The sequence below is a fragment of the Adiantum capillus-veneris genome, chromosome 2 (genome assembly GCF_014529385.1).
Source record: "Adiantum capillus-veneris isolate H3 chromosome 2, ASM1452938v2, whole genome shotgun sequence".
Classification (NCBI taxonomy): domain Eukaryota; kingdom Viridiplantae; phylum Streptophyta; class Polypodiopsida; order Polypodiales; family Pteridaceae; genus Adiantum; species Adiantum capillus-veneris.
Genome location: NC_140932.1, coordinates 5,966,571 through 6,038,659, shown reverse-complemented (window position 1 = coordinate 6,038,659; position 72,089 = coordinate 5,966,571). Strand labels below are relative to the sequence as shown.

Below are 72,089 nucleotides of genomic sequence, written 5' to 3'. Positions count from 1 at the left end.
GCCAAAAGGGCTACCCTCTCTTATGAGAGACAGCCATGTGTAGCCGCCCTTGTGCGAATAAGTCCAAATCGGACCCTCCAATCCGCCCATGTGTGGCCGCCCTTGAGAAGACAAGTCCGCTTTTGAATTCGGCCACCGGCCATTGAATTCTCTTCCGACCACCGGCCACCGGCCATTGAATTCTCTTCCGACCACCGGCCACTGGCCATTGACTTCCGACCACTGGCCATCGGCCATTGACTACCGGCCACCGGCCAACCGATCGGTTGTTTTCCGACCACTTTCCGGCCGCCGTCGGCCATAATATTCCGACAAAAAAGAATATTCTGGCAAAAAAAAAGGTCTCGGGGGCCTTCGCCCCCGAGGCCTTTAAAGTTGCCCCTGATTCTTGTCCGTGAAAATTTTGGTTTTCGGTGAGTGATTTTCCTTCACGCACGATGGCTTCTCCTCATAATGGGGGCCTTACAAATGTGCACTTTTACCACAGAAGATTACAAGGGTAAATCAGGCTCCATACTTAACACTTTGGGGTGTAGCCTCTCAGCTCCAGAAAGCCCAACGAGAGGAAGGAGAGTTGGTGAGAGACTTTATTAGTCGCTTGAAGCATTTGAATTATCATGGTAATCCAAATGAGCGCTTCAACAATAACCAATTTCTTGATAGATTCATTAGGGGGTTACGACATGAGGATATATACAATGGCCTAGTCATCAGAGGTATCACCACTTGGGAAGCAGTCACCACCAATGCGATCCAATTGGAGGATAATTTAATGATTCAAGAAGAAAGAGTGTTTGTTGAGCCTAAATCTATTAGCTGGCAAGCATCAGGACATCAACCAATGACCCTAAATCCTATTGCTAAGGAGCCAAAGATAATTAAGATGACTTTAACAGATCTCACCAAGGCTATTCAAGAGAGTCTTAGAGACAATCGTGCTCCACAAAACAATCATATGTATCCAAGAAGGGAGCAAAAATGGTGCTCAGTATGCTATGGACCGCATAGTACCTGTGAATGCTCTACTTTTAGAGTAAAATTCAATGGAAACTACAATGCATATGGGAGGTATGATCATCAAGCTAAGGATTGCACAATATTTAAGCGCGTGACGGCCAATAGACCAACCTTAGCATGGACAGACACACCTCGAGTGCCTGCGTTGATGCCGGCCCCACCTCTTGAACAAAAAACACAACACATGGTCCCTAGGGCCCAAAATGTTGTTCAAACAACACCATTACCACCTCCAGTGCTAGGACCTCAACCACCAAATCCGAGAATCACTTCTGTGAATCAAGTGGGTTGTGAGTCATCTATTTCTTGTTTGGAAGGCTGTGAGGAAGATATAGATCTTAATATTGCCTATAGGATGGATGTGCTTGAAGAAAGTCCACAATACTACATGGAGGACTATTGGGGACAAGTCAAACTTGTATATCAAGTAGGTGCTCTTGCGGCAAGAGGTCAAAATATCAATTACACTGCTAATAGACCACCTCTTCAATGCTATGAGTGTGGAGGTCTGCATCAATTAGCCGAGTGTCCTATTAGACTACAAAAGAGCGCCACACTAATGCAAACCAATCAAGCGAGCACGTCTACAATGCCGATACTCATGTGTAATCGATGTGGCATAGATCATTTGATTGCCCAATGTCCAAATAATCCAAATGCACCAAAGATCACACCATTAAACTTGATTGAAGTTACCGAGGAACCATCACAAAGTACACATGTGGTACCAGTAAACGTAGTCACATGATCCATGCTCCAAAAACAAAATTATATTCTTGAGGAAAGAGACACGGTATCAATTGCCCAATCTCATAAAAAGAAGAAAACACGAAGGAAGAGATCGCAAAAAGAAGCGAAGTCAGACTCCAGTTCAAAGACCAACATAGGGACTGTTGACAACCCCGTATATATGAACGACGTTGAAGAGGATTCTGATTCAGGTGAAACCATGGAGACCAAAACAACCACTAAGATAGAAACGAACAAGGAAGACCTTCATGAGCCACAATGGCTAGGATCCAAGAAGAAGATAGGAACTTATCCAAACCCTACAAAGGAGATTGAGCGAGTCAAGCAATTAAGGAGTTTGTTAGAATATACCCAAAGGGATCTAGATTACAGACACAATGCTCCCTACGCAACAACAACCTCACCTAGTGTCATCCAAGAAGAAAGTGACTTAAAGTCATGGGAAAGTGGGCGTACTCACTTCTTGATGGAAAGAATGTTTACAAAGGGACTACTTGATCCTATCGAAGAAATGGAGATCCCATATTCCCCATGTCAAGGGAGTGAGGTCCAAAAGGTGCCGTTAAACATTGCCAAATTGATGGATTTCATGTCTTCACAAGCTAGAACCAGCATCATGTCCAAACTATATAAAGACCCTAAGCTAGTCTCAGCTCTTCGAGCCTTCCTCAATGGAGAACTAAAGTTTGGGCTACCACAATTTGCAGAGATGGATGGAGCTGGGGAGATGCCAATAGAGGAGGAACACTTACATCCACAACCGAACATAGCTGAGAACCTTGTTATAGAACTACATGTTAACAAGTTGGGACAATACTTTAAGGGAGATGAATCCAATGCGACCATACCAATCACTATTAAGGGATTAACTGTGAAGGAAATCCTTGATGGTGGCATTGAGGTTAGAATTGTGACTAAAAATTGCTGGGAAACTATGGGAAGACCTCATCAATGAGACCACAACCATAGTAGTGAAGATGGCCAATGGGTCTATTGTTAAACCTATTGGGATGCTAGAAGATCTCAAGATCAAGGTCTTTGGACATAAAATAAGAGTTAGCTTCATTGTTATGGATTTCTCCAAGCACACTATGGCATCAGAGATGATCTTAGGACGTCCTTTCATGAGGGAAGAAAAAATGGTGCATGACTAGTCTAAAAACCATGTCTACTTGTAGTTCCAAGATTCTGTTATTCAAGTGGATCTTGTGACTGGTTGAGCACATCCTCTAGGAAATAGTTTTATAATTGATCATAGATCTGACACCACAGTTCACTCGGCCCCATTTCAGTATTGTTACACGTGTAAAGCGGACACTGATGTTGGGGAAGATTCTCCTTATATGGATGTACTACCTGGGATGATTGAGTCGGACAACGTGTATTGGGTCCACCTAGCAGCAACCATAGACACTTGGGGAAATAGGGGGACGACTTGGGTCACACCTGAGGGGGATGAAATGCCCGTACCCTTAAATATGCTACAAGAAATATATATAGCTTCTGACAAGACTCATCCTAATATAACGAAGAAAACATACAAGTGGGTCCCTAAAGCTTCTTTAGTGACCATATCTAGTGCTAAAAAACAGAAGCCTTGTAAGAAATGTCCCACTCGCTCCAAGAAATGTAAGGAAACGTGGCGGTGGATTCCTAAACGACTATTGGAAGCCCAAGGCTACTATCAAGGAAATGATCAAATCTGGGTGCCAAAACGTAGATTGTGTTCTTACCTGTCACCTGACCCATGTGAGTCCAATTATGTAGCTCCAAAATGGATTGACGATCGTGGAAAGAAAAAAATCACAGAATGCTACACACCCGCTCTAGAGCTAGTTTGGGTACCGAAGAAAGAACAATTTGTTCCACCTAGCTCAGGAAGGGGGGAGTCCCATGAAGCTTCTAGCTTCTAGCTCCTCATGTAATGCATCCATAGAGGTAAAAGCTTCTCCACAGCCTCCACCTACAATAGTGGACCTCCATAAAGCTACAAAGGAATCCACACCTCCCAGTGTTAAAAAATCACGTGATGAACCACTTCAAGTTCGATCCTGGGAGAGTACCTTGACACCCTTGCAACTCGACGAGGCACTTAAGGTAATAGAAAACTAATGGCAAAAATCCTCACCTATTACCAACTGGAACAATTGGTTTCAAAGGGTGACGAGCACATTTCATTTGGTATGATCTACCCAAGGAAGGGGGGAGTGTTTGCTGACAGTCATCATTTACTCGCTTCACTCTCAACCTTCCTTCCTGACCTCTCAATCTCCCAATCTTCGGGAATGTACATATAAAGCCTTATACTCACAAAAAAAAAAAAAAAAAAAAAAAAGCAAGAGCAATTAGCAAACGCGTATGCACAATAGAACTCAAAACATTGACCTAGACCTACACATTCGCATCCGATACACTGAAACAGAAACCTATGCCATAAAACACCTTTGATCCTCATCACTCGAGTGATGGAGGGTAGGTAGAATTAGTACGATAGGAGTGTTTCTGTTTTAGAGTTTAGTGCTTAAAAAATTTCTTTCTTCCCACTGATGTGCCTCCTAGAGGTATTCTTTGTGTTTCATAGTGTGTACAAGAACGTGTTGCTGTGGTTAGGATTTGGACCTTCATGGAATCTTTCTCTTGTTCCCACTTCAAATCAAGCGCGACCATCAAGATAAACAGGTGTTTCTTGTCCATTAGCATTGCCCCTTATCTTTTTTGCATCCATGTTTGTCTGCTTTACTTATAATTGGTAGCATAATATTCAGCGCATTTGCTTAGTATCAAATGTTAAATTCAATGTAATTTTTTGTCATAATCACTTGTCTAGGTTTTAAAATCAAGCATTCCGACTAAGCTGGTTTGACCAAGCTAGGTGTTAGAGATATTCTCTTAATACCATGGGGAATGCCTTCCTAATAAACAATGGTTAGTTAGGTTCTTTATCGGATTTAGGCAGCATTGTGTAAAATGTACTAGGGCTTTCTAATGGTCTTAGTCCCTATTGACCTTTAGCTTAAGTATTATAAAGGGAGTTTACTAGTGTGATGATCCTGGGGAGGGTAACAGTGTTATATGACCCCTCAAAGTTACAAAATTAAAATGCTGAAAATGAATAAACAAAAAAGATCAAAGTGCCACAATGTAAAATCTTAAGATGGAAGAGAAATCTCAGCTTGATTTGGTACTTCACTCACATGTATCGCCTATGGTACTAGAGCCCTAGAGGTTCCCAGTGTGGGCGCTTTTCCTTGAAAAGTAAAAAACCCAAGGCATACAAAATAAGCACACACATCAAAATTGGTACTAGAGCCCTAGAGGTTCCCAGTGTGGGCGCTTTTCCTTGAAAAGTAAAAAACCCAAGGCATACAAAATAAGCACACACATCAAAATTGAATCACTGTGAAAAGACTTTGGGGGGTCAAAGAAAAGGTAATCAGTCAGGACCTATGATTTCATGAGAAATTCTTTTTATCGTAGCTTAACTACAAGGTCTTCTAGGTATAGCCTCTAGTCAGCCCTCGGACATGAAATACTTGGCTCTCGTGATTAAACAACTTAATTGACCAGAGAAAATTAAGAAGCTTACCCATGGTATTAATAGTCGATCTTTAGTGCCTTTCGACCGTTGAATTAGCGACCCCAAACTTGTTTAGTTTTTACCTTCCCAGTGTTTATGCGTATGATTATATTACAATTCAATGTTTATTGCTAACATTTAAATGGTTTAGAATTATGCTACCAATCAGCTTGTCTGTCTAAAACTGCATATGCTTTTTTATTGTATATGAGAATGAGATTATTGTGCCAATGTTGTTTGATTTTGCAGTGACTCAAGAAGGCTAAGGACATTCATTTGAAATGCTCTTTCACCTCGACGAACGAGCTTGAACTCAATAGGTTCCGAGGACGGAATCTACATGAAGAAGGGGGGCATGTTAACCCTCACTGCTCATGGACACCCTATCACCTACGACGGACGTTGTATTATTTATTTGGTAGAGTCAGGTACCGGGCTTGTCGGTCCAATAGGAAAAGGGTAAGAGTGATCGCCGATGAGAGGTGCACTCTAACTGGAACATTCAAGGGATAAGTTGGCTAAGCATGGGTGCCCAAGTGTGAATGGGGCAAGCTCATATAAAAGTCAACTAAACCTAAAAATCACTCATTCTCTCATTTGTGCAATTGAAGAGTGCTCTTGCTCCATCTCCATCTTCTTCTTCTTCATCTCCTTGTGTGTGTGTGTGTATGCATGAGAGAGAGAGAGAGAGAGAGAGAGAGTGATCAAGCATTGGGGCGGCACCACGGCGGCGAGGCGATTGAGCGCGGCGTCTCCCTTTTCTTCGCGGAGAGGAATCCTCCACGACAGGAAGCGTAGAGCGGTGAGTGACACACCAACGCCATCTTTGAGCTTACTAGTTTAGGCTTGTTCTTGGAGCCATTTGTGGCTCGCACACAGTGTATCGGCAAGTTCGTTGCATTGACACGTGAGACATAAGTGCACAAGGCATCCCTTCTTGAAGTGCCCTCTATTGCTTTCCCTCTCGAGCCTTTAGCTCTCCCAAGAAAATTGTCTTTGTCAAGGAGTTCAATTTGCAAAATAAGACATAATGAGTAATTAAAACAAACTTGGAAAAAAAGGAAGATTTCAGAAGGGAGATCAACTAAATCTACCTTTTGCAACTCATCCTTGGCAATGACTTTTCCTTGAAGGAGATTGCATGATCCAATCATCTCTCTTATGTCAATGTCGTTTCCAAATCTTTTAGCTTAAATTCTCTGCCAAAAGATTGATGCCAAGCTCAACAAGTCTCTTTTTTAAAAATCCTCATCTTTGAGGGAAGGTGTCTCCTCTTCCACTCTTCTCATGCATAGAGCAAGTCCATCAAGAGCAGGAAGAAAATCTTTATTGGATCTCTGAAGATCAAGTGCCAAAAACTCTTTATTGGATGTCTGAAGATCAAGTGCCAAAAACTCCTCTTTTGACTCTTCTTCTGTGTCAATAAAATCTTTGGCCACCTTAGAAGCTTCAAAAATGGTTGCAATACAGTAGTCCTCCCTCATATTAAGCAGACATTGGATATGATGGAGAGGGATATACTCTTTTCCATTGATATAGAAGTAGGGAAGGTTTGGAATAGTAAGGGAAGCCTCAAACACCTCTACCTCCTCTGTTGGCTCATCAATGATAGTACTAGCTCTAAATTGAGCCATATCAAAATTTGCACTCTCTCGCTCCTCAGCTGCAACATCAATTTCCTCCTCTTCTAGAATTTCACTTTTCTCAAGCTGCAAAACTGTGAAAACATTTGTATTTGTTCCCTCTTCATCTGTATCTTTCACTTCATCACCTTTTTCTTCCATGTCAACTTTAAGAAACAAGAAAAAGGAAAGGCAACTTCTTTTGGAACAAGATTGCAAGGCTTTGAATGTAATTGACAAGAAATGGTAAGTGGACAAATAAATGAAGTCTTCTTAGAAAATCTTCCAAAGCTCCTTGTTACTTTGCCTTTCTCAATTGAGGTGGTAGTAAATTTAGTTAGATGGCAATAAGTCTTACCATCTAAAACCAAACACTTGCCTTCAACTGCCTCTTCAAACTCTTTGAATTCTTCTAGCAAAAAGTCCTTCAAATAGTCTAGCATAACTGCAAGATCAAACAAAGGATTGAATATTTCATATGCCTTGGTGTACACTTCCATGTCACCACCATCCATGACAACAACCAAGAGCTTCTCACTTGGACTCTCCTCTAAAATCTCTTTGCGACCTTCGTTCATGGTTTGGTTGAAAAAAATTCAAATCGAAGAAGCTAGACCAAATTGGAGAGCCTAAAGCTGAAGAACCCAAACGGAGCGATAGAAGCCCGTTTCATAATTTGCAAAGGCTTACCTCGCCCAAACGGAGCGATAGAGGCCCGTTCCAGAATTTGCAAAGGCTTACCTCGCCCAAACCGAGCGATAGAAGCCCCAGGCACAATCTGTGGCGATAGAAGCCCCAGGCACAATCTGTGGCCTTTTTCTATCACGTCGTGCCTGTCGATAAGAACGCACCAAAAGAAGCCCGAACGTAGCGATAGAGGCCCGTTCCAGAATTTGCAAAGGCTTACCTCGCGTTGTGTGGGAACAAAGTGATGGATTTGAGAGAGAAGCCGTGATAGAGTGGAGAAATCTGCGTCCTTCATCTATCGCGTCATGCCTGTCGATAAGAATGTGCCAAAAGAAGCTTGAATGGCGATAGAGGCCCGTTCCAAAATTTGCAAAGGCTTACCCTCGTGTCGTGCGGGACCAAAGTGATGGAGTGAAGAGAGAAGCCGTGGTAGAGTGGAAAGAGAAGTGAAACAGAGCTTGATGTTAAAACTACAAGATTCTCGCGTCGTGCGGCACCAATAAAAGTAGAACACCACAAAAAGAAGAGATCAAGCTTTTTATACGGAGGTCAAAAATTACCGTTATGGACACGTGTCATCCATGCACACATGCCACATGGCAGGCTTCCAACGGTCATTGTACGGGCGGTCGGTTGTATAAAAAGCTTGAGTCACGTGCTCATTTTTCACCTTCCCCCAAACCACACATTCGCGTCGTTTTGTACCTCAAGCATACTTCAGCATCTCTTCTTTCATCGACCCGCACACCCTCTTTTGTGTTATTTCATCCACACGCACACCCCCTTTCTGCCCAATTTACCGCACAACGTGATAACAAGTACTTTCACACTTCCAGAGTGCATCTTATCGCGTCCTATTGTTCTCCTGTACGACGGGATAGGGAGGTCTTCTAGACTGTGGGTGTCCCTCCTATCGCGTCCTACGGTGTGCTTTCATGTTTCCGGGCCAAGCTCTACTGAGCTCATCATCTTCACATACGACGTGATAGCGAGCTGTTCTAGACTGTGGGTGGACCTCCTATCGCATCGTGCAGTGTCTTTTCATGTTTCCGTGCCATGCGACATTGAGCTCATTATCTTCCCGTACGACGCGATAGCAAGCTCTTACAGATTTTGGGAGGACCTCCTATCGTGTCCTACGGTATCTTTTCTTATCACCGAGCCACACGATACCAAGCTCTTCGAGATTGTGGTTGGGTCTCTTTTCGCATTTTTTTGGGTACTTTAGAAAGTGCTTGGACCTCTATGCGGGTCTTGTTTTGAAGTATTTTGTGACAAAAGACAGAAGTTTTCAACTATCAAATAGCGAGGACAAAACAAACTACAAGAAAAGTTTACCAAGCCTCAAAAGATCCATAGAAAGATGATGATTCAGAGAAACCACCTACACAACCTTGTCAGAGGCCTACTGTTAGAAAAAAAATGAATTATCAAGTCAAATCTCTAAGGGAAATAAGGAAAGCACAAAAGTATAGTTTCTCCGGGACCGCTACACTCTCTGACCCAAAAAGAGGTGGACGATTTGTGAAAAAATACAAAGCCACCAATTTTTCGGGGAGAAGAGCGTGAGCGAAACAAGAACACCGTGAATATTTTTCTCAGCAAGTGGGATGGTAATCATGACCTTAGACGTACCCTGGATGCATCCAATGCACTGCAGACAAGTCTGACTTTGGACGGCAAGGCCTACAAATGGTGGATGTCTCTCAAGGAGAAAGGCATCCTACCACAGACTTGGGCAGCTTTTGAGACTGTCTTCAAGAAGGAATTTTTACCTACTAATGAGAAGGATAGAAATTGGACCGCCTGGGACAAATGTTCTATGCGCTAGCATAAAACATTAATGGAATATATTTCCCATTATTGGGATGTGATCCTCAACCTCGAAGGGATGGACACCTTTCAGCAGGTACATGGGTTCATCTGTGGGTTAAATCCCAAGCTTAAGAAGCACGTTAAAACCTAGGATCCACAAACACTTGAGGAAGCAATAGTGCAAGCTCACATCCATGATGATCCCGATAATCGCGCATTGCATAGTTCGCATGTGCATGACACTACCCCTCTTTCAACACGTCCACAACATGTGCATCATAAAAGAAAATTTGCATCTGCTACATCAGAGACCTCCAAAAAGCCCAAGGGGTCTAGAGGTCCTCTCTCAACGAAAGAGTTTGAGAAAGCCAAAAAAGAAAAGTTGTGCTTTAAATGTTTGGGAACTGGACATAGCAAAAAGGATTGTCCCACTGGGAAATCTGCTGCTCAAGACAAGGGGAAGGAAAAAGCAGTGCACATGGTGCAGCTTTTACCTCTTGAATCCTCTTCCCAGTTTGCTAATGTGGAAGTAACACACACCGAGGCAGTGCATGAGTGTTGTATCACGGACTCCATGTGGCAGCAGACTTTCAGACCACATGAGTTGGTGCGTATGCATGGCTCTATCCAAGGGCACAGGGTGCGGATCTTGGTAGACGATGGTGCGTCGCACAATTTCATCAATTATAAATTGGTGAAACGACTCAAATTGCCCCAAACCCCGAGTTCCCATCGCTACAAGGTAGCAATGATTAACGGCCATGATGCTGAGATATGGGAAACTCAGGTTAAAGATGTACCTCTGGAAATTCAAGGATACCGTACCTCTTTGGATTTCCAAGTCATGAATATGGAGAGGGCAGATGTGGTTCTTAGTCGTGAATGGTTGCATAGTTTAGGATCATCACTTAGACATAGCTATGAGTATAATAGTCTAATGTTCGAATCCAATGGTGTGCATGTACTGCTATTGGGGGAGAAGGATGTACATTCCTCACCACTTATTTGTACAACTGACCTTATGAAGCTCTCTTCTGATGATGCAATAGAAGAACTCTTTTTGTGTTACTCACTGTGCCATTTTATTTCCAATGTGAATGATGTTTTTAATGTTGATAATGTTTTGAATAAAACTTCCTCAATGACGCATTCTTCTCTCTCTCCTCTACCAGCTATACCTACTAATTGAAAATAAGCAAATGTTGTTCATGAATTAAACAAAGTTTTAAGGGAATTCAAGGATGTTTTCCCAAATGATTTACCACCAGGGCTACCGCCGACATGTTCTGTGCAACATGGCATAGACGTGGTTTGCAGGCAGTAAGCCAGTGAGTAAACCACCTTACGGAATGAGTCATTCTGAGGCTGCTGAGGTGGAACGTCAGCTTGCTGACTATCTCAGTAGAGGGTTTATTCAACCAAGTTCTTCATGTTAAGTATGGAGCCTGATTTACCCTTGTAATTTTCTGTGGTAAAAGCGCACATTTGTAAGGCCCCCATTATGAGGAGAAGCCATCGTGTGTGAAGGAAAATCACTCATCGGAAACCAAAATTTTCACGGACAAGATTTTTGGCCGGAGTATTCCTTTTCGTCGAAATATTATGGCCGGACGGCGGCCAGAAAGTGGTCGGAAAACAACCGGTCGGTTGGCCGGTGGCCGGTAGTCAATGGACGGTGGCCGGTGGTCGGAAGTCAATGGCCAGTGGCCGGTGGCTGAATTCAAAAGCAGACTTGTCTTCTCAAGGGTGGCCACACATGGGCGGATTGGAGGGTCCGATTTGGACTTATTCGCACAAGGGCGGCTACACATGGCTGGCTCTCATAAGAGAGAGCGGCCCTTTTGGCCTATAAAAGGAGGCCATTTCTACACACATTTCATAGTGTGAAGTTGATGCAACAAGGTGAGTGTGAGGTGGTGAGAGTGAAGCAAGGCGGGAGCTCTATCAAGGGTTTAATCCCTTTGTAAACTAATTCTTCTTTTGAAATGCTAAAGCCATTGAGTGGCTGCTTTCCCGTGGACGTAGCCCACATTGGGTGAACCACGTATATCGTGTGTACTCTCTCTCTCTCTCTCTCTACTCTATAATCTCTTGTGTGTGAAATCTATCTCTCTCCATTAAGTAATCTACTAAAAAAATCTTTTTAGCTACGTATTATTTCCTAACACTTCACCATGGGCCTCTCCCATTCTCTTGGTAAAGAAAAAGGACGGTAGTATGCGTATGTGCGTAGATTACCGTGAATTAAATGCGGTTACTGTTAAGAACAAGTACCCATTGCCACGAGTGGATGAGCTGTTTGATAAGCTCACCCACGCTCATATATTTTCAAAGATTGATTTAAGATCTGGGTATCATCAAGTACGCCTCAGGCTTGCGGATATACCCAAAACAGCGTTCCAAACAAGGTTTGGACATTATGAGTTTTTGGTGATGCCCTTTGGGTTAACCAATGCTCCAGCTACGTTTATGACACTCATGGATAGTGTCTTGAGACCATACTTGGAAAAGTTTGTTATCGTTTTTCTCGATGACATTCTTGTATATAGTGCCTCTGAGGAAGAGCACTTAGCACATTTGAAACAAGTGTTTCATTTGCTACGTCAAACTCAATTATATGCCAAGGAATCCAAATGTGATTTTCTCAAGGAGGAAATTCACTACTTGGGGCATGTTATTTCGGATGCAGGGTTACACATGGATCAATCCAAGGTGGATGCCATTCGGAGGTGGCCCTCTCCCAAAAATGTGGAAGAGCTCCAGATTTTTTTAGGCTTTGCAGGTTTTTATCGTCGATTCGTTAAAAATTATGCCCATATTCCTGTTCCCATGATAGATCAACTGAAAGCCAAGGGAAAGACCTTTCAGTGGGGATTAGAACAACAACAAATTTTTGACAAACTTAAAGACACATTAGCCACAGCTCCTGTTTTGGCTATTGTGGATCCCTTAAAGCCATTCGTTTTGGGAACGGATGCTAGTAATCGTGCGATTGGAGCAGTCCTTCTACAGGAGGGAAGGCCAATTGCATTTGAAAGAAAGAATCTGGATTCAGCACAACAGAATTGCTCTGCTTACGAACGAGAGCTCTATGCAATAGTGTCTGCTTTAAAGACATGGCGACATTATTTGTATGGTGCACAGTTCGAGATTGTGTTTGACCATGAAAGCATCAAGTGGTTTACACAACAAAGTGATTTGAAGGGTCGCAAAGCCAGGTGGACTGAGATTCCTCAGGAGTATGATGCCAAGCTACGATATCGCAAAGGGCGGTACAATGTAGTGGCTGATGCTCTCAGCCGAATGCCAAAGATCAACTCTCTCCTTTTCACGGAATTGCGGAGTGAGTTTTTGGAATTTTTTAAAGGTAAGTGCGAGCATGATACTGCATACTCCAAGGTGTGGAGCTATGTTAGAAAGAGGGATCCTTCTCAATCCAATGTTGGTAGTGGTTTTGTTTCCTCCACACCCAGTTCTCCTCTTTCGAGTGATGAACTGCAGAGGTGGAAGTATTTTTCCATAGATGATGGGTACCTACTCCACAAGGGGAGAGTATGTGTACCGAGACAGATGCAGACATTCGGCGCCAAATTCTTTATGAATGTCACAAGTGCAGGGAACTCGAGAATTAAGAAAACTTATGCACTCGTAAGCCGACAGTTTTACTGGCCAGGTTTGCATGGGTATGTTCAAGACTATGTCTTGCATTGCCAAAAATGTCAAGTTAATAAAGCAGAGCGCCTGAAAGCAAGAGGACTCTTACACCCTTTAGAGATTCCCAATGGTAAATGGGAAAGTATCTCCATGGATTTTATTGTGGGTTTACCAACCACTATTCGAGGACATGACTCGGTATGGGTGGTCGTAGACCGGTTGACTAAAATTTGTCGGTTTATTCCAACCAAGTCAACCATTAAGACTCCCGAATTAGCTAAGTTATTTGTGTACAATCTTTACAGGTTGTATGGATTTCCAAGTAACATTGTGAGTGATCTTTATCCCAAGTTTAACAGTCATTTTTGGAGGGCTGTTTTTAAACAATTGGGTACACAACTTAATTTAAGTACGGCTGATCACCCTGAAACAGATGGTCAGACTGAACGAGTCAACCAAGTGCTAGAGGATATGCTACGAGCATACGCTAGCAAGAAGCAATCAGATTGGGAAGATTATCTTCCTATTCTTGAGTTTGCACATAATAGTGCTAAGCATGTTACAACTGGTTTTAGTCCATTCATGCTTATGTATGGTTTTCAACCTAAATCACCAGTGACGGTGGGGTTGGCAAGTGAGAAGCTCCAATAGGTCAAGGAGTTTCTTCAAGATCAAGTGGAAAGATCGACCTGAGGAAGGTGCCACTTGGGAAAACATTAGTGTTCTTAAGAAGAAATTTCCCACTTTTGTTTTCGAGGAAGAAAACGCTTCTCCAAGGGGGGAGTAATGTCAGGCCAAGGGCCAAACTAATGGGGTCACGGACTCGGCCAGGGGCCGGCTGCCAGTGGGAACGGGTTCAAGTAGGCTAGAAGCCTATAAAAGGGAGGTTGGGCGGATGGGCCGGGCCTAGCAGTCCATTTTTCGGAAGAAGACGAAGCCGAAAACAGTGCGTGCAGGAGCCCCTAGAGGGGGACGAAGACGTGAGTCGACTAGGGGCTGCGGAAAATTTCAAGTTCATCTAGTAGTCCATTGGTTTGAAATTGGTATCAGAGCTAAAATTTGAACTGAGGGCGCATTCTGCTTTTGGGATGCATGTTGCATGCAGCCTCAAAGGGGAGGAAGAAGACGAAGCCGAAAACATCGCGTGCAGGAGCCCCTAGACAGGGACGAAGAGGTGAGTCGACCTGCATGGTTTTGCTCCCTGTTGGGCTCGCATGGAGCGCGAGCGGGAGTTGGTGAATTCCCGTTTCTTGTCCGGCCTCAGCGGACCTTGCCATCGCGAGGTGTCTCTGCTAAAAGATCTGTGCAGTCGGCCGCTTCGTCTACAAGAGAGCTTTTCAAGTTTTTTTTACAAAAAAACCCTTAAGGGTTGGTCGTTCACACCTGACCAACCCTCGTGGGTTTTGAACAAGGGCCGTGCCCTGCGCGATTGAGATTCCATTGCTCTACGGCATTCTTCTCCGAATCGGTGGGCACACAAAGCACACAACCATTGTGGATTATTACAAATTTTACTGTCCGAATCTGCTGAAACTCGGATTCTAAAGTTTTCAAAAGCCAGCAAGATTGATTGCAAATTTCTCGGTTTTGTCTTCTTGCATATGATGCAATTCAAATTCGTGGTGAAGGTACATTGATTCGTGTTTTCAAGCTTCTCATCGGCTGCAACATTTCTCGGAAAATTTCAAGTTCATCTAAATGGTGGATGTCTCTCAAGGAGAAGGGCATCCTACCACAGACTTGGGCAGGTTCTGAGACTGTCTTCGGGAAGGAATTTCTACCTACTAATGAGAAGGATAGAAATTGGACCGCCTAGGAAAAATGTTCTATGCGCCAGCATAAAACATTATTGGAATATATTTCCCATTATGAGGATGTGATCCTCAAGCTGGAAGGGATGGACACCTTTTAGTAGGTACGTTGGTTCATCCATGGGTTAAATCACGAGCTTAAGAAGCACGTTAAAACCTAGGATCCACAAACACTTGAGGAATCAATAGTGCAATCTCACATCCATGATGATCCCGATGATCGGGCATTGCATAGTTCGCATGTGCGTGACACTACACCTGTTTTAACACGTCCACAGCATGTGCATCATAAAAGAAAATTTGCATCTGTTGCATCAGAGACCTCCAAAAAGCCCAAGGGGTCTAGAGGTCCTCTCTCAACGGAAAAGTCTGAGAAAGCCAAAAAAGAAAAGTTGTGCTTTAAATGTTTGGGAGCTGGACATAGCAAAAAGGATTGTCCCACTCGGAAATCTGCTGCTCAAGACAAGGGGAAGGAAAAAGTAGTGCACATGGTGCAGCTTTTACCTCTTGAATCCTCTTCCCAGTTTGCTAATATGGAAGTAACACACACCGAGGCGGTCCATGAGTGTTGTATCACGGCCTCCATGTGGCACCAGACTTTCGGACCACATGAGTTGCTGCGTATGCATGGATCTATCCAACGACACAGGGTGCGGATCTTGGTAGACGATGGTGCGTCGCACAATTTCATCAATTATAAATTGGTGAAACGACTCAAATTTCGCCACCCGGAGTTCCCATCGCTACAAGGTAGCAATGATTAACGGCCATGATGCTGAGATATGGGAAACTCAGGTTAACGATGTACCTCTGGAAATTCAATGATACCGTACCTCTTTGGATTTCCAAGTCATGAATATGGAGAGGGCAGATGTGGTTCTTAGTCGTGAATGGTTGCATAGTTTAGGATCATCACTTAGATGTAGCTATGAGTATAATAGTCTAATGTTCGAATCCAATGGTGTGCACGTGCTGCTGTTGGGGGAGAAGGATGTACCTTCCTCACCACTTATTTGTACAACTGACCTTATGAAGCTCTCTTCTGATGATGCAATAGAAGAACTCTTTTTGTGTTACTCACTGTGCCATTTTATTTCCAATGTGAATGATGTTTTTAATGTTGATAATGTTTTGAATAAAACTTCCTCAACGCCGAATTCTTCTCTCTCTCCTCTTCCAGCTATACCTACTAATTCAAAACAAGCAAATGTTCCTAATGAATTTAACTAACTTTAAGGGAATTCAAGGATGTTTTCCCATACGATTTACCACCAGGGCTACCGCCGACACGTTCTGTGCAACATGGCATAGACGAGGTTTGCAGGCAGTAAGCCAGTGAGTAAACCGCCTTACAGAATGAGTCATTCTGAGGCTGCTGAGGTGGAACGTCAGCTTGCTAACTATCTCAGTAGAGGGTTTATTCAACCAAGTTCTTCACCATGGGCCTCTCCCATTCTCTTGGTAAAGAAAAAGGACGGTAGTATGCGCATGTGCGTAGATTACCGTGAATTAAATGCGGTTACTGTTAAGAACAAGTACCCATTGCCACGAGTGGATGAGCTGTTTGATAAGCTCACCCACGCTCGTATATTTTCTAAGATTGATTTAAGATCTGGGTATCATCAAGTACGCATCAGGCTTGCGGATATACCCAAAACAGCATTCCAAACAAGGTTTGGACATAGAGAGTTTTTTGTGATGCCCTTTGGGTTAACCAATGCTCCAGCTAGGTTCATGACACTCATGGATAGTGTCTTGAGACCATACTTGGAAAAGTTTGTTATCGTTTTCCTCGATGACATTCTTGTATATAGTGCCTCTGAGGAAGAGCACTTAGCACATTTGAAACAAGTGTTTCATTTGCTACGCCAAAATCAGTTATATGCCAAGGAATCCAAATGTGATTTTCTCAAGGAGGAAATTCACTACTTGGGACATGTTATTTCAGATACATGGTTACACATGGATCAATCCAAGGTGGATGCCATTCGGAGGTGGTCCTCTCCCAAAAATGTGGAAGAGCTCCATACTTTTTTAGGCTTTACAGGTTTTTATCGTCGATTCGTTAAAAACTATGCCCGTATTGCTATTCCCATGACAGATCAACTGAAATCCAAGGTAAAGACCTTTTAGTAGGGATTAGAACAACAACAAAGTTTTGACAAACTTAAGGACACATTAGCCACAGCTCCTGTTTTGGCTATTGTGGATCCCTTAAAGCCATTCATTTTGGAATCGGATGCTAGTGATCGTGCAATTGGAGCAGTCCTTCCGCAGGAGGGAAGGCCAATTGCATTTGAAAGCAAGAAGTTGGATTTAGCACAGCATAATTACTCTGCTTACGAACGAGAGATCTATGCAATAGTGTCTGCTTTAAAGACATGGCGACATTATTTGTATAGTGCACAGTTCGAGATTGTGTTTAACCATGAAAGCATCAAGTGGTTTACACAACAAAGTGATTTGAAGGGTCGCAAAGCCAGGTGGGCTGAGATTCTTCAGGAGTATGATGCCAAGCTACGATATCGCAAAGGGCGGTACAATGTAGTGGCTGATGCTCTCAGCCGAATGCCAAAGATCAACTCTCTCCTTTTCACGGAAGTGCGGAGTGAGTTTTTGGAATTTTTCAAAGGTAAGTGCGAGCATGATACTGCATACTCCAAGGTGTGGAGCTATGTTAGAAAGAGGGATCCTTCTCACTCCAATGTTGGTAGTGGTTTTGTTTCCTTCACACCGAGTTCTCCTCTTTCGAGTGATAAACTACAGAGATGGAAGAATTTTTCCATAGATGATGGGTACCTACTCCACAAGGGGAGAGTATGTGTATTGAGACGGACGTGGACATTCGGCGCCAAATTCTTTATGAATGTCACGATAGTCCAAGTGTAGGGCACCCGAGAATTAACAAAACTTATGCACTCGTAAGACGACAGTTTTACTGGGCAGGTTTGCATGGGTATGTTCAAGACTATGTCTTGCATTGCCAGAAATGTCAAGTTAATAAAGCCGAGCGCCTGAAAGCAGGAGAACTCTTACACCCTTTAGAGATTCCCAATGGTAAATGGGAAAGTATCTCCATGGATTTTATTGTGGGTTTACCAACCACTATTCGAGGACATGACTCGGTATGGGTGGTCGTAGACCGGTTGACTAAAATTTGTAGGTTTATTCCAACCAAGTCAACCATTAAGACTCCCGAATTAGCTAAGTTATTTGTGGACAATCTTTACAGGTTGTATGGATTGCCAAGTAACATTGTGAGTGATCGTGATCCCAAGTTTAACAGTCATTTTTGGATGGCTGTTTTTAAACGATTGGGTACACAACTTAATTTAAGTACAGCTGATCACCCTGAAACAGATGGTCAGACTGAACGAGTCAACCAAGTGCTAGAGGATATGCTACGAGCATACGTTAGAAGCAATAAGATTGGGAAGATTATCTTCCTATTCTTGTGATACCGCGGGGGACTAGACCATGCAATTCTCCACCCAACCGTGCCATATATAGACTCCTAGCCCCTAAATATAGCGCCCCTTGACCGCATGTCCATCCTGGCCCTTGGACTGACATTACTCCCCCCTTGGAGAAGCGTTTTCGTCCTCGAAAACACAAGTGGTAGTATCTTCGTAAGAACACTGATGTTTTCCGTATTGGTATCCTCAACACGGGCCAAATGTCCATATGACCGATACCTAGTGTAGTGAGGAGGTTCAATGAAACCAAGAGCAACATCTTGATTTTCAACATTGTTGTCCTTTTGCAACCACCCATATGGTAACTCATGATAACTCATGTGAGTATCTTGAAAAGCTCATAGCTACTGAAAGATAGAATAGGGAGTGTCCTCATGTCAGACTTCTGAACATTTTGGAACACACAGAACCACATGTTCACCCCTAACAAAGGTTACATGCCAACATACTCTGTCAGCACACCTACTAAGTCCTTGACTTATGAAACTATCGGTATCCAACCCCACCACAACAGGTGTTCAAAGTTGAAAACCTAACCTAAGAAAATTCTAGAATAAGGAGAGAATCACCTATTCAGAATGCATTGTGCTAACGTATGCGCTTAGCAGATCCTTTAGCACGGTTTACTAACGTATGCGCTTAGCATATCCTTTAGTACTAAATAGAATACTTGTAAGCTGCCCATCCAACGTGGGATGAATAACAGCAATAAGAGTGAGGTACTTTCCCCAACCAGTTACAAACAGTCTTCCACGACCGACGACAAACTATGACTCCACCATTGAGTATCCAGCCATATACTCGATATGGAATGGAGACAACCAACTAGGTTGAAGGTAGATTGGAGGTTCCAACAACCAATCACTAACATCCATACTCAGCCATCACCTTGTATGGCAGGGTGTAAACTCAATCGAAATCTGCAAGAGAGATTGCACTAGCAATGCGAAACGGTGCAGAAAGAATAAAGTCCATGGATTTGCATGCCGCTCCAAATAAATTTGTGTTAAACACTAGGGCCCATAACACCTAGTGTGCATGCATTTAACACAAACCTATCCAAACCGCAATTCCATGACGAGACTTTCCACGATACTTACGTGAAAATCTTGCAACAAAGTTGGACCATAATAGAATGTGACAACCCGGTCACACCTAGGAACCAACCATGAAACATTCTCATGAACGTAGCATACTTTGCTATATGTAGAAACGACCCTCTGTTAAGGTGGTTTCACAGCACTTGTAATCACAACAAGTCTGTACTTAGTACCCGACAATTTTTGGCCACTGAAATTGTTCCTGATACTGTGTGTATCAATTGGTATAATGAATGGATGCAACCAGCACCTAGGGAGTTCATCGCGACACATTATTTTGAATTGGGCACCAGTGTCAATCCCAGAGACTCATATTCTCCACATGTGGAATATGTCAAGTAAGGATGCCAGAAAAAGTGACATCCATCAAGTACGAGTTGTACTTGTGAGTGGAGGTAACTATGAACACTCTGCGACGCGAGTGAGAGGGACCCTCATTATCAAGCTCCACATTGGCTAAACCAAACTCCTTGAGTTCCTAGACCATGTTGTATCCCATGTGACAACATGTGCCAAATCGAACCCTACAAGTAGGTTCGTAACAGCGTAAGGCAAAAAGGTAGATTGGACACTTGGCCCAAAATACTTTGTGCCGACATGCCCTTGGCATGGCTCTGTAACATTCAAGCGTACTTATACGTCAAGCAAAGCGTACGAAAAATGGAATAACACCAAATTAATAGATGCGTACCTGGAGGTTAGAACGTAATGTTCACTTACCAGTATTCAAACGGAGAGGATCACATCTCCTACCTGAAAAACAAACAGCATTGCATTGGGAACCATGGGTGTTGCCTTCGCAATCCAACCCCTTTGGTTAAAATCTACGTAGTCAAACCCCTTGGTAAGACCCTTTGTAGAAACTGCTCAACTAGCAGGTAACGGCAACCAACATAGTTAACCGTGTACATAATGATTGGAATCAACTTGAAAAGTTGAGTTTGTCCGCTACCGCATGGTAGATTGCGGAATTCTTTCCTTGAAATTCTAACTGAGAAAGATCAAACTGTGATCCTCAATGCAGATCAACTGTGATCCTCAATGCCTATGGGGTGATGTAGCAGTCACCCATCGGGTTGTACCCGAAAACAATATGTCCATAGACACTCCGTAGGGCTATAGAGAGAGCAGGAAATCCACACAAGTGAACTGGCTAGCTCGTGTGGACAGCCATGCTGTCACCACTGATTGCTGCATCTATACTTCCTTATAGAGATCAACTGTTGTGAGTTGAAGATTATCAAAAACTCAGCTTGAGTGTTGCATTGAAAAAATGTAGTGCAAAAAGGACACCCTAAACATCCGTAATGACAAGACTCTTGCTCATGCATTAACGTCGATGTATACTTCCCTCGGTAGATCTGTTCAATCTTGAAAACAATCACCCCAAAGAATGCCAATAGTTGGGTCGTACCCTTGGCTTAACAATGGCTCTTAGCCTGCGTGGCTCATAGACCTTATGCAAATTAGTGTTCAATGGACGGACCGATGAATTAGACTAATTTGAGTAGCATCTTATCCACGTGCTAGCTGAGAGTTAGAGCACCTTGACTCAGACTGCCTCTCCAGCAAAACACGTATCAAAAGCTTCTTAGAAGATGTTCATTATTCCCTTAAAGAGAGAGAGAGAGAGAGAGAGAGAGAGAGAGAGAGAGAGAGAGAGAGAGAGAGAGAGAGAGAGAGAGAGAGAGAGAGAAGAAGAGCATGCTGGGTTGACGAACTTTCCTTAAGTTTTTAGAGTGTACCAAAGCTTTGTGCTCTAACGCATCTTATGCTGGACTTGCAGCTTATCCTATAAGCATTCCACATTTTTCAGGTATGACTCTCTCATCAAGAGAGGTAACATCCAAACACAAACACATCTTGACCTACCTTCCTTGTAGGGGTCGTATTTGTATGAAAATGACTTAGGCATTGGCACTTTGCCTGTAAATTAAGTCCAAAATTTAGGTTCTTTTTAGTGTTGTTGTGTTGTGACAGTAACCAACAATCAGGTGAAACAATCCATCACGTATTCTGTCCTTGACATAGTTACAAGTGTGTTAGCGGAAGTGTAATGCGTGAAACGGTAGAATCGAATCTATCTTGCTAGCATACCTTGCCGAGAGTGATGGACTCAAATGTGAGAACCAAAACCATAAGTGCCTTGCACAGTGTAAACTGGTAGGGATTGTGTGAGCTAATATTCCCTATTTTTCCAGTTCCTCAAACTTGTGTGCCAAGGCCTGGTAGTTGTTTCTGCAACCATTTGTCATGAGATTCCAAATGGAAAGCTCGTGTAAGATGGCTCATAGCCAAATCTGTCGTGCGAGAGGAACTTGTCGCATATGGATATACTCCCTCTTGTATCATATACATCCATCGTATACGAGATGAAATAACCTGTAAACAGTTTCTTAAAGCCTTCCCAAGTTTGTATGCTCATAGCATATGCGAAACGTGGGGAGTCACAATGCAAGCTGCATAAATAGAATCCTTGCTTCACATAAGTTCATCAAATGGATGAGACAAGAATGTAACATGAGTGCTCATAGCTAACAGATGCTCTTGGTGACACACATGTGTCCGATCAAAAAAAGATTGACCTTGGCAAAAGTTCATCAAAGAAACCTTTGCTTGACAAGTTGGCATTGTGAAAATTCATATGATGGTCAACATATTGCATTCTGATCCTAGCTGTGGATGTCAATATTTTTTCCACGATGCTTTATGTGCCTAGACCGCCTACTCCTTAGCAAGCTGCAATGGCTTGAACAAGATTATGCATCCAATGCATGGATCCATGCTCCCAAAAATCTTGCTTTCCTCCACATAATGAGCGGTCGGCCTTGCCGAATACCGTATTCACAGGCCCTGCCTGAGTTGCCGTTGTATGAACAATCAACCTCCGACTCGCGTGTGGTGTCGAGGGATTGTGTACTCAAGACCATGCTTGATTGTGATCCTTGAATCAAGACATTAATTCTATGCAAACAAAGTATGTTGCAAAATTTAGTGCGTACCTGAATCACATGACTCGTCTCGAAGCGTCTTGACCTTGTCGGCCACATAATTTTTTCATTTGAACTTCCATCGAGAGAGATCTCGAAAGTAAAGGCAGCGATTAAGTTGAAAAGAACGATCAACTTGCAACCGGCGAGGAACTTGAAAACACCGATCAATTGGCAGTTGTCGATGGTTTGGCTTGCATCGTATGCAATATGCCAAAACGGTGAAAAATTTCCGACCAAATTCCGGCCTTTCGAAACTTTGAAATCTGGTTTTGCAGCAGCTTCCAAATGTAGAGCTATCCCTGATCAACCAAAACGTGTGCTCGTTTGCGTCCACTGAGTGGAAGATGGGAGCAATAGGGTCGATTGCAAGCTTTCCGCCCAAAACTATGTATGAACCATCTCTTGCAAAGGCCGCCCACATTATGGAGCCCAAAAACCTTTCTTTTTTTTTAAAACGATTTTTTTACCTGCAACAGAGTCGGCGACTCTGCGCGATGCAAAGGCGGAGATATCTCTCGCTGGAGCCACAATTAGAAGCCGCGGCAGTGTCAAAAATTCCCCACCTTCTCAAGGCGCTTCCAATGATGGTATTCTGGTCTGATTTTAAGCAAGGCAAAGTTTTCCTCTTCCCCGACTTGGGGTTCTTGCACACGGACAATTTCATCGTGCTCTACCCGGCTTGTAGATGCTGCACACCTCCCTTGCTTGCATGCTTGCATGCAATTCCCTCCGGCCTACTTTTTTCTTGATCCGGCATGGCTGCGTGCCGATCCAAGCTCGCCATGAAAGGGAGTCCATCCTGGGGGGGGGGGGGGGGGGGAGAGAGAGAGAGAGAGAGAGAGAGAGAGAGAGAGAGAGAGAGAGAGAGAGAGAGAGAGAGAGAGAGAGAGAGAGAGAGAGAGAGAGAGAGAGAGAGAGAGAGAACAAGAGGGAGAGGGAAGACCATGCTTGCAATCCGTCCTCCATTGCTCCATGCTGCCTCCTCCTCTCCACCTTGCTCTGATACCAATGTGAGACCGCGGGGGACTGGACCATGCAACTCTCCACCCAACCGTGCCATATATAGACTCCTAGCCCCTAAATATAGCGCCCCTTGACCGCATGTCCATCCTGGCCCTTGGCCCTGCCCTTGGCCTGACAATTCTTGAGTTTGCACATAATTGTGCCAAGCATGTTACAACTGGTTTTAGTCCATTCATGCTTATGTATGGTTTTCAACCTAGATCACCAGTGACGGTGGGGTTGGCAATTGAGAAGCTCCAACAGGTCAAGGAGTTTCTTCAAGAACATATGGAAATGCTGAGACATGCTCATCAAAATTTTTGACAAGCACAGGATCGGTATAAGAAGTATGCTGATGAGAAACGTCGGCAAGTTACCTTCACGGAAGGGGAAGAGGTATTTTTGCATGTGCCAGAGCATTTAGAAAGTCTGAAGACTGGGCCTACACCCAAATTATCTCCACGTTATTGTGGGCCATTCAAGATACTCAAACGAGTTGGTGATAGGGCCTACAAACTTGATTTACCTGCGCACTCTCGTGTCCATCCGGTATTTCATGTAAGTGGTTTACGTAAACGCTTGCATGGGGACGACAATGTTATCAGCCAAAATATATTGGTTGATTTCACTGAACCTCGCATTCAACCGCATGAACCAGAATGCATTTTAGATTTTCATGAACTACGTACTCGTCAGCATGTACGTAGTCAAGCTTTAGTCAAGTGGAAAGATCGACCTGAGGAAGGTGCCACTTGGGAAAACATTAGTGTTCTTAAGAAGAAATTTCCCACTTTTGTTTTCGAGGACGAAAACTCTTCTCCAAGGGGGGAGTAATGTCAGACCAAGGGCCAAACCAATGGGGTCACGGACTCGGCCAGGGGCCGTCTACCAGTGGGAACGGGTTCAAGCAGGTTGGAAGCCTATAAAAGGGAGGTTGGGTGGATGGACCGGGCGTGGCAGTCCATTGGTTTGAAACGTGCCAATGCAGATAGTGTCGATGTCGATGATGCTTATAGTGAGCCTTCCAGTCTAGTATTACCTTGATTGAGCGTACTCGTATCGGAATGTGTGATCTGCCTTGAGTTAAGTTGTATTGATTCATGTGAAGCTTAGACGTGCTTAGTCACTGTCCAAGATTGTGGGAGAGGGTGGTGTTCTTTCCTGAAACAAGCTCAGTAGATCCCTAGTATCTCTAGTGAGAGCATGAGCATGTGCTTCCATTATCTGTGCTGCAACATCAGGTGCGACTTGGAAACTGACTGTGATATTACCTCAATGACTTGAGTTACCCGATTCTCGACGTAGAATAGTGTTGATTCTTTATTGTACATAGCTCCCTCGATCCATCTTGTTGTTGTGGGTTGGTTGTAGGTTGCGGACATGGTCTCGACTTCCTCCTTCTTCTCCTTGGCACCTGGCCTATGTATATCCACTAAGTCTGGCGTGTTGGTTGACTATCCCACTGCAAATTGATTACCGTTACGCCTGGCACTCGAGCTTCAATGGAGATGTGGAGTTCTTCTAGTTGTGCTTTGAGCTCTTCTTCTTCTTTCGTCCAGTTAGCGAACCCTGCTAACCATTTATCCATCCATAGAAGTTTAGGGGTTTCAGTCTTGTAAACTAGAGGTTTTCATGAAAGGATCCTCGGTGGGGGCGCCAAGAAAATGATAAACAAAAATGACATGCCATATGGGGTGACCTCTAGACCACACATAGCCTAAACTAGAGAGTAATCCTATAACTAGAGAGGGGGCACCACCTAGCATAAGTGCGGCTAGGATGCAGGCATACATGATCTAGGGTAGCAAAAGTGAGATGCCATCTAGGTAACCAACATGAAATGGTGATACAGCAAACATCCACATGTAGAAAATTCCTAATCAACAGTCAGGATTGTGTGTATGAGAGAGGTATGTGACAAGTCAGAATGGAGCATACTGACTGACTGAAGAGGCCGCACGTGATGGAGCACAAGCAGAGTGATATACAAGAGATGAAACATCCCGCGAATGTGGGAAAACAAAGCTAAGGAGAACAAAGAATGGACCCAAAGATCAAGACAACATTGCACACTTTTATTGGTGATGATGATACTTACAAACGATGGTCTTGACTAGTACAAACCTGGCTCTTGGCAGTAGGGATGCATGATGGAATGCAAGCACCATATGGTGCATGTTGAAGTTTGGAGTTAGCGGGAGGTTAGTTGAGGGATAACATCAAGACGATGCAGCCACCAACAACGTCGATCACCAGCATCGAGAGCGGCCCAAGGTAACATATTGATGCATTCAATCCTAGTGTGCTCATGTTGCCTTGCGTGGGAGTAGTGACTGCCTTATGTGCATGGAGTGGTCGTGAGGACTAGTAACTCAACCATGGTGTGATGGAGAATGGGGAAAATGGTGATGTTGCCAATGCTCAACTGCCCATGCTTGCAACAAAACATGATGTCATGAGCTCCCTAGCTTGGGAGGTGCATTATGTGCTTAGTGGTTCTTAAAATGTAGAGTGCATGGAGCTAGTGTGTTCCTCCTTCACTTATGCCCTCCATTGTGCTTAGAGGAGGCCTCTTTATATAGGCTTGAGATGTGGTCCTTACTTAATGTTCCTTGCAAATATCCACTCGTCGCTGTAGAAAGTCTAGATGCCTCTCTAGTAAGAGAGATAGAGAGGGAGAGAAGGTAGAGATAGAGAGAGGACTTAAGAGTGGGATGGGGAGAGGTTTTTTACAATTCACTATCCACTGGCTAGGTTATTAGGGAAGAGTGGAGTTCGGGGTATTACAAGGGTTTTGTTGATGGTTCGGGTGGCCGGTGTGAGGTTTAATGCTGCCAGAATTTTTACTTTGTTGCGTGAAGCCGAAATGCTCGTGTCACTTCCTTTTGGTGTTGTCCGAGGCGCCCCTTTGGCGCCCTTTCTTGTTTTGGTGTCAGTTCCTCGTGCTTTTTGGCGTTTCTCCTTCGTCAATGTTGAGTTCTTCTTGCTTTTTTCTTTTTCCTTGTGAGTGCATATGACGTGCATGTGATTGTTCTACTGTGTGCATACGCATATGTGTGTTCGGTGTGTTTATGTTCGTGCGTGTAGGCATTCTCGTATATGTATGTGTGAGTGTACATGTATGCATTTGAGTGTGTGCACATGTATATGGTTGTGGGTGTGTAGTTTTTTTTTAACGCTGCCTGGTGCACAGGGAAACAGAGAGAGAGAGAGAGAGAGAGAGAGAGAGAGAGAGAACGAGATTGAGAGAGGGAGAGAACATGGGCGCTGGGGAGAGAGGGGGGGTGAAGAGTGTGTGTGAGTGCGTTTGTGTGTGTGTCTAAATAGGAGAGGGGTGTGTGTGTATTATGGGGGGGAGAGAGAGAGAGAGATTTGTTTACTGACTGCCTGTGGGCTTAACCGACACAGAGAGCGAGGGAGAGACAGGGCGGGAGTGAGATGGCGAGTGAGGGAGAAGGTGAGGGAGTGTGGTGTGTGGGTGTGGATAAGAGAGAGAGAGAGAGAGAGAGAGAGAGAGAGAGAGAGAGAGAGAGAGAGAGAGAGAGAGAGAGAGAGAGAGAGAGAGAGAGAGAGAGAGAGAGAGAGAGAGCCTCGGTGCTGGCTGCACATGGCCGACAAAGAGCGAGAGGGGGAGGTTGGTCAATGGGGTGGGGTAAGGGTGTGTGTGGCTGAGGGAGTAGCGGGCCAAGGTGCGGGGTGAGGGTGAGGTAAGGGGAGAACGAGGGAAGGGTGGTGTGTGTGTTATGAGTGTGTGTGTGTGTGTGTGTGTGTATGTTTAGGTAGAGAGTTGTTGCGGCCGCGGGGCCTGATCGAGAGGGCGAGAGAGTGTTAGAGAGTGTGAGAGAGTTAGCGAGAGTGATGGGGAGAGCGAGAGCTGAGGGGTGAGGGGAGGGTGTGTTTAAAATAGAGAGAGAGAGAGAGAGAGAGAGAGAGAGAGAGAGAGAGAGAGAGAGAGAGAGATTTTGTACTGCGCCTTTGGGCCATTCACACAGAGAGCGGGAGAGTGTAAAAACGAGGGAGGGGAAGGAGAGAGAGAGAGAGAGAGAGAGAGAGAGAGAGAGAGAGAGAGAGAGAGAGAGAGAGAGAGAGAGAGAGAGAGAGAGAGAGAGAGAGCTTGGAAGAGTGGTGGCCCACAAGTAGGAGAAAGACAAGGGGGATAAAGGGAGGGGAGAGTGAGGTCGAGGGGGTGTGGACGAGAGGGGATAGGTAAGAGAGAGAAGATTTGAGCTAATATGAATAATGGAAGGGAGAGAGAGAGACTTTTGTAGAGCATGGCGGCCCGCCTGGGGGAAGAGAGAGATATTTTATATGCCCTTCAGGGTTTGGTGGAAGAGAGGGAAAGTGTGTGCGAAAAGGAGGCTCGGAAACCTACCTCATGCATGGGAGTTGGTGACGACAATAATAATAAGAAAAAATGCTATTTTTTGTTGTTTCTTTACCTCCGGCTTCCTGGATGGGTTGATTTTACAGTTTTGATCTCGAAAACTCGATCGACTTCAATTTCTTTAGCCATGCTAGAGGGCGGTGCGGCTAAACCGGTATCAATGCTTCCTAAATGTTGTAGATTACAAGGGTACAGTCATATGTAATTTTTGACCTCTAATATGGCCTTGAGACTTCATACGCGTATGAAGTCTTTTGCTCAGATTTTAGTTCCGTTTTTTACCAAAGGTGCCCCTTAGTGTGTATAAAAAGAATATGTGATTTTGGATGTCAAAATTGCTCAAAATCATCAATTTTACAAGGAAGTCCCCCGAAACAATAAAATCCTCCTAGGTTTCAATCTATAAGCCCAAATGACATGAAATTTGGTGGGTGTGCTCAACACAATATGCAAAAGATGGGTATAATGTCAAAAGTTCAAAATTACTGCCAGAATCACCCTTGAGACATCATACGCATATAATGTCTGTTGATGAATTTTTGGACAGAATTCATACATAGGCATCCCCAAGTCTCTAGTATTGGTTTTCAAGCACTTCTATCAATTTTCATGCATACGCTCAGAATCTCAAGTTTCTATTTTTTTCCGTTTAAGACACTCCGTCTTTTGTCTTTTGGGTGTCAAGAGTTGGTCAAAATTCTAGTTTCAGTGTATACTTAGGGTAAAACCCCCCTTTTGAACACTTTGGTGCAGTCAAATTTTCAAAATTTTGTCCTAAGATGGTGCTGGAGACTTTATACGCATATAAAGTTTACTGTCTCCGATTTCAGATCTATTTCTATTCTAAGTTCCCCTTATCATTAGCAACATGTACATGTGTTTACAAAAAAATTTAAAGCTCAAAAGTGCTCACAAACACAAGTTTTTTCTTTTTTAGTCACACCACTCTATCTTTTGGCTTTTTGTCCCCAAATCTATGCCAAAACTCCCCACTCAAGGTGTTCTTAGTGTTACCATTTACGTGTGGTAGTGATGTGTGTGAACACACTAGGGCCGTCGGGGCATTTTTTCCGTCTTTAGGAGGTTTTCCCCGTGCATTGTATATGTGCCCATCACTCTAGGGCTATTTATCTTTCCGTTGCACACTAAGTAACACACTCTCTGGTGTGTGTCTTGAGTTTTCTTTGTCTTCCCCAAGTTGTGTGTGTTTTCCTGCAACCCTAATTCCAAAAATTGGTATCAGAGCAGGTGTCGTCCTCTCGGGCTTAGTCGCCAGCAGCTCCAGCACACGCCTGCTCACTTTCTCCAATTTTTGTGAGCTTTGGCAAGCGTTTGCAGGTCGACAAAAATTTTGGGTAAGCTCATATAGCTTAGTCTGATCAGATTTTTGATTCGGGCTCATTTCGGCCTTCGTTTCCACTATAGGTAGGTCTGCACATGCAATTTTGTCATTTTTGCAAAATTTTTGTCAGTGTCGTTTTCTACATAACAGGTCCTCTATAGTCTACTGTGGGTTGTGCTACATAGCACATGCTAGTCTCACTCAGTTTTGCCTCATTTCGGGAAGTTTTTACATCAATTGCATACATTTTCCATGGCTGACAAAAACACAGATGTGTTCAAGATGTTTGCTGCTGAGGACAGGTTGGATGGGGACAATTACCCTATATGGGCTTACATGATGCAACATGTTCTTGTGTCAAAGGGCGTCTGGAATATTGTGAAGGGCATTGATATACGTCCCGATTTTGAGGATGTAGGCAATATTGTTGAGGATGTTGCAGGCCTTGCTGCAAGAATTGTTGCTATTAGAGTTTTTTTTACTATGATAGAACAAGCTTGTTGGGACGTAAAGGATGTGTAGGCTCGTGCATTGATTGTGTTGTCTATGAAGCGCACCATTACTCCTCACATTCGTTCAGTGAAATCTGCAAAACAGGCTTGGGATATTCTAACAGGTCTTTATGCAAGCCGCAATGAGGCTAAAATTGCTTTGTTGTGTAAAGAGCTAGAATCAAAGATTATGCATGAGGAAGATGATATGCACACTTTCCTTGATAGTGTCAAGGATATCAATGAGCAACTTATTTTTGCAGGTGAAGTCATTTCAGACAGTTCCCTTGTGCAGAGTATTCTTGATGCCTTACCATATTCTTACCAGACTTTTGCTAGCACCTGGAGACTTATGACCCAAGGAAATCTTGAAGTTGTGAATTTTGATGCATTATGCACATTGCTGTTGTAAGAGTCACTTTCCAAAAAAAACCGGACTAGGTAGCATGTAGTTGAACAGGCTTTTATTGCTTCTCAAAGAAAGGGTGGTAACAGTAATGCATCCACTTCTTATGGTTCTGTTGCAAGTGGAAAACTTCTATTCCTAATGCTTCTGTTGGCAGCAATTCGTTTGGAAATTTTGGTGATAAGGGTATCAAGCAATGTCCTAAGTTGAAGGCCAAAGAGGCTAGGAAGAAAGAGGGTGGTTCCACTGCAAATGCTGGTTCCACTACAAAATGCAGCCATTGTTGAGTCTTCTATGAAAGGAGACTGTAATGTTGATGTTGATGCAGAATGGGATTTTAGTGCAGAGTGCACTTACAATCCTGCTGTCCATGATGCATGCATGTTAGTTGCTGCAGATTCACATATGTGGTATTTCGACAGTGGTGCTACAAAGCACATTACCTTACATTGTAAATTGTTCACCTCTCGCGAGTCTATCCCTCATGGGAATTCAGTCACTTGTGCCAACAATGCCTCTTATCCTATTCAGGGAGTTGGAAAGATTGTGCTTACTGTTGCAAATGGCAGTTCTTTCACACTTGTTGATGCAATTTATGTACCTAGGATCAAGAAGAATCTTTTCTCTACATCTGCACTTGCTAGACTTGGACTTGCAGTCAAATTTGTGGATGACAGATGTACAATTCATGATCTCAGTTTTGGTGATGAGATTGTTGCATCTGGATTTTGTGGTGTGGGTGTATAAGCTCACTTTGTATGACAAGCGTGGAAAAAATTTTGCAAATGCAGTTGCAGATTCAAGGACTGTTTCAGATGCAAAACTGTGGCATGCACGTTTTGGGCATCTGAATTTTGCCAATTTTCTATGTTTGCAAAAATCTGATATGGTTGCTGTTTTGCCGCTTCTTGAAGCACCTGTCAGACATGTTTGTGAAGGCTATATTTTGGGTAAGATGCAGCGTTTGAAGTTTCCAAAGGATGATTCAGTTAGGGTCACATACAGCTTGCAGATTATGCATAGTGATGTTTGTGGGCCCATGCAAACTCTGTCCCTGGGCAATTACCTTTACTTCGTGACTTTCATTGATTATTACTCCAGGCATGCATGGGTATTTCCGCTTAAAGAGCAGTTCGAAGTCACTTATGTGCTTCAAAGAATTTCTGGCTATGGCTAAAAATGTATCAAAATGTACTATGGGCACCCTCCGTTCCGATCGAGGGAGGGAGTATATGTCTCATGAATTTAATGCATTTTTTGCTAGTCCTGGGATAAAACATCAATGTAGAGTGCCTTATACGCCTCCGCAAAATGCTGTTGTTGAGAGGAAAAACAGGTCACTTATGGAAATGGCACGATGTATGGTCAAAAATCAAGCTTTGCCGAATTCTTTTGGCTTGAGGACATCATGTGTGCCACTTATGTACTTAACAGGTGTCCTACAAGAGCTTTACAGTCTAGTACTCCATATAAAGCATGGCATGGTAGAAAGCCTTCTGTTGAGCACATGCGTGTTTTTGGATGTTTGGCATATGCTTTGGTGCCATAAACACAGCGCATAAAATTGGATGATAAGGATGTCAAATGTATTTTTGTTGGTTATAGTGCTGAAAGCAAAGGTTATAGGTTTTATCATCCACAAACAAAGCGTATTTTGGTTTCACGGAATGTAGTGTTTGTGGAAGATTTTGTTCAACCCTTGTTGTCATGTACTAGAGACAGTAATGTAAGCTCACAGAACATTTATGACACTTTGTTACCTCTTTTTAGTAGTGGAAGTTCGAATGTAAAATCCAATGAGTAAAATGTACAACCTATGGGGGTTTTTGAAAATGTTATAAATCAGCCTATTACTGATGCAGATGAACATGATGTACTTGATAAGAAAAGGGTTGAAGATGAGCAGGCTAGAGGTATGCCAAAATGGCTGGTGTATACATCGCGTGACAGTAAATTGGATGCACTTTGTCTAGTTGTACTCGTTCAGGCTCTGGCCATGCATCTTATGCATCAAATTATTATGCTTTGGCTATGTCTAGCTTACATGATGTTGAGGAACCTATGTCTTTTAAACAAGCACAAAATTTAGAAAATTGGATGGCTACCATCCAATCAAAATATAATGCACTTATAGAAAATGACACATGGACTTTATGTGATTTGCCTTCTAGCAAAAAGGCCATTGGTACGAAGTAAGTTTACGAGTTGAATCACAAGCCGGATGGTGAGATCGATCACCATAAGGCTCGTTTTTTGCAAAGGGTTATGCATAGCAAAAAGGCATAGATTATGAAGAGACTTTTGCTCCCACTTGTCGTATGACTACTGTACGTTTTCTATGTGAATTGGCAGCCCATTTTGGTTGGGATGTACAACAATCAGACATTGTTACTGCTTTCTTGAATGGTGACATATTTGAGGAAGTTTATATAACGCAGCCTCACGGTTTTGTCAAGAAAGGACAAGAGGACAAAGTATGCAAATGTAAGAAGGCTTTGTATGGGTTGAAGCAATCTCCTCGTGCTTGGTATGAGAAAACTGACACTCATTTGGTCAAACGAGGCTTTCGTAATAGTCCAACAAAAAGCATAGTAAAGCGTGATATACTTCTCGTTGTGGTTCTTTATGTAGATGACTTGCTGATTACTGGACCAAATGAGAGACATATTCCTGAATTTAAGGCTGATTTGAATGCTACTTTCAAGATGAAAGATTTGGGACTATTGCATCATTACTTGGGCATACAGTTTAAGCAGTGTGATGGTGGTATTGCCTTGTGTCAGAAAAGTTACATATTAGAGACATTGCTATGTAAGTTCGGACTTGAGGATTGCAAACCTATTGCCACTCCCATGGAAACAAGTTTAAAATTGAGTCTTCATGATGCTGGTGATCTTGTAGATGTCACTCTTTATCAAACTGTTGTTGGATGCCTCATTTATATATGCAACACGAGGCCGGATATTTAGTTTGCAGTCTCACAGGCTAGCAAATTTATGCATAGCCCAAGGTCTAAGCATCGGCAAGATGTCAAGAGGATTTTCGGCTACCTTAGTGGTACTTCATATCTTGGCTTGTTTTATCCCAAGGGCAGATCATTGCCGCTAGACTTACATTCTTTTTTAGACTCAGATTAGTCTGGTTGTTTTGACACGCGAGTGTCCACAAGTGGTTTTTGTTTCATGCTTGGCAGTTCATGTATATCATGGTTGAGCAAGAAGCAACCTACTGTGGCCACTGTCTAGTTTTGAGGCTGAGTACATGGTAGTCTTCATAGCTACGGTTGAGTGTGTATGGCTCAGACACCTTATGGCTCATTTGGGTATTGGACAGGACACTGCCAACACTATCTACACTGACAGTCAGAGTGCATTGTCAGTTGCGAGGAACCCAGTTTTTCATGTTCGCACAAAGCACATTGAGTTGCATTACCACTATGTCAGGGAGAGGCTCTCAGCAGGAGAGATCAGCTTGGCTTATGTGCCAACATAGGACAACCTTGTAGATCTTTTCACAAATGGAATTGTCTCGTGAGAAGTTCGAAGCTTTCCACAAATCTTTGGGCTTACTCCCCTTTCTGGACTGAGCATGTCCTCAAGGCATGGCACTTCCCTTTACTCATGTGCCAGCTCTCATACTGCATTACTCCAAGGGGGATTTGTTACCATATACATGTGGTAGTTATGTGTGTGAACATACTAGGACCACCGGGGCATTTTTTTTCTCTTTAGGAGGTTTTTTCCCCCGTGCATTGTATATACGGCCATCACTCTAGGGTTATCTATCTTTCCATTGCACACTAAGTAACACACTCTCTATTGTGTGCTTGTTACCATATACATATGGTAATGATGTGTGAACACACTAGGACCGTTGGGACATTTTTTCCCTCTTTAGAATGTTTTTTTCCTTGTGCATTGTATATACGCCCATCACTCTAGGGCGATCTATCTTTCCATTGCACACTAAGTAACACACTCTCTATTGTGTGCCTTGAGTTTCCTTCATCTTCTTCAAGCTGTGTGTGTTTTCCTGCAACCCTAATTCCAACACTTAGGGTAAATGATACCTTTTGAACACACTGGTGTAGTCAGACTTTTTAGATTTGGTCTCTAGATGCCCCTTGAGACTTTATACGCGTATAAACTCTAAGTTTACAGAATTACAGATTTTCTTCACAGAACCCTTGCACATGCTCTCTTATAAGCTCAACATCAATCAGTCATACAAAATTATCAACAGAAAAGCTGTTTATCGCATTTTTTCTTCAAAAGAAAACTTTTCAGTGATTTTAATGCAAATGAATGCAAACAAGCACTTAGCAAATAGATCAATGATGGATAGCTCTAGATCAGAATCAGATCACTTACCTAAAGCTACTCCTACAAATCATATGGGGTTTTGCATCTATGAGTAGAAAAACATTTCAATGCCACACACAGACTAGAAAACGCTTTTATCACCTCACAAACCACTCGATCACCACAACAACTACTCTAATCTACAAATTGTAACTAAATCTACCTAGTCACAGACCCTCGGTAAGACACGCTTTCTGGCTCTCCACTTGATCTTGGAATCACCTCTTCCGCATCCACTTAAGAAAAATGCTTTCTTTAGTCGAAACTAAAGCAAGCAACCATCACATGAGTGTCAGTAGGAATACCTACCTAAGTCCTTGTATCCCCGGCCACGATGCCAATGTTGCGGGAGCAAATCACACCACACATAAAGTGCATGCAATACAACCTAGATCAACAAAATGTCAATCGCGAACACAGATGACACGATAGGCACACATAGGAAATCTCTTTAGCTTGTCAGACCGAGACCATCCTACACATACAACACTCTGGAAGGCCAACTAAACCACAATCTAGAATCTCACTATTCTCAACTACACCACCTACCCACATACACACAACGGAAGGGAGCTTATCAAATCATGCCAGATTTGTATGAAACTCAAGGAACACCATCCCCTCACTAGGATACACCTGTCGCTAAGCCTCTACACTCAAAACCCTAGCTCTAAATTCATCTGTGAAAAACACGTATAAAGACAGCCGAATTCTAACAGTGCCCAAAACTAAAATCTATGAGTACCTATGCATAGCTTATGTCACCACGATTCTAATGACTACTTGCAGGCAGAAAATAGGCATCGTTTGATATACTTACGGCCACGAGTAGCTCGTAGATGCACGAGCAAGTTAGCTCCATTTCACGAGGAATGCTTGGCGTTGTTGTGTAGCTCTCGTCGAGGCTAGCACGATGATGCAGTTGGATCCACAATATGTGATGAACGAGCAGGGAGTAGCGCTAGGATGAAGCTCACGCTCTCTCTCTTCTTGTCTCACACATAGTCGATGGTAGCTTAAAACTTATGGTTATGATAAAAGTTGTCCTTACAAAGATGACCTAGGTACCTTATGTACTAAGGTCACCTTATGTTTACCAAAATTAAAGTTTGAGGGTCAAATGGCTTTGTATTTACAATCTGGAAGTTCCATTGCACCTTGGCTTCTGCAACTAAACTACCTAATTATTACAAATGATGTTTATAACCATAATCCGCAGCATTTCATAACTCTCAAAAAATAAGGCTTTGGTACGAAAATTGAGTTATGTCGTGATGTTGACCCGCTGGTCAATATTTGCCTTTTCTTATCTACATTCCAAAGAGCACACGGTTGAAAAATCATGCCTTGAATGGAGGTAACATAGGGGCTTTACAAATAGTGAATCCCTAGAGATGTGATGTAATTTTGGTTTTCTAACACAAAAAGTGAGTACAAATTATTAGCTTGGGGTATTTTTGGTTTGATACAATAAGGCTTTTGAATGAAATGTATACTCTTGGAAGCAGTCATGGATGGTTATATATATCTTATTGACTAGTGTCACATGCGAGAAGAGTTGATGATGGGAAAAAAAATATCTTCCCTTCCAGGACATTAACTAGTCTTTGCTTAGTTACCCTTACCAAACAAATTTTGCTGATATGGTTTTAGTATTGATGGTTTGTTGCAAATCAAAAGCGGTTTATTTACATATAAGAAATTGTAGTGTAGAGAAATGCAAAAGATAATTTGGACTACTAATCTAGCCATTTAGTAAATGTCTGGAACCATGTGCAAGGGAGAGAATGTTTTTTTATTAAGCTACAAGAAAACACATTAACAAAAAATTAATCTAGCTATTTAATGAAGCTAAAATTGCCTCATTTTAGCTGAAAATTAAAAGGGGAAACTAGCTAATTAGTATAAACAACTATAACGATAATTATTAAAGATAGTAAACATCATTGGTAAAGTGGGTAATTAGCTTATATGTGAGTAGTTAAACCTTTTGTCATCAAAATGGGAATGACACAAACTATAAACCATATAGTGCATGCCATAAATAAGTATGTTAGAGAGTCAGTACTGTGTCTCCCTAAAAATTATAAGAAGCAAAAGTTGTGCCTTGCCTCATATTCTAGTTATGCAATCCAAGCAAAGACATAGACATGAAGATACTCCTAGTGCTATTAGCTACTTAGCTTCCCATCTCTTAGGTGAATTCATTCTAATCAGTAGTTGCCTAGGAGAGCCATTCTCATCCTTCTCTAGTGAAAATTTTAAAAGCCCTTTGGCTAATTCATATTAGCCATTCTCATTATTCTCTACGATGATTTTCCTAGAAAGCCCTTTGGGACCAGTTGAAGACTGCTTCATATCAGAATTAGATTCCTCATCCAAAGATCTTTTTTCATCGGTGGAGGATCTTGCCTTGTCTTTTGATCTACATCCCTTATGGAAAGTCTAATGGTATTCCCAATCATGGAAACAACATTAACCCATACCTCTTGATGTCTCTTCCCAACAAAGCCCTTTCTTTCAATCACAAAGCTCCCAAGCTGCACAAAGCAGCCATGATCTATGACATGTGAAACCCTACCTCGGTGAACAATGATCAACTAAAGTTCATGTGAGTGATGCTCTTTTGAAGAGCTAGGGTCTCTATCTTCTCGATCCCTCCTACTCCAGTCTCTGTGAGTTCATGGTCATCGTCATGTGGCCAACACATCCATTGTCTATCCCCACAACAATTATGATCTCTGTGAGTCCTTCGATCACCTTCCTTGTGGATTTAATCCCTTCGTCTCGTCTTTCATACCTCTTGCTCAGGGGGAGAGAGAGAGAGAGAGAGAGAGAGAGAGAGAGAGAGAGAGAGAGAGAGAGAGAGAGAGAGAGAGATGATGATGTGCTACATCTTCCTGAGGTTGACTAATCAAGAAGCTCAGTGCCATTCTCTTTGAGACTCTTGGGAAATGTTTCCTACTATTCATTCTTTTGGATAAGGTCAAAAATGAGGGAGAGAGAGACAGAGAGAGAGATGATGATGTGCTACATCTTCCTGAGGTTGACTAATCAAGAAGCTCAGTGCCATTCTCTTTGAGACTCTTGGGAAATGTTTCCTACTATTCATTCTTTTGGATAAGGTCAAAAATGAACTCTGGTGACACTTTGTTAGAATAGCCAATGTTGGCTTCGAGCTCTTTGTTGTCCTTTAGAACCAAGGGACAATAACTCTAAAGCTGTCAAGCCATTGTGGGCATGTTCAGGATCAAAACAACGCAAGACTTTTAATATAGGATAGATGGTCTACATGGCATAGTCTGTTGAAATTTAGAGAGAGGGTGTCATAATGGCTACATAGAGCATTGCTCAGAGAGAGAGAGAGAGAGAGAGAGAGAGAGAGAGAAGATGACATTGCTGATGGTTGAAGGCTTGCATATTTGACGATCATGTGATTACATATTAATAGAAATGAAGGGGTGAATGTTGACATTAGGAGAAACTTGGACTAAATTTTGGGCCCCGTAAGAAACGCCAACTCAGCATAGAGAGAGGTATTCCTAAAAAATACAACAATAGTTTGTTGGAGTTCTATTTCTCATAGTACATACGTAAAAGTTTGCTCGATCACTTAAATGCATGATCGTACAAAATTCTTTTCGAGAGCCCAACTTAAGTGTCCACAAAAATCCATGTCCGTGAATCTTAATGAGTGATGAGATGTGCAACGAGAGAAAAGACATAAGAGTTTTTTTCAAAATACAAAACGAACACCACGGATGCATCTAGAACATCCAAAAACCTTAGAATAGCACTTTAAAACACTGAAATCTGACGTCTCTAGCTCAAGATACAACCTTTTTAAGCATAGGGCCTTATGAGGTCAGAACCAAGCAAATAGAAGCCCTAGAGACCCCTCAGGGGCCTCTATTCGCTTGGTTCTGACCCTTTCATAGTCTTAAATAGTTGTACCTATCAATCACTATCAAGTAAGACCCGTTCGAATTTGAATTGCGAGTGACTCATAAGAAGGTGATTGATGCAGTGTGCAAGATAGCAACAATGGGTCATAAAAGTCGTCCGGCGCTTGTGAAAGATGTCACTATCAAGCGCCTTTACTTTGATGGTGACAATGAAAATTTCACCAAAATGGTTTTCATGGACAGTTTTAAAAATGAGAAAAAATGCTTTTCTACGTAACGTTAGCCTTCTTCCTATTGGCTAAGGGGCATTCTCACACTAGAGCTAAAAGGCACGAAAATGAGTCCATTTCTTTCCTAACGTGGGTTCTAGGTGGCGGACAAATAATTAGTACCCAATTTGAGCTTGCGCGTCAACACTCCTCCCCAAGCCAAATTGCGCGGCAAGAAAGGGAATCATGCGTTATTGGAAACACGTGCTTAGGTGCGACTAAGAAAATCTGTGCGTTCTTTTTTGTGTTGCGAATACAACTGCGCCGTGCATAGGGAAGAGTTGGATACAATTTTCGATGTAAAAGCTATCCGGGATCAATGGCATGCTTTGATTGAAGATAACCTTGTAATGATGACTTCTTCATCATTCGTGCTTGTTGTTTCATCCGAGCCTAGCACTTCATTTTGACTTGAGGTTTCGAGTCCCATTCTCGGGCTTGACAAGCATGCATTCTTCCCCCCTCCCCCCCAACAAAAGGAGAGAAGGGTGATCATCGGTGAAATTTGATGGCAAGGATATGTCATTCTAGGTTCATCTTGCAAAATTACATTCGGCTTGAAGGATGTCAAAGATGAAGTGGGAGTGAATTTCGATTGAACTTCAATATCATCATCATCGAAAAAAAGTGTGGTTGTAATTATTGAATTAGAGTTGTCTGAAGAGATTGAAATTACTTCATCAATATATCCATTAATGTTGACATGGATACAGACGTCCCCTTCGGCATCTTTCCTCGGACTTGCGATGACTTCGACACCATTTTCCGAGCTTTTATGCACGTTGTGGGCATCGTCGATTCTTTGGGCAGCAAATGGGAAGCACCAATAATCAAAATAAGACTTGCTAGGAGTAGGCGATTCAGTAGAGTTGAGAAAAGGGAAGGCAAGCAGCCCCTCTATTGGTTCTGGAACGGTCATAAGGCTGCAAAAGGGAAGGGCGGGATGGGTCCATCAGGCTACCAAGAAGGAGGCTTTGGAAATTGGTACCATGTTGAAATTTAAAGAGAGGGTGCTATACTGGCTTCACAGAGCATTGCGAGCGCAGAGAGAGAGAGAGAGAGAGAGAGAGAGAGAGAGAGAGAGATCGGAAGATGACACTGCAGACGATTGAAGGCTTTGCATAATTGACGATCATGCGATTACATATTAATAGAGCCCAATCTGGGCTTGCACCCACGTAGAGCATGTTTTATTTACTTGGTTTGTGAGAGAATCGTAAGAATGGGATTATGCTAGGCGGGGAAAAATCCAAAGGCTGTGATTAAGACTACGTGGAGGGCTCATTGGGCAGGCTGCAGACCGTTTGGTCATGCAGTATATTCTGTTAACATTATGAATTACTGAAGTACCTTGCGACAGACGCGTGCCTGGATGTACACTCGGCCAGGCTGGCAGAGGTAGCCCAGGTGAGGAGCACAGTGGGCGTCCTGGGAGCAAATGCAAAGCCCCTCCAGCGCGCAGCCAGAAGCATTGTACAGAGCCGCCGGCTGCGGACTAGCCGTGAGCCCAAGGGCGAACTCCGTCCAGTCGTTGGAGAAGAGAGAATCGGGATCCAGCTGCTGCTTCACTGCAAGGAAGCGCTGCAGCTGCGGATACTTGCGCGCCACTCCCAGAAAAGCGACCGGCCGGTTCTTGCCCCAGTGCGGCACGCCGCCGTACTTGAAGACAGCCATTTGCTCCACCTCCTCCATCACGTCCTCCAACAGCCTGGGCCGCCCCTTCTCTCTCGCTCTGTAGTACTGCACGTCGAAGTCTACTGCATCGTCTGGCTTCCCCAAGTAAGCCGTCGACGCCTTCACAAAGCGCATATACACCCCCAAGTACGAGTCCGCCCCGCAAAAGCCCTCCACCACGCGATCCCTCAGCGCCTTCAAGTCCCCTACGAACGCTGCCACTTTGCTCGCTGCTATTGAAAACGCTGACTGGAAGATGAAGAGCCCCCGGATGCGCGGGTCCCATGGGCACACGCGCCGGTCTCCCTCAGGTGTGTAGAGGCAAGATCCAGACGCCTGTAATTGATGATGGTAACCAATGACGGGAAACCCTGTGAAGAGCGCGCCTGGCTTGCCGCTATTCCGAAGCCCGTAGCCCAACAACTGCAAGCCAGCCACCTCAACGCGTGCCGTCACGCACTTTCCCGATGCATCGTCGCTGGCTTCTTGCAATTCCTCTGCACCATATGAATCTCTCTCTCTCTCTCTCTCTCTCTCTCTCTCTCTCTCTCTCTCTCTCTCCCGCTCTCTCTCTCCCGCACGCCATGTGGAAGAACACCCACCTAGAATCCTATCAGGTTCAAGCAGCAGCTTTGCTGAAGCTGGTCGAAACCCTAAAAATTCATACACGCCGTCGCCAGGAGTATCCACCGATACTCGATCGTCCAGCCTGTAGGTAGCCTTGGCAAGAGATGGATTCCAGATCACATCTCCGAACTCATGCGCAGCAGCGAAGGGCAGAATTTGATCTTCTAGATCCTCGTCGCCCACGAGGCTGTACGTAATTGAGCGCTTAAACAAGGACTCCAAGCGCAGCGTTACCTGCGGTGAAATTCAGCGAAAGGACTTGTTAAAGCATGGCTATATCAAGTGTGTGTGTGTGTGTGTACCTTCGAGATGACCCCTAGCACTCCCAAGGACACTTTAGCAGCGTTGAGCAGCTCCGGAGTGTGGGTGTCGTTGAGCTCTATGACTTTGACGAAGCCATCAGCTGCCGAAGCAGGCGTGACGAGCCGCATTCCGATAACGAACTCGTGCACGGCAGCTCCTTTGCCGAAGAAGGAGCTACCATGGGCGCCGGTGCTGAGGAGGCCGCCCAGGCTGACGCCATGCCAGTAGGGAGAGTGGGTGAGGGCAAGGCCTTGGGCGGCGAGGGCGTCCAGGAGCTGGCGAAGCTCGACTCCGCTATCGGCGATTGCTGTCATGCTGTCTTTATCTATGAGCAGTCCCTGGTTGTAGTCGCGGGTGCTGATGAGGAGGCCATCGCTGCTCCCAGGGCACATGAGCTTGGGGAAGCTGTGTGCGTACCTAGACACCACCTTCATCTTCTGCTTCTTCTCCACTGCGGCGGCCACTACCGCCATAATTTGGGCTTCTGTGGTGGGGTAAACGACCTGTGCTGCTGTGCAGGAAAGACCATCCGGCCAGGAGCCATAGGCATTGCTTACTGTGCAAGAAGAAGACGATGCAGGCGATGCACACTGCACGGGATTTTCAGGTGGCCGCCCCTCCCCCTCTTTCATCAATAGCAGCAGGGATAGCAGCAAAAGCAAGCCGAGAGCCTGCATCTTTACTTTCTATGATTAGTGATCTGATCACCTGCACCTTTCTGCTCTTCCTTGATCATGAAGCAGGACCCGCAGTCCGCAAAAGCAATGCCAAATATACGTTAGCCATGTCCCATATATGATATACTCAAGCCGATTCGGCGAAGTTCGAACACCGCCGAACAGTTACCTCTTCCACGTGGATCACTAGACAGTCGGGACTCGACATACATCTAAGAGCACAATGCTGACAGATGTAGATGTCCAATCTGTACTGTTGTACACTCTAACCACTCTAACCACTCTAACCGCAGTCCGCAAAAGCAATGCCAAATATACATTAGCCATGCCCATATACTCAAGCCGAACAGTTACCTCTTCCACTTACAAACAGGGCTCGGGAAAGGATAGGTTCACTTACAAACAGGGCTCGGGAAAGGATATGTTCGCTTTATCTGTGGTGGGGTAAACGACCTGTGCTGCTGTGCAGGAAAGACCATCCGGCCAGGAGCCATAGGCATTGCTTACTGTACTGCAAGAAGAAGACGATGCAGGCGATGCACGCTGCACGGGGTTTTCAGGTGGCCGCCCCTCCCCCTCTTTCATCAATAGCAGCAGGGATAGCAGCAAAAGCAAGCCGAGAGCCTGCATCTTTACTTTCTATGATTACTGATCTGATCACCTGCACCTTTAATTCTGCTGCTCTTCCTTGATCATGAAGCAGGACCCGCAGTCCGCAAAAGCAATGCCAAATATACATTAGCCATGCCCATATACTCAAGCCGAACAGTTACCTCTTCCACGTGGATCACTAGACAGTCGGGACTCGACATACATCTAAGAGCACAATGCTGACAGATGTAGATGGCCAATCTGTACTGTTGATTATGAAGAAAGGGGCATTGATCATTGATGTTCTTTCTGTTGAGCTCTAAAAGGCACAGTGTCTGTAAGGGCAGATTCGCACGTACGGGGGTTCTACCTCCGTCACTCATCAGGAAAGTTGTCGTTTACTCCTAACTGTAGCCAGTGTGAAACGCTGTCGAGAAGTACGCAATACGACTAGGAAAACGTCGGGCCTCTGACTGTGAGGATTCGTAGCAAAATCAAGCAAGGTGTAGATGATTTGAAGGTAAAAACACACTAAAAATGAACAAAACTGCCATGAAAGCTCCACTTTGAAAAGTAACCAAGATTAACTCAAAACTCTTGCGTGTGTGAAGATTAGGTGTAACCTCGCTCCCAATTGCACAAATGCAGTGCTCGTTCGACCTGTTAAAAACCCTAAATTTACGTTTCGATTCTTCGTTGTGACCATTTCATGGAAGCTTTAGTGCTTCATTGGAGAAGCCCAAATAGTTATTTGAGGAGGGAAAACCCTAATTGGAAGACTCACAGCCTCAACCATGTAGTGGAAGCAGCACGGGATTGTACTAGCACCCTGTAAAGGAATGGTTGTATCTCCTTGTTCGTGTGTGTAAATGAGCTAAAATTTCTCATACAACTTGAGCAACAACAACACCATCATTGATTGTCCAAAGCATATCTTTGTGCAAAGAGGTGGGAGAAAAACCGGATAAAATCCATGGAAATTTCTTCCCAAGATTGAGTTGGAATAGGCAAGGGCATGAGGAGTCCATGAGTTTTACTATGGTGCCTCTTGACACGTTGACAAGCGACGCAATGAGAGACAAATTGTGCGATGTCGTGCTTCATGTTAGGCCAAAAGAAGTAATCAGTGCAAGCAGAGAGTGTACTTTGAATTCCACGGTGCCCCATGTACTTTGGTGCATGCATTGCGCGAATTGCCAATTCTCTATAGTGTGCACTGACACAAAGTTTCTTACGATAAAAGACAAAACCATTGACAAAAGAGTAGTCACCGACAGGTAAATAATTATTGGCAACCAAATAAGACCAAGCATGTGAAAAATCCATATCTGGTTGATAAGCATCAATCACAGCATCAAAAGATTGAATTTTAGTAGTTGAAATATGGTTAAGATACACCTCTTGAATATTAACGAATGTATACGAGCGAACAACAGAGGAGGTCTTATCTTTGGGCCTACGATTAAGAGCGTCAGCTACTACATTGGCTTTTCCAGGCTGGATGAAGCTAGCCCACTTGATATGCCTATTGGAAATACTAGATTGAGAGAGGAGATGCTTGATGGCCTGCTGGTCAGTCTTAATGAGAATTTCTAAGCCCATAAGGTAATGCTTCCAAATGTCTAAGGCATGGAAAACAGCTAAGAGCTCCTTACCATAGACACTATAATTAGCTTCACTAGGCTTAAGTTTCCTACTCTCATATGCAATGGGGTGATCATTTTGCATTAAAACAACACCTATGACAGATTCACTAGCATCAATAATGACAACAAAGAAAGGTTGTGTGAAATCAGGCAATTGTAAAAGAGGTGCATGTGTCAGTAAATACTTGATTGTGTCAAATGCTTTTTGTTGACTTTCGCCCCACTGAAAAGTCGTGCGCTTTCGTGTGAGAATGGTGAGAGGGAGTGCAATGTGAGAATATTTCTTCACAAACTTACGGTAAAATCCAGAGAGACCTAAAAATGATCTAACTTCATGTACGGTCTTGGGGGATACGATGTGACCTAAATACTCTATCTCTGTCTGAAAGAAGTGACTCTTATCAGGATTAGCATAAAGGTCATGGTCATCCAGGAGCTCAAAGACAGTGTGTAAATGCTGTTCATGCTCTTTTTGTGATTTACTGAAAATTAAAATATCATCAAAAAAGACAATGACAAAATGTTGGTGCTCCAAGAATATTTTGTTCATCATGCGAGAGAATGTTGTTGGTGCATTTGTGAGACCAAAAGGAGGTACAACAAATTCATAGTGCCCAAATTGTGTGTGAAATGCAGTTTTAAAAATATCATTGGGATGCATATGAATTTGATGATATCCTGATTTAAGGTCTATCTTGCTAAACACTGAGCCACCTTTTAACTTGTCTAGGAGGTCATCTACACGGGGAATAGGATAGCGGTTCTTTATAGTGACCTTGTTTAGAGCCCTATAGTCAATGCACATCCGAAAATATTTATCTTTCTTTTGGACTAAAAGGACTGGTGCGCCAAAAGGAGAGGAGCTAGGCCTAATAAGTCCTTTTTCGAGGAGGTCAGTGGCTTGCCATTGAATCTCGTGTTGGTGCATAGGAGTATGACGATATGGTGCACGGTGCGGTGGTTGACTTGCCGGGAGAATCTCTATTCTGTGGTCTATGTCGCCACGAGAGGGAGGTAAGTGAGGTGGGTAGATATGAGCAAAACAATCATCATATGCATGCAAAAATTGTTGTTGTTGAGGAGCAAGAGGGGGTTGCTGGTCTTCCTCAATTTTTGTGACATACACCATGTATGCTTTGTGCTCTTTCTTAAGTGCACGCTTAACTTGAGTGTGTGAAAGGAGTGGGTAAGTCTCAAGATTTTTGTCACCTGTGAGAGTGATGTGCTGACCATTGAAAGTGAAGTACATTGTGTGCCTCTTGTAATCAATGTGAGGGTTATCCTCATGATGGAAAGGCATGCCTAAAATGATGTTGGGGGATTGCAATGGTGCAACAAGAAAATTTCGCTTGTGTGTGTAAGCAGCTAGAGTGATTTCAAGGTCATTAATCATATAAATGCCATTAAATTGTGTGCCTTGGAATTCACTTTCAATCTTAAACAGTGATTTTATTTTAGTTAAATTTAATTTGTGTGCGAGACGTTTGCAAATGAAATCATGAGTGCTACCATCATCATGTAAAAGAGAGATTGTCGTATTGTGTATAGCAGCATTCATGCGTAATAAAGAGTGCATGGTAATTGGGGTATCTGATGCGTCGGTAGAGTTGAGATTGGCATGCGAGGAGTTGCTCATCCAGTCATCATAGAGTTCCATATTTGCATCGAGCTTATGAAGTTGCGCCACATTGTTGGAGCGTTGGCGGTTGAGAGGACAATTGGCCATTACATGGCCAATCTTGTGGAAGCGGTGACACACTATGCGAGGGCGATTGTGTGTGGGAGGTGCAGCATGTTGCGGTGCAAAATTATGAGATGGTTGCCCAAACTTACGTCGTTGTGGACCAAAGTTGGAAACGGTGTGCACAGGTGGTGTATTGCGTCGAGCGGTTAATGTACGTGCAGGTGTGAAATTACGGGTGCACGGTGTCTAATAGTTATCTGGAGTCCTTGGTCTTTTGAACATTGTTCAAGTGTGGATATAATAGTATTATTTTAAACATAAATACACACATCCTAACACATGACCCCAATATTTCTATATTGTGGTCTGGACCAAGACTTTGGATTACTCCTTTCCCTTCATCTCTAACTCACTCACTGTTATTAAATCCCGTAAAGGTTGACAGGTGTTAGGTAGTGGGTTTCTGATGTTTTGGGAGCACTCCCAACTCACAATCATTGTATTCTTTTGAATTGATTGGTCTCAAAGTAGTTGTTGTTGCCTTATTACTACACCTTCTACTCCTCTTATTCAGTTTATACACACTTTCTCTTTCCCTTTTACTATACTTTTACTTTATGATTTACTAACTTTCTTGATCATTTTTTAGGACACTAAATTCAAGAAAACAACTAGAATGAGGGTTATCTCGGACCCTATCAAGAAAGCACTGATCTTTGAGAGCATTAGAGCATCTCTTCCTTTAGAATCCTCTAAACCACTTTCTTCTTCTAGAACTAGACCCTTTTTGAAAAGAGCACCTAAAGATAAATCTAACCCTTCTAAGAAATGATTCCTATTATGTTTCCAGGATCTTTCTTCTAGAATCATCTAGACTACAATCCTCCTCTAAATAACTATAACTTTCTTTTGAAAGAATAGTTAAAGTTAAATCTAACCCTACTACGAAATGATTTCTGTTATGTTTTCAGGATCTTTCTCTTATACCTAGTATGGATTTTCCTATGGAACTTATCTCTAAAGCCAACTCTCTGGTTTTGCGATATATAAAAAATCCGAAAGCTTATGAACTTGTATTAAAATCAGGAACTGACACTTCTTCCTCTTTGCTTCAAATTTTATCTTTCAATGATTGGGTCAAGCTACTCGCCACCTTGGATAAAAGCAATAGTGAAGGCATTAAAACACTCTCTCATTTGTCCTCGCAAATTCCCTTTTTGGCAAAATCCCACAATCGGGACTTGGCCTCGTTTTCATCCTCTGGAGCAGATCTTTCGAACTTCTTGAGGAAACTTTGTGGTCTTAATCCGGTCTTTGTTTCTACCCCGGCTACCCCGATTTTCCAAACAGGTGGCCTTTTTTGTAGAGATCAAGCAGCTTCAGATGCTGTCAAGGATTTCAAAATAATCTTTGTACTATCAGCGAAACTACCCTCTTGGATTTAGTACCTAAGGTCTCCAAAGTCTTTCCTTTTTTACCCTCTATATAGACTGAAGTTGAATCCGTAAGGATTGATCATCAACTGTGGATGCTTCCGAACAAATCTTTTCTTGCACCAATAAAGATTGAAACCTGGGTTTTCTTGGCTAACCTTCGAGCAGCCATTATGGAAGATTGTCACCTTCAAGTTCTGAAAGGGGTACAATATCTTGACAAAGAGGAGTTAATTAAAGCACCTTTTAACATGTGCTTTCTGGACTCCTCAAAATGCTCTTCAGATACAGGACTATATGCAAGAACCAAAGGCATGATGACCTATGGAAATAGTAATCCTGATTAATATACAAAATCCCATTGGAATATCTACAGACCTTATCTTAAATGTGCTTGTAAATTCCTTGACAACAAAGAATCTTGTGAATCCAGCATCATATTGTTTTACCATGCTATTGGATTTGCTCTTAATCACCTTGATCTTCTATTCCCAGAAAAACCCTTGGACTTTCACCTTACCCTCTTTTGTTCTTGGCTTGGCAGGCAAGCTAGGAAACTTGTCCTAGCCCAAATAGCCTTTATTCATTTCAGGAAATTACTACTAGAAATCTTGAAGGAATTAAGGAGGAAGTGCCAGGCACACTTTTAACAACCTATGGTAATTTCAAAGGCATTAAAACTATGGTGGGCATACTGAAGCCATGTACCGAAGATGATTCCCCCCCCTCTCTTAAGAGACCCATTTCATTAACCTCCCCAAACAGTGCCTTTACTTATTTTCTAATCCCCAGTTCCTCATCTGGTTCAATTAACAGAGGAAGAGCTAAAAGCTTTATAAGAGGGAGAGGCAGAAATCTACCATTCAGACATCTTCTTGATTTGTGATTACAGGTTGGACGTACGATACCAGAAAGAAGATGCTTAGTCACGACAGGCGGAAAAGATAACTATCTTTTTGCACATCGCCTCTTTATTAACAAACGTTTTGAGTACTTTTTACCCAAAGATATCTTTTTTGAAGCTTTCACATGCGTATTTGGGAATACTAGACTTTTGGATGATGTATTATTCGGATGGAAATATATTGAATCAATCAGACCCTTATTTTGTAAAACTGATTTCCTTCTACAACAAAAGGTATCTAAATGCTTCTGCTCTAAATACCCATCTTTTTTGAAAAGTTTTGATGAGTATGGCTTGCATGTTTGCACCATGGATTTACAAACCATTGAAAACACTTCGATACGCAGTCTGCTAGCCAAAGGGCTAAATCATAAAACAATCTTCCCTCTCAACCCACACTTGGCTCTCTCAGCTTTTCTTGATTGTTTAACTAAACATTCACATTTAATCCAACTAGAGGGAAAAGTCCTAGAGGACTTATCAGTTTACTCTAGAAACATTTTTCTCAATAAAGTAAATTCACTTCCTACTTGCTGGCTTAGCCCTGACACTACTTGGCTTGACCCTTACCTCTCAATGGCCTGTCAAAATCTCTCTTAGAACTAGTTTATTATGGGTCTGGATAAGGCAGCAAACAATGCTTGTCTTATGTGTAAAAATCTTGTTTGGCTAACTACCCAAAAAAGAGCTCGAAGTAAAGAATTCAACAAATGTAATCTTCCCCCTACTCTCATATTAGAGTCCCTTTTCCAAAATCTTACACAATTAGGGTATTCTAACCTCAAACACAAATTACTAATACTCTTCCCATAAGCACAAATTCAGATGGATCTCAGACACATATAATTGCATTTTCCCTAATCTAACCATAGACATTACTAAATGCCTTAACCTAATTCTTCTAGAACTTGAGCATATATGCTCAGAGAAAAAGACACTCTGTAAAGAATTCTGCTAAAAATGCTAAGGAGGTTGCTCTCAACCTCCCCGAACAAATCTTTAGCATCTTCATAGCTGACATTACCCAATGCTGTAAAAGCATTCCCTTATTAGGACCCTATGAACTTATTGATACACTAAATAAAGTTATCAAGCTTGCCTTCAATCATAGACTCTCTCAAGAATATACTTGCATCTCTCTTACCAGAAAACCCAAATGGATTCAGAAACTCTTGAATGACCCTCCGCTTCATTTCACACAGGATAGTTTAATTCACTACATCAGCTGGCTTCTTAACAATTGTATTCTCCGAAATGGTAACTCATGCTTTACTCAAACACTAGGCATTCCTATGGGCTTCTCTTGTTCCCTTGTAATGAGTAACCTTTACCTTTGTTTCTTTGAATACTCATGGCTCATACGAAATATGACCCATAACAGTAAAATTATTTATCACTTTCTTCATACTTTTAGACTCATGGACGACATCATTAGTTTTAACAATCTCATACTCACCTAAGAATTAAATACAATTTATCCCCCTGATTCTTTCCATTGAAGATATTGCCACCACCTCTCTTGAATTTCTAAACACTCGATTTGTTACGCGAACCATCTATCTTAACTTAGATAGTAGTCTTTTGTCACCTTTCATTAGGGACTACACTGTTAGATATAACTAGAAGAGAGACAAACTCACTATACTCCCTATTGAATTTGTAAAAAAGAAAAGTAATAGATCTTATTATTCTGCACTAAAATCATGCCTCTGCATGCTTCACCTTATTCTCTACTCTTCCTCTAATGCTTTCATTGCATTTGAAGAAATCTCTAAACTCACCAAAAAGATTCAAGGGAATGGCTTTAAAAGAAATGACATTCTAAACACCATTATTACTTGTATCACTAAAAACACTTGGCCAGGCTTAAAATTTAATGCCTTTACACTCATTACTCTCCTTAAGGAGTATGCCCATAATGTTTAAGATTACTGTCTAATAGTGTATACTACCTGAAACCAAAACGAACAATTATAAAGCTTCTTTCCCTACCTTCTTAAAATTGGGTCTTCCATTTTTTGTCACATCATTGACAAACATTGGTACTCTCTCAAGAGACACTCACAGGTTTAAAACTTCATCTAAGCCTTCACCATTCTGCTTAGTTTATGAAGCAACATAATCCCAATAGTTACTGGGTGAAAGCATGTTAACCTGTCATGCTTTTTCATGTCCCGGACAATGCTAACTAGCACAATTTTGACATATGCTAACTAGTACAATAACTTGAGCTACATCTCCAAGATCTATGACATATGATATATCAATAGAAAGCACTTGAAACAAGGAATCCAAATGTACAACCTCCGACAAATTTTGATATTATTTGTAAAAAAATTACCGGACGCCCAACTTTTCGAAGATGTGCTAACTTGAAACTGCTAACTAGCACAAAAAGCGTGACAGGTTAACATGCTTTCACCCTACTATCAACTATCAAAAATTGAGGCTTGTCTACTTTTTTTCATTGTTCTTATACTCATCACTCTGATGTCATTGAGGTAGTAGGCCCATACTCGATGGGTCTACTACCTCATAGAGTATGGTGCCTGGGATAGGGAGGGTATACACACACACACACACACATTCCGACTATGAGTTAATTAGAGATACTCTTAGAATATCTCTAACCATAAACAGATACACTGTTACAATCTTTATCTCCATCATATACCTGAGAGTGTCCTAAGCATACTTTGGGCAAACCTATCGCTCATTTGACTCAAGTAACTCAGGGATTTCAAAATGACGTGATCACACTATAATTTCAGGTTAATAACAAATATTATGTTAATTGACATTCATCTTTTTTGACCTGCAAGGAGACTTGGAGACCGGCTAAAGGCCCGCCGGGCTAAGTAGTTAACCCGCCGGGCCCGCCGGGTAAAGCCACTTCCCCGCCGTGGCTATATAAAGACAACGCCGGTGCTTTTCTTTTTCACAAGAGAGGTACATTGAAAAGTCTTCTTCACCAAACTTTCTGGCAGCTTTCCACATTCTCAAATTAGTGTAGCGGTAATTTTTTAATCCCTTCCTTATTTTATTGATGTTTTTTTGAGTTTTTTGCGTTAAAACTTAAAGGTATAAAATTTAATTTATCAAATCATCGTACATGGATGCACTGGCATATGGTTGCAATTGCGGCTAGGTGTGTCATTGCAAAAGTGTACGATGATTATGTTTTATATTGCTCCCAGTCATTCATGCTTCAGCACATGGTTGCAATTGCGACTAGGTGTGTTGCTGCTAGATTGATGGTAGCATCTGTTTGAAAGAAGTCACCGTGAGTGGATGCACTGGCACATGGTTGCAATTGCGGCTAGGTGTGTCATTGCAAAAGCGTAGGGTGACTATGTTTTATGTTGCTCCCAGTCATTCATGCTTCGGCACATGGTTGCAAATGCGACTAGGTGTGTTGCTGCTAGAATGACAGGAGCATCTGATAGAAAGAACTCACCGTGCGTGGATGCACTGCAATTGCGGCTAGGTGTGTCATTGTAAAAACGCAAGATGACTATGTTTTATGTTGCTTCCCGTCATTCATGCTTCGGCACATGGTTGCAATTGTTACTAGGTGTGTTGCTGCTAGAATGACGGTAGCATCTAATGCATGAATGTGTGCTCAAATAATTTCATAATGTTTCATATGCTTGAATCTTGAAAGAAGACATCGTGCGTGGATGCACTGGCACATGGTTGCAATTGCGACTAGGTGTGTCATTGCAAAAGTGTAGGATGACTATGTTTTATGTTGCTCCCAGTCATTCATGCTTCGGCACATGGTTGCAATTGCGACTAGGTGTGTTGCTGCTAGATTGACGGTAGCTTCTGTTTGAAATAAGTCACCGTGCGTGGATGCACTGGCACATGGTTGCAATTGCGGCTAGGTGTGTCATTGCAAAAGCGTAGGGTGACTATGTTTTATGTTGCTCCCAGTCATTCATGCTTCGGCACATGGTTGCAATTGTGACTAGGTGTGTTGCTGCTAGAATGACAGGAGCATCTATTTGAAAGAACTCACCGTGCGTGGATGCACTGGCACATGGTTGCAATTGAGGCTAGGTGTGTCATTTCAAAAGCGTAGGGTGACTATGTTTTATGTTTCTCCCAGTCATTCATGCTTCGGCACATGGTTGCAATTGCGACTAGGTGTGTTGCTGCTAGAATGACAGGAGCATCTGTTTGTAAGTTGTTGTACGGTGAGGCATACTGCACTTTTTCTATACTGCACTTTTTCTTTCACGTAGAAAAGATCCAAATGGAGTGGCACATAGTTATATTTCACAATGTGTTGTTTGCAATAATACCATTGCAGGCAAAATGGATCCTTCTGCTACTTCAGTGATAGAGTTCAAAAAGAAAATTAGACAATTGTTGATTACAATCGTCAGTGCACTAGATCCCGATGATATAGCGCATATTGTTGCAGATGAGTCTAGATTGCAATCATTATACAGTGAGATTGCCCGCAATTTTTTTTTGTTATATCCAAACAAAAAAACCGAATCAATAATCTCATTACTGAGCAATTGGGTGGGCAATTTGCCCAAGGTGGCCTCTGATTTGCAAGAGGAATGCCCTCAAGAAGTAGACAAGGGTGAGCTAGAGCATTGGAACGTGAGATGGAGAGCTGAAAAGGAGAGGTCAAGGCGAGCATCCCACATAGACACGCAGTTTGGCCTAAGCAAGAAAATGCAAATGGCTATCACGAGAGTTATGGGGAACAGCCAAGTTGGAGAACCGTTTATTGAGGAGGCTCCCATTGAGGGAACATCGGGTGCTACTGCTTCTGCCAGTCACCTGGAGAGCAGTATATACAATTCTGAATGTAGTATGACTTTGGGCTTTCCAAATAAGTCCATTAAGAAGATCAAGAAACTTGGGTCAGGGGCTTATTGCACAGGGTGGCAAGTTCAAATCAAAGGGATCAGTTTCCTTCCTGCAATGAATACTTATTGTTCCAAGGAGTTCAAAGGACACGCCAAGCATCAGTGGAAAATCTTTGCATCAGAAAGTGGAGTAGATCTCAACCATAGAGGGATTGTGAGGAGTATTGCCCACTCTGTAACGTTGCCATGGTTTCTGATATTCCCCTACTTCAATGGGGGAACTTTAGGTGATCTTATGGAGACAGTGCCCCTTCCACATGGCTCTTTCATGACGCTTGTAGCACATCAAGAGGGGAAAGGAAAGGTCCCTAAATAATTTAAATGGGAGCAGCCCTCTAAAAACAAGAAAACACGTATCAAGAGCCTGTGCAATCATGCTCCCTCGTTGATCCATGCCTTGGTGAAGGCATTGCGATTCGCACATGACGAGGGAGTGATCCACAATGATCTCCATCCATGGAACATCATGTTGGACTTTACCAAGGATCTCACTCCCCGTATTGGAATAATTGATTTGGGATTGGCTCTCCGTGTTGGCTTAGAGACACAAAAGACCAACAATACCGATGAAAACTGGTAAAAGATTCATCCTTGGAGAGCTCCTGAGTTACTAGATGGCAAGAATTTATGCCCATGGACCAAGGCCACAAATGTGTAAGCCATAGGATGGGTGATATGGCAATTTTGTAAGTTTTGTGGAGAGTCTCTGACTACTACAACACAGATTGGCTCAAACATAAGGTTTCAGTGGAGGTACAAGCCATATCTAGGATTGTTGTGGAAGGTTGGGTGAGGAAGAAATCCACAGACAGAAAGACCTTGGCACTTTTGGATGAAGAATTAGAAAGATTTGAAGCCCAACCAGAACGATGCTTACGTCCTCCCTCTGAAATGAGTGTAGCCTTTTTTTATGGATATATGATGTACTTTATTAAGCAGGGTTTTCTGAGACTTGTGACTTATAAAAGCACTTTTAAAAATTGGGTTTTATGCACAATGGATGATGTATGAGTAATAAAAACACTTTGTTATATCTCAATAGTCAACAAATTTTCTATGAGTTTTGTTTTTTCTCTTAAGTTTCAAGCAATAAGCCACGTGGAGTCACTGATTGTCATTCATTGATTTTAAAAATGGTGGTTACTCTTATATCAATTGATTGTCGTAAGATGGTGGTTATTCTAATATCAATTGATTGACGTAAAATTGTGGTTAAAATTATAGCAATTGATTGTCGTAAAATGGTGGTTACTCTTATAGCAATTGATTATCATTAAGTTTGTATGCCGTAACTGAAGTATAGTGTTTAATCAGGATATGGATAATGATAATCAAAGGGCTAAGTGTGCTTTTGAGCGTCTCAGATCCATGTGTCAAGGCGGTGGAGTGAACGGCACCGCTCGAATTGCTGCTCGTTGCTCCTAGTGGGCCAACCCAGTGGGTACACAATGGAAAGAGGTGAACACTAGGATTGACCGAGAAATGGTGAAATCCATATGGCCAGGCGTTGCAGATGAAAACATAAAGAAAGGCCGACTCAAGCTATCACAATGCATTAATGCAGACATACGAGACAATGGAGAGAACATATATCTCGATGTTATGGGTCATCCTATGCATCATATGGATTGTCCATTGTGGTTTGCCAAGATGTTATACATGCATTATGTCTTGGGTGAAGCAGTGGACTTTAGCTCAAGGACACCTCACATGACGGTTGAGGACATTCGCAGTATTGCAATCACCGTCACACGGCAAGAGATGTCATTGGCACTAGAAGGTGCATCAATGGAAGTGCATCAAGTTAAGGAGGAGCTTCAAACTCAACTCAGGCAAGCATCACAAAGCTACACAAGACTCTCATGTAGAAGAAACCCTAAATAGAGACTTGCAAAGGGAAATGAAGGTACTATCTCGCCACGAAAAAGAGTTAGAGGCGACTATAAAAAAACAAAATGCTGCCACATTGATTGAGCACCCAACATCTATTGAGGCCCCTCCATCTTCTGGTGAGCACGGTGGTCCTTGCCCCATATGTAGATCATTCTTTCATGAGTGGTGTGGTCACTTCAGCTTGCCATGCGGACATATGTATCATATATCATGCTTGATGCAAAGCATGATGAATAACTTTCATTGTGCTATATGTGAGTTTGGGATATCCAAAAAGCTATATGCAATGTTCAAAATGTCCGAAGACTATAATAAGCTTAAATGCCAGCGTGAACAGGAGAATGAAGATATTCTCACAAATATTTCACTATCACTTGGATAGTTTTTGTAACATTTGATAACATTGACTCGTTGTCTTGCGAGAATTTATTAGTGAATTGTGAATTGTCTTCTCTTCAGCTTCAATTATGATATGTAATAATGCAACGATTTGTTGGGGCTTTGTGTATTATGAATCTTTAATAGTGATTTGTGGCCTTGTAAAGGTTTTTAAGGGCTTCGTTTATTATCAAGCAAATGTCTAAACCTTAAACTAAATATAAAAAAAAGCTTATAAGATAAACAGTTTCTAAACTTAAGCAGAAGTCACTCAATGGATTCGATAATCTATTAATTAAACCACCGTCGCTTGCTGCGACGGGTCAAAGTTGGTTCAATTTCCAAATTCTCTTCAATCTCTTCTAAAGTACATGTAGTTTCTACTTCATGAGATTCCCCTTGCAGCTCACTGTCTTCGTCCACCTCATCATTGGTTACATCATAAGTCTAGCGCGGCATCTCCTCTTTGTAGTTCTCAGCTTGCACTCTTGCCAATAGCCGATGGTTGCAATACATATACACCAATTTTTCAGCTCTTGAATTTAGAAGGCAGTTTCTGATGGTGGAATGTACATATTTATATGTACTCCAGTTTCTCTCAGAACTTGAATTGGATGCACATTGGGCTAGGATTCTAACAGCTAGGCGTTTAAGGGTGGGTGCACTACCACCATTCATCATCCACCACTTCCATGTTGGTTGCTCCGTGGCAAGTTTCTGCACAAATTCTGTACCAAACTTACCCTCTTTGAGTTTAAACTTCGTAAGATCAGTAACAGCTGATGCATGCTCATCAGGATCATCATAAAACCTGCCTATCACATCATAAAAGTCTTCCAACACCTCCTCATCAAGTTTGTCTATTTCCATTGCCCAATACTCTGGATCCAATAAGAAAGCTACGCTATGTAATGGACTGTGTGCTCCAACCCATCGACCATGCACATACTTTCTCAAAATTTCTCTCCTCTTTTGAGTGAATGGTGTCTTCCAAGGCTTCACAATTGGCTCCTGGAGCTCCTCTAGATTTGCAAGGCTTTCTTGAACAGTCCACCAAGCCATCCACACCTTACCTATGTTAGGCAAGGCAGAATCCAGTTGGCGTAATGCGAGCATAATGGGCATCATGACATTGTGCACATCCACCACATCATCCCAGAAGTGGCGATCAGCTAGTAGATCTCTGATCACCCCTATTTTGCTTTTTATCTTCTCCCTTTGACCACCCTCCCATTCTGAAAAAGTGGCACAAACAAATGTCTCCATCACAACATTCTTATTTTTTATTAGTGATTCTACCGTATAGTAGTTGGTGCAAAATCTAGTTTCACACAGCAGTTTTAACATAGTAGACATCCTTTGACGGTACATGTCAAGAACCCTCTGACGCTTCAAAACAAACTTGACTATTAAGCGAGCATTGTGTACTATCCATTTGAACCACTCTGTGTCCTCCCTCTTGTACCAATCTTGCAATACCAATTTCAAGATGTGTGTACTGCAACCAACACTATATAGGTGAGAGAAGTGACTTTCAAGTATTCTACCTGTAGCCCTACAATTTTTGGCATTGTCCATGATTACTTGGACAGCATTTTCTTTTCCAAGTTCCTCAACTGTGTCGCTAATGATGTCAGCTATAAAATTGCCAGACTTTATTTGACCAGAGCTATCCACAGCTTTGATAAAACATTCACCACGAGGACATACAAGCATGATGTTGATCAATGGCCGCCTTTGAACGTTGGACCAACCATCACTAACTATGGTGTATCCAGATTGTTCTGTTGCATTTAATATTACCCTTTGAATATCTTGTTGTGTGCTTGTGTAACATTTATCCAACAGTTGGTTTCTCATATGGTGATATGTTGGAGGGGTAAATCCAGCACCATACTCCCCAATGCGTTTACAAGCTGACTTCCATGCATCACGGGTGACAATGGCCAATGATCCCCTAGTGAAATAGACGGCTTTAGCTAGTGCAAGTTGTGCTTCTTCTAAGGCAAGTGTTTTGAAGCTCGTCTATAAGCTAACCTGTCTACGTTTTGACGATCCTACCTGAAAGTCAGGAGATCCATGGTTTGGAGGAGTACTTCCATCGATATGAGAAGTTGGTTCCCTACTTTGAGTGCTTCCATTGGTGGGCTTTACACCCAATGATCCCTCATACTGGTTTGATCTTATCGATACGGAGGTGTGATGGTCGAAAGTAGAGAGTTTTGATCTTTAATTGCTCGTGGAAATTAGCTTACCAATTAAAGCTTTTAAGCGCATAGCTACTTCTTCTGCACTTAAGCCCTTGCAGTTTCCTCCTTGAATTCTAGTATTGCCACCTAGCAAATGATCCCTTATTCTTGGTGCTCCTCCATATTTCTCTTCGCCACAAAAGTTACATTTCCAATCTTGATACTTATTTAAATTTGTGGCAAAATTCCACTCGGGTCCTCGACTTTCACTACAAGAGGCTATTCATATTAGCGACGCTCACACGGCGACGCTCAAAAAAAAAAATCCTGGCGTCGCTATGAGCGTCGCAAAATTTCAAGTAAATTTGCGACGCTCATAGCGACGCCGGCTGGGCTAAAAAAAATAATTTTCGGCGCCCTCAAGCAAGGAGCAGGTAACGCTCTCCCTCTCTCTCTCTCTCTCTCTCTTTCTTCTCCACACACACACACACACACACACACGAGGAGAGGAAGGAGAGCCAGGTATGCTCCTTCCCTCTCCTCACTCTCATGTTCCCTTCCCCTCTTTCTCTCTCCCTCTCTCTCTCTCTCACACACACACATAGTGTTTTTGAGAGAGAGAGAGAGAGAGAGAGAGAGAGAGAGAGAGAGAGGGGGGGGAAGAGAGAGAGAAAGAGTACAAACATAAACAAAAACGCACACACACATACATAAACAAAGAATGCACACACACATTGAGAGAGGAAAAGAGAGAGAGAGCATGCATAAACAAAAAACGCACACATTGAGAGAGGAAAAGAGAGAGAGAACATGCATAAACAAAAAACCGAACATTGAGAGAGGAAAAGAGAGAGAAAACATGCATAAACAAAAAAACGCACACACATTGAGAGAGAAAGAGAGAGAAACTAATTTAACGTCGTAGGAAACTAATTAAAATTAAAAGACCTAAAGATCTAGCCGACGAGGAGTTGAACTCAAGACCTATTATTCAAGAGGGAAATGGCATAACCAATCTATCATACTTGGCATGGGTGATAGAAAGGTTATACCATTTATCTCTTTTTATTGGCACACACATCCACACACGTGCACACACACAAGAAGAAGAGAGTTATAACGTCGTAGGAAACTATCCTAAAAGACGTTAAAGATTAGGTTAGATGTAGACTTACGTTAAATTAGATTTAGGTTTATTTAAGTTAAATTAGATTAGATTTAGGTTTATTTTTAGTTAGATTTACGTTTATTTATGCTAGGTTTAGATTTTTGTTATATTAGATTAGATTTAGGTCTCCATAGACTGCGATGCCTGCATGAAGCGGGTGAAGAAAGCCCTCAATGGAATATAGGGTATTGCTGCCTTCACTCATGGTGGGTCCGTCGATCCAAAAGTACTGGTGAAATGTCTTCAGAAGATAGGGAAGAAGGTGGATCTTCAGGGCGGCAAGAGTCACTACATCCCCGACAATGACCATCTAGACAACCTCTAGTCATTCAACAGCAAATTCAAAGTTAGTAACAAGAGCAAGAACGGTCCAAAGGGCCAATTGTTGTCGTCAGATGTGGATGGAGATGAGGCAGCGTCACCGCCGGAAGTTAACTCTCACATCTTTAGTGATGAGAATGCCAACTCTTGCCGAGTTATGTGAAAAATTATGTGTTAAATCAGTTTTAAGGTTCTTATAATCCCTGTTAGTTTAGTTCTTTGTTTTTAATATAACATAATTTACATTAGATTTAGATTTATGTTATATTAGATTAGACTTAGGTTTATTTAGGTTTACCCACACACACACACACACACACAAGAAGAAGAGAGTTTTAATGTCGTAGGAAACTATCCCAAAAGACGTTAAAGATTAGGTTAGATGTAGACTTACGTTAAATTAGATTTAGGTTTATTTTTAGTTAGATTTACGTTTATTTAGATTTACGCTTATTTACGTTAGATCGAGTCCACGCAAGAATTACTTACGGTTTAGGGTTTAGAGTTAGACGAACAGTGAAAAGATCTACTGTGAAAAGATGTTAAGATGCTGTGAAGTGCTACAGCTAGAGAAGAGGCAAAGGGGTTTTTTCCACTACATGCAGTATCATGTAGACGTGGGTCTTTAGATTTCTTGTACCCACAAATATAGGTATTGACCAATAAAGACGAGATTATAACCCAGTGGTTCTGATCTCCGTGCACCTCTAGACCGAGGTGTGCGGGGATTGGACATGACTACAGAATGTGAGGTAGAGAGAGAGAGAGAGAGAGAGAGAGAGAGAGAGAGAGAGAGAGAGAGAGAGAGAGAGAGAGAGAGAGAGAGAGAGAGAGAGAGAGAGAGAGATAAGACGAAGAATGCCAATAGAATATTAAATTTGTTGTCCAGGTTATAAGATTTTTATCCTCATTATGAGTAGTGACGAGGATGTAGGACCGTCCAACCGAAACACCTATCTCTCAACGAGGGTCTTATGTCCTTGTAATCAATGCAAGCATGCTGTGTGACGAACAAGACGTGTTTCTTTGCAGCACGTTCGCGAATTTGGAGAGTTCCATCCATCTATTATAGATCGAGTTGTTGCTAATTATAACTCGTCGGACTCTGACGCTGGCCAACAAGCAGCAATCTTGCAACCCAATAGACGTGTTCGCAGGCGCTTTGGTCAAGCAGCATATGTGAGGCCACAAGATGTAGCCTCTGACAGCTCGGGGGATGATCATGCAGAGCACATTCCCAACGAGGCAATGTTTGAGCCCGAGATTGATGAAATGATCGAGACGATCATGGATTCAGAAAGGCTTATCTATGATGATATGAAAAGTGAAGCCGATATGCCATTGTATAATGGAGCACGTATGTCTAGATTGAAAGCACTCCTGGTTCTTCTCAACATGCAGGCAAAGTTTGGATGGAGTGACACTAGCGTCACAGCGCCTTTCAGGTGATCTATTACAATTAGTTTACTTTAATAAAACTCTAAATGTATAATGAATTGATAGATTTTTACACGACTGTATCGTATTTTTATGTTGTGTAGATTGCTTAAAGAGCACATACTACCAGCTGACAATGTGATGCCAGATTCCCGAGATGAAGCAAGAAAGATTTTGCGAAACTTGGGGATGGATTACAATTCTATCCACGCTTGTCCTAATGACTGCATTCTTTTCAGAGGGGAATACATAGACATGGAGAAGTGTCCAAAATGTGATTCCGAAAGATATCGAGTAGATCTCCACGGGACAAAAATTCCACAAAAGGTTTTGCTACATTTTCCTGTGCTTCCTCGCATCAAGCATTTCTTCGAATGTAAGTTCATGGCCGCCCTAGCATCATGGCATGAGGAGAATAAATCTTCGGATGGTGTGCTACGAATTCCTGTAGATTGCGTAGCCTGGAAACATATAGATGGAACATGGTCGGATTTTGCCAAGGAAGCTCGAAATTTGCGCTTAGGCCTGGCTATGGATGGCGTAAATCCATTTGGTCAAAGATCAACATCTTACAGTGTATGGCCCGTTGTCATCGTCAACTACAACATTCCCCTGTGGTTGACTACGAAGAAGGGGCACCTATGGCTAAGCTTGATTGTGCCAGGGCGATATAAATTGGAGAATATGGATGTGTATCTTTGTTTACTATTGGAAGAGCTACAACAATTGTGGATTGGCATAGAGGTGGTGGATATGAGCCGACACACAGGATGATGGAATGCTTTGATCGGAGGCATTCTAATGTGGACCATGCATGACTATCCCGGGCTAACAGAATGCTCAGGTGATCTATTGACACTCCTCACTCAGACAGTGTAAATCTTGTTTTTTTCCATAGTTGATCTATTATCATGTGTATACATGCAGGGCTTCAAACAAGCGGATACAGAGCATGTGTCACATGTGGACCTAGACCGAATGCACGTAGGGCGCCCTCACTGAAGAAGCAAATCTACGAAGGTCATCAAGCGTTTTTCGGCTCTCCATAATTGCCATAGTAAGCTACCTCACCCTACCAAAATCACCCAAACACTATGGCTATCCCTACCATTTCACTGTAAATAGGCGTGTGTGAATTAGGGGACTTTTTCCATATCTTCTTAAAAAACCCTCAGCTAGCTAGTCACTGGGCTAGGTGAGCCAAAAAAAATGAAAAAAATAAAAAAATAAAAGTATATTATGGCCTCTTTGTGTGTAAATATTTCATTGTATATATGGCCTAAATATAGGGATTTTTTATAATAATTTTGGTATTAAATTAAAATTTTTCTACTTAGGTGTGTGTTTTATTAAACCTATGTACACCTTCTTTCATCCTCTTACACCATAATTATATTTTTTGCCAATATGTACATACTCTAACCTCATATTTTTCCTTTATACAAATCACTCCCACATTTTCACCCTCACCCTCGTGAAAACAAAAAATTGATTTCTACTCATTGGTTACTTTTATTATATTATTTACTTGCATACCTTTTCCTCTTTCACCCAAAATAATTCAAGGAGGGACCATATCATATGATTCCAATATCTTTCCATATCTATAACTCCTCCATATTTTTATTATTATTTTTACTCATTATTCTAACACCATGTGCTCATTGAGCTAAAGTCCATGAATAGTCCATACACTAGTCCCACCATGTATATATTTCTTATTTCACCAATAATCCTCCTCCGTGCATGGGTCAAGGGAAACTTGAATGCTTTGTATTATAATATGACAAAGGAGGGGCTCACTCTTGGATGCATTGTACAAATTCAACAAAGGAGGGGGCCACTAAAAGACTTTTGCGGGCATAAAAAACAGGCTTTTTGGTGAGAATTTTGGGACCTATCTCCACTCCGAATTTGGAGCGGTGGTCAAAAGAGAAAATGTAGCCCACGCTCTGAATAATCACCTCAAATTTTTTCATGATTTTTGAAGCTACTAGCGGTGAGCTATGAGTTTTTGAGTGGACCCCAGTCTGCCCACTTTTCTCACAAGTAGCCCTTAGTCTTCTCTCACCCTTCCACACACCTACTCACTCTTACACATCCCTCCCTCTCCTTCCCTCACTCAAACCTGCAATTTCCATGGCTTCTCCCACCCTCTTCACCATTACCCTTCTCTCTCATCCCTATAGTTCTTTTATGAACATCTACATACATACACCCTCTCCATGTCTCTCTCTATTGCTTCTATGTTACAATTTCATTTACCTCTCCTAAAAATATCTAAAATTCAGCATCTTAACCATGATAACTTCTGCAAATTGAGGATTTTTCATCAACAAATCCTCTTTTCATCGTGGTGATCAACCGTGGCGGCGGTGTAAAGAAGCGAACAAGAAGAAGGAGACCAGCGGTCATTTTTTCCACAATCTACACAAGGGTGAGTTCAAGCTTCTTCAAAGCTTCACTATCTCTATGATTCTCTTTTAATTCACCCCTCTTCCTTCATCAAATCAACTCATTCTACCCATTGTAAATGTAACATTAACTTTCTAGTGATTACTAACGACTAACATACTAACACAAAATAGCATTGACCTAACCATAAAAGACACCTCACCTCAAGACATGTACAAAGTAACTCTCTCTCTCTCTCTCTCTATCTCTCTCTCTCTCCTTACTTACTTTCACCTTATCTACCATCAATAATGCTCTCTTTTGAGCCCACACCTATGACTCAAGCAGACAAAGAAGGCCCGCAATGTTTTGATATTCAAAAAAATCATAATCCTGATTTGTTAGCTTGTAAATTAGGATTTCCAATAATCTTTATGAGGGGTCTCCAACCTATAAATAGGCCCCTCTCCTTCTTGTAAAACAACCTCCAACATCTCACATAGCACCCCAACACTCTAAGCGTGAGGAGAGACTTAAGTGTAGCAACCACTTGTGAGCTTCACTCTTGGTGTGAGAGAAGCCTTCGAGCTACACATTGCAAGTGAGAGAGCGTGAGTTCCACAAATCTCAAAACCACTATTGTATATGCTCCTTCATCATCAATAAATTGAGGTTTGGTGCATCAAAGGCGTGATTCGACGTTCAAATCTTCATCCTTCCATTTGTGCAATACGGTTCGGTGAATTCAAGGTGACTTGTGTATTTTGAGTTGTTATCGGTTGATCTTGATTTTAGAAAGTGTTTTAGTGTGTTTTTTATTGCCATTTTTTTGTCCATTGTAAGAGGGTATTGTGGTGAGAGGTCTCCCACACCCTAAGACAGTGTGTGTGTTTTGGAAATGTTTAGCAATCACTAAGCATTGAGTGAGTTTTGTACAAGTTCTATGATAGCATCATAACGAACCATCTCCATTTGCAAGTCACAAATAAGGTATCACACAAGATCCTTTCCTCTCTCTCTTCCCTTTGCTCTAGCTCTCTCTGGTCCATTTCATGTGTGTCTTGGTGTCAGGTTGCTTGTGCCTGTTGTGTGGTGCATCTTCTTGGTTGTGCCAAAATCTCTCTTGCGTCCTAGTTCGCATACCATAACTAGGTGGTGCCCCTATCTTGTTTGGGTTTGTTGTTGTGCTGTGCTTGTGGTTGCCCCAACCCCGATTGAGCAGCACGGGAGCCTTAAGGGGTGTTTAGAGGTTGCCTCTCTTGTTGCCCGCCCCGGACCGCCTCAACGGCAAGAAGGTGATCTCGCGCATACGTGGTCTTTGCTCTCAGCTGTTTAGACACTACATACTAAACAAATGGAGTGAAGTACCAAGTGATTTAAAAAACAGAGTCATCAGCATACTTCATGATGAGTTTCCCGTTCCAACACGGGATCAACGCTTCAATGAAGACCTGATGAAGATTCGAATGCGCGAATACTGCAAACACAAGCGTTCCGAAGTGCAAAAAGCAATCAAGAATGGGTGGAACAGGCCAGATTGGCTGGCCAAAGAAGATTGGAAGAATGCGAAGAAAGCAGCGCGCGAGAATCCCGACAAGTGGAAGCAACAAAAGGATGCAGCCAGAGCGCGAGTAGAGGCAGGGAGCTGGCACCACTTGGGGAGCGGTGGATGGACATCATTTGAGGCCGATTTTGTAAGTGTTTTGCATTGCTCTTTATGTTCGATAGTTTAGGATTTATAAGTTTTTTAATTCTAACATAATGAAATCTTTGTATGTTTTGACAGTGGTCAATGACAGGACGTGATCCCACACCGTATGAGCGCGAGTACGCAGGCAGGAAGGGCTTAAACGCCCTGATGGACATTCTCACTTCTCTCGGCGGCATGGTTAGTATTAGGGTTTACTCTTTTCTATTTTTTGTATTGTTTTATAAAAGTCGTTATATGTTTATACTTACTGAAAGCTGTCTTATTGTCTTTTTTTGCAGAATCTGACAAATACGCCGCTTGGACGCGATGAGACGTCTGACTAGACGACGTCAGTTTAGCCGTAGCTAGATAGCATTAGTTTAGGGTTTCTCATAGCTTATGTATCATGAGACGGATTTTATACGTCTTTTTGAACCATGTATATTATTATATTTATCACCGCAGTTCCTTTTGCCAATCAATTCTTTATGCCTATGATGTTGTACAATTGTCATTATTACATTTGCCAATCAATTCATTTTGCCTATGATGTGTACAATTGTCAATTTTGCAAACAATGCGTCTTGTGGGTGACTATTTTGGGTCTATTATCTACCCTTGCACTTTTTAAAAAAAGTGAATCAAGTATAATATGGTTGATGGGTGGCAGGGCATTCAATGCCCTGTCACCAAAAAAAATTTCTCTCGGGCGTCACTATAACCGTCGCTATTTATGGCTCTGTAGCGTCGCTATGAGCGTCGCTATAGTCTTCTGTGTAAACGTCGCTATAACCGTCGCTATGAGCGTCTCTATATAGCGACGCATATTGCGACCCCTATAACAACGCATATAGCGACGCTCATAGCGACGGTTTTAGCGACGCCGTGGGTTATAAAAACCCAGTGTATTTCCATCGCTAACAGCGTCACAAGAGCACACAACCTCTTGTAGTGTTTTTCCACCTGCCTTTCGCTTGCCTTGCGAAGTGGTGCCCTGCGTAGCAGGACCTGGCATTGAGGTAGGAGGTCTCCTCAAGGAAGCCAGGCTTGGGACACCAACACCACCGCTGACATTCCCAGTGGAAGACATACTTATTGGATGCCTGCAATACCAATAAACATAGCTCAGTATTCTATCTCTTCTTTCAAGTATTATTCAAACCAAACATTAGTGTTATAATCAATATCACACACAAGCGTACTAGTGAAGCCTGAAGGGAATAACCTCAATCTACTCAAACATGAGCAAGCAAATACAACGGTGAATCAAATATGTGATCAGTCCATCCCAAAAGTAGAGATATCGACCCAAAGATTCACCTTCCTACCCCTTTCATGAATCAGTCGAGTCCAAAAAAGAACTAATGACCCATGATTGGAGCTCTAATCAAAATAGCAAGCAAATACAGTGGTGAATCAAACATGTGATCAGTCCATCCCAAAAGTAGAGATATCGACCCAAAGATTCACCTTCCTACCTCCTTTCATGAATCAGTTCAGTCCAAAAAAGAACTAATGACCCATGATTGGAGCTCTAATCGGAATAGCAAGCAAATACAACGATGAATCAAACATGTGATCAGTCCATCCCAAAAGTAGAGATATCGACCCAAAGATTCACCTTTCTATCTCTTTTCAAGAATCAGTTCAGTCCAAAAAAGAACTAATGACCCATGATAGAAGTTCTAATCAATATAGAAATCAATTTAGCAAATATAATGGTGAACCAAACATGAGATTAGTCCATCCCAAATGTAGAGATACCAACACAAAGATTCACCTTTCTACCTCCTTTCAAGAATCACTTCAGTCCAAAAAAGAACTAATGATCCATGATCAGAGTCTCATTAAGTTTTAATTTTTTTTAAAGACTATTTATTCTTTTACCTTTAGTTTTTCTTCTAAATTTTAAAGGATGACCAAATTTAGAGGAAGCGGTGATGTGATGTGATGTCTACTACAGGGTTATATAGAGCCGCCAAATATGGAGGGGGTACATAACGGGGCCGGCGGGATTCTTGCTTTGCTCGCCGGACCCGTCGGGATTCATAATATGCCCGCCGGGCCTGTCGGGGTTTGTGGTTGCCCCGCCGGTTCTACGTTTTCTACCGGTTTTCGTAAGTCATGACATTAGATATGTTATTAACATGAAAAAAATAGTGATAATAACAACAATAATTAACATTTAACAAAATGCGTCATCGCGTAATTAAAATCCCTTCTTAAGTTATAACAAACCTCTATGTGCATTTCTAAACTTATGACTCTCTCATAAATATTATGAAGAATACTTGAATTTTAAAATGTTTGTGAACAAATAAAAGAATAGTTTGAAACTAAAACATTGAAGAGGCCTTTTTATCTATAACTCTCATGCCAAAGTGTTTTTCTTTACAGTTCACCTTTTTAGTTATAACTCTCATGCCAAAGTGTTTTTCTTTACAGTTCCTCCAGCATGTCACACACATTTCAGAAAATCCTCTTTGGTTAGAATCTTCAGGAGATGCCATTTGGTATGAAAAGAAAAAGGGAACGTGCCGACCCCTGAGGCGAAAAAGGAAGGCGCAAACAGCCGGGGCCAGGTAGCACCGTAGGAGGACGGGGCTCGCACAAAGCTCGACGGGTCTCGCATAGACCTCAACAACAAGAGTGACGTAGGTCGACGGGGCAGGGGCAACGCTTGGTTGTGCATATTTTTTTAAGATAAAAATGATTGAAGGCACTGTTGCAGAATGTGCCTTCGCATGAGTGGTCTAGTGTAGCAATTGGTAGGGTAGATCTCGCGGCTGTCACAGTTCGAAACCCCATCCCATCCTTCAATTTTGAGGCCTGAATTGCAAGGGAAACCGTCGCCTCAGTGGAATCTACGACGATTCTGGGCAATTAAATATCAAAGCTATTAGTATGTACATAAAGAGTTCCTCCAGATGCTCCATTACATGATCACAGAAACTTGAGTCACAAGCAGGACATACATAAAGACAATCATCTATAGGGATTATCGTTGTGCTATGGTAACACCGTATGAGGAGTTTGACTGAAAGGACCTCTCAGGCGCAAACCAAAATGAGGATAGATGTAGAATTTTTGGTGAGACAGAAAGTGCGCTAGCAGAAAAAGCCATTCAGCAAACCTTTCATGCAGTCCAAAAGATCGTGTCACACAATAGTATCGCGGACCCAGACCCAGGGCCTCGGTTACCTTTGCTAGATGATTATTATTATTGAAATGATCATGACCCCAAAGTGTTGCTCGGCTCAAGCCACGGGTGGTTTTCCACTTAGTCTGTGTTACTGAAGTTCCTAAATGTGGAAAGAGCATACACTTGTATTTCTCGAGAACAACTTGTTTCACTAAATCATTTGCTTGTTGTAAATGGGCAAGTGATATTGTTAACACAAGTTCTTGATTCTAGGCCATTGTTTAAGCTTTGTGTAAAGATGACAGTAAGAATGCTAGTTCATTACAAAAAAATAGAATTCATCTTATAGATACAAAGGTGACCTAATGGTATAGGATACAACATTTGAAATTGACCGACTAGGCCTTACAACTGGAACAATTCTGTATCCTTCTCTATTCCTTGTCAATCCTTCGGTAATTCTACAATAGCCCCTAGACTATAGTACTTTTATAATGCTTACCATCATATAACTGAGCGATTCACACAATCTCTTATACAATACAAGCCTAACATATTCTAGGGATGTCCTTGCAGAAAATTAGGCTGCCTAAATAAACCTAAACTATAGGACATGTTGCTTTTAATAGGAAAATGCAAACTTAGCTTTTTTACAGTTCCCCATATTACTTTTGAGCAAAGAAACTGATCCTGATAAAAACTACCTACACACAATACATATTTGTCAAAAACTTTTCACTCCTAGCTAAAAAAAAAGCAAACTTTATACACATTATTCACTGAGAAAGTTGGTTGTAGGAAGTTTTTAGCGCCTATATCATGAGCTTGCCTTGACAAAACCGGTAGTATATTTTGCAATAATTTTTTAAAAAAACTAGCAAACTTTTTCGTGAAAACTGGCTTACTTTTAATTTTCCCCTTTTTTTCATCTATTAGAAAAAATACTTTTGACAAAAGCACTTGCGGCTGCTCGCATCTATCACTAGAATCGGGTAGCCACCTCACATCTATCACTAGAATCGGGTAGTCACCTCACATCTAAAAACTAAAGCCTTGTATTACTGCAGAAGGTACTGATGTGGGTGGGTCTCTTGGGTAGAACACTAAAGTTAATGCAAGGTAATGTCAAACACTTATGATCAGTTTATGGATTGCGAACTGCAAACTCTATTACTCACTCTTTCTCTGATCCAGTGACACCTATTCACTACCCTTCCACTCAGATACACGCTTCTTCACGTTGCTATTGTTCATACACTACCAACACTATAGGTTGATTGTTCTCCTTACTACTTAGAATGGCTAGCTTACGGTTCAAGAAATTTCAACACCCTGTCGGGTCAGATTGAACACTTCTTGGGGGATCTTGTATCTACTGGATCTGGCTTGATCCTTAGCACCTTGAGGAAGGACGGGAGCACTCAGGCGGAAATGTGAGAGCAAAAGGCCAGGAGCCCTTCCACTATCAGAGGCACAGGGAAGCATTATGTGAGAGAATCTTCCATTAGTGTGTGTGTGTGTGTGTTACACAAACAAGGTGACAGAGAAGGTAGAGAGAGAGAGACACTACACCTGAAGATAGGTGGGTAGGCGGTTATTTGATTGCTTGTGTTGAACGTGTGGTTACAAGGTAGTTAAATAGGATGATGATCAGGGATACAAATGGGTGCTCGTACCCTTTAAATTCTAGAGGCATGATAGCTGGCATTATAGTTTATTTTATTCCAACATCCCCCCTCAGCTGAATGCCGAGAGAGAGAGGTGTTGATCACATCTCAATCCTATTACAAGTGCATGTAGGAGTGCCTATATGAGATGATTTGTGCTTTCTGTTTTTGTGATTGCTTTGCAATCAGTGCAAGAAGGAGAAAACAAATTTTGGATTTATATCTTGGACTTGGTGTCATCTGGGATCAATCAAGAAGTTGTTGAAGGTGAAAATTTGATGGTGAGGTTTCATCTTCCATCGTGGTTTCAATTCAAATGCGCATAACTTGAATACTTGCAAGTGTTGAGTTTGAATCTCTTCATTAACATTACTCCCCCCCTTTCGAACTTGACATGAGCGTGCATACTCATCTACAAGACTGCGCAAAAGTAAAGATAGTACAACATAATATGACCCAGCAGTGATAATCTCATCATCATCTTTAGCATTGTCAATTGCCATCAGGTTAGAATTGTGGCTGAGAGAAAGAGCAGCGCCATCATTGAGTGGATCTTTATGCCAGTGAAATTGAGTTCCAAAAGTGCGGCCAGAGGTGGAGTTTCGATTGTGAGAAGCATGACAGCAATATTTGCAGAAGGGGACTCTCTCATAGCATTCAAGAACATCTAGCTTAGAGATTTGTAATGCCACATTTGCATTGAGGCCATCATCTTGTGTGTAACAATATCCACTGCTGGACAGTGCAAGAATCACTTCATCTGCAGGTTTGGCATCTTCTGTAACGTCATGTGCCCCAAACAAGATGCTTCCTTGGCTGGACTGTAACGGTGCCATGATTTGCAGGTCAAGGTTGACTTGGTCCTCTGCAAGGCAAGCCAAGAAAGTGTCTGACTTCATCAGATGCATCACCATGCAACAGGTATGCACGCGGACAAGGTTGGAGGCCGGCAGCTACAACGCCGTGAGCATGTTCAAGGACGTTGGCTTGGGTGGCTAAAAGAGAAGTTCTCGTTGGGCTCGCACTCGGGATTGAAGTGTGGGAGGTTTCCTTGATTGCAACTGCTGCTTCGGCTTGGGCTGCAATCGGGAAAACTTCTTTTTCATGTCTGGCATTTCCATCGTTGGCGGCATTTGTGGCTACATCAAGGTTGACGGCAGTGCCGCTTGCAGGGTTGGTGCCACTTGTGGTTGCCGAAATGGTTGCATTGTTGGAGGCTGCACAGGCGGTAGATGAGAAACATGCCGCAGCAGGTGTTGTGGCAGCATTGGCGTCAACAAGGGCATCTGGTTTGGCCATCGATTCAGAAGCATGCAAGACAGTTGCATATGGGACATCAACATTTGGGGCCTGAATGAACACCACGTCATCTTTTGCAGCAAGGATGAGAGCCACATTTTCTCCAACATCTTGAAGTGCAGCGCCATGTTTGAGGGCTTCTTCAGCAGCGTGGGCAATGGAAGTAGCATTATTGTCTACGTTGGTTGTAGCATAATCAATGAGGGTTGAGGGAGTTGTATCCGCCAGGCAATTGGCCGTGACTCCAAATTGTGAGCCGTTGTTGCAGGTTGGTGAGAACCGTCCATCCTCGGTTGCATTCAAGCGGGACACCACATTGGCTGCATGATTGCTATGACAGAACAGACAATTAGAGAGTTGGATATGGTTGATGTGATTGCTGCAGTAGAACAGACAGGTTCGGCATCACGTACAGGGGTGTGCTTGTGGGTTTGGTAAGAGGCGCCCAAATGCTCTTCATCAGAAGCATAAAACCTTTCGAACATGGCGAGGATTCTCTCAGGAGAATGATGCGCAGCGGTTGCAGTTGGGCATCTGGCCGCGGGATTTATTTGAGCAGCACAAACAGGGCTTGGAGAGTCACTTTAGGAGGGGCTGCTTGATCGCCTTCAGTAGCACCGCAGAGGGCATGATTATAGGAAGTACAATCATTGCCAACAGTGAGAAATAATTGCAAGGCTCTCTCATTGCATGCAGGCTACAGGTGCAGTGTTGAAATTGTTGAAGCCTCGTGCATGGTGCCATGCAGGGTATCGTCGATAGACTGAACCGCGGCGATTGATACCATGTGAGAGAAAAATGCCAGGAGGCCTCCCACTATCAGAGGCACATGGAAGCATTATGTGAGAGAATATTCCATTAGTGTGTGTATGTTACACAGAGAAGGTACGTTAGAGAGAGAGAGAGAGAGAGAGATAGTACACACTGAAGATAGGTGGGTAGGCGGTTATTTGATTGCTTGTGTTGAACGTGTGGTTACAAGGTAGTTAAATAGGATGATGATCAGGGACACAAATGGGTGCTCGTACCCTTTGAATTCTCTAGGCATGATAGCTAGCATTATAGTTTATTTTATTCCAACAGTAAAAGCTAAATACATAGGACAATTAAAAAAGATTGATTTTCCAGAATGCATAAAAGGTGAGCCCCTCTTTTTAGGCTCAGTTAGTTCTATTTGAGTATTTTTCTCCTCTTGTCATATTCTATTCATCCTTATAAACGTGAAATACTCAGAACTCCCTTAGGAGTCTAGGATAAATAGTAAGAAACCTATAATCTAGTCTAACCTATACCAAAAACCTATAATGTTTTTGGTAAAAATTTATATGTAATGCTTATACAGGAATGTATTCTTCTAGGTTAAATTTCTTTGGGCAGATACAAAGGTATGCTATGGGATGAACATCAAAGCCTTTTATTAT

At 42.4% G+C, this 72,089-nt stretch overlaps 2 protein-coding genes across 2 annotated transcripts; both read right to left on the bottom strand.

The window, feature by feature from the left end:
• Positions 1 to 37,754: 37,754 nt before the first annotated feature.
• LOC147462316 (uncharacterized) lies at positions 37,755 to 39,626 on the bottom strand. Its single transcript, XM_086483486.1, has one exon. It carries the CDS (start codon positions 39,579 to 39,581, stop codon positions 38,979 to 38,981), a length of 603 nt encoding a protein of 200 aa, XP_086339612.1. The 5' UTR covers positions 39,582 to 39,626; the 3' UTR covers positions 37,755 to 38,978.
• A 215-nt stretch (positions 39,627 to 39,841) lies between these two features.
• LOC147462315 (L-gulonolactone oxidase 5-like) lies at positions 39,842 to 42,525 on the bottom strand. Its single transcript, XM_086483477.1, has 3 exons — positions 41,266 to 42,525; positions 40,939 to 41,197; positions 39,842 to 40,833 (listed from the first exon to the last, which is right to left on the bottom strand). The coding sequence occupies exons 1-3, from the start codon at positions 41,941 to 41,943 to the stop codon at positions 40,001 to 40,003; spliced, it is 1,770 nt and encodes a 589-aa protein (XP_086339603.1). The 5' UTR covers positions 41,944 to 42,525; the 3' UTR covers positions 39,842 to 40,000.
• Positions 42,526 to 72,089: the final 29,564 nt, after the last annotated feature.

What these genes read in the sequence shown, in the direction of transcription:
- LOC147462315 (XM_086483477.1), bottom strand. Translation starts at nt 41,943, where the DNA reads ATGCAGGCTCTCGGCTTGCTTTTGCTGCTATCCCTGCTGCTATTGATG. An exon ending in TGCTAGGGGTCATCTCGAAG is followed by an intron (nt 41,198 to 41,265) that starts GTACACACACAC and finishes ATTTCACCGCAG; the next exon opens with GTAACGCTGCGCTTGGAGTC. An exon ending in TGAACCTGATAGGATTCTAG is followed by an intron (nt 40,834 to 40,938) that starts GTGGGTGTTCTT and finishes CATATGGTGCAG; the next exon opens with AGGAATTGCAAGAAGCCAGC.
- LOC147462316 (XM_086483486.1), bottom strand. Translation starts at nt 39,581, where the DNA reads ATGACCGTTCCAGAACCAATAGAGGGGCTGCTTGCCTTCCCTTTTCTC.